Here is a 72089-nt window from a genome sequence, read left to right as displayed (position 1 = left end):
GGTGAAATCAGGAGCTTCACAGACAAAAAAGGACTAAGGGAATTTATTACCACCAAGCCAGCAATGCAAGAAATGCTAAAGGGTCTGCTGTAAAAAAAAAAAAAAATAGGAAGCGAAGATGGAACACAGGGGTAAAGAATAGGAATGGCGACAAATAAGTACCTATCAATAATAACTTTAAATGTAAATGGATTAAATGCCCCAATCAAAAGACATAAGGTAACGGATTGGATAAGAAAACACGACCCATATATCTGCTGTCTACAAGAAACCCACCTCAGAAAAAAAGACGCACACAGACTGAGGGTGAAGGGATGGAAAAAGGTTTTCCAGGCAAATGGAAATGAGAAAAAAAGCTGGAGTAGTGATACTTAATCTGACAAATTAGATCTCAAAGTGAAGGACATAACAAGAGATAAGGAAGGCCACTTCATAATACTAAAGGGAGCAATCCAACAAGAAGAAATAACTCTGGTTATTTCTTCCCAATACAGGAGCACCCAAATACATAAAAAAACTCTTGGAGGATATCAAGGGAGAGATTGACAGCAATACAATCATAGTAGGAGACTTTAATACCCCACTATCACCATTGGACAAATCCTCTAAACAAAAAATCAGCAAAGAAACATCAATCCTAAATGACTCACTAGAACAGATGGAATTAATTGACATCTTCAGAACATTTCACCCCAAAGCCACAGAATATACATTCTTCTCAAGTGCACATGGGTCATTTTCAAAGATAGACCAGATGTTGGGACATAGGCAAAGTCTCTTCAAATTCAAGAAGATAGAAATCATATCAAGCATCTTTTCAGACCACAGTGGCATAAAACTGGAAATCAACTACAATAAAAACAACCCAAAGAAATCAAACACATGGAGATTAAACAGCATGCTATTAAAACATGACTGGGTTACCAGAGAGATCAAAGAAGAAATAAAAAACATCATGACAATGAAAACGCTACAATCCAAAACAAATGACAATGAAAACGCTACAATCCAAAATCTATGGGACACAGCGGAAGCAGTCTTGAGAGGGAAGTTCATAGCTCTACAAGCCTACTGCCAAAAACAAGAAACAATGATAATAAATTACCTAACCCAACAACTCAAAGAGTTAGAAAAAGAGCAACAAGAAAAGCTCAGTGTAAGCAGAAGGAAGGAAATGATAAAGATCAGAGCAGAGATAAACGACAAAGAGACCAAAGAAACAATACAAAAGATCAACAAAACCAAGAGCTGGTTCTTTGAAAGGATAAACAAGATTGATGAACCTCTAGCCAGGCTCACCAAGAAGCAAAGAGAGAGGACCCAAATAAACAAAATCAAAAATGAAAGAGGTGAAATAACAACAGATCCCGCCGAAATACAAAGGATTGTTAAAAAATACTACGAACAACTCTATTCCAACAAACTGGACAACATGGAGGAAATGGACATATTCCTAGAAAAATATAACCTTCCAAAACTCAATTAGGAAGAATATAAACAGCTCAATATGCCAGTAACTATGGAAGAAATTGAAGCAGTCATCAAAGAGCTTCCAGCAAACAAAAGCCCGGGGCCAGACGGCTTCAACAGGAGAGTTTTACCAAACATTCAAGGAAGAACTAAAACCTATCCTCCTCAGACTATTCCAAAAAATTCAAGAGGAAGGAACACTTCCAAGCTCCTTCTATGAAGCCAGCATCACCCTAATACCAAAACCAGATAAAGACAACACAATGAAGGAGATTTAAGGGCAATATCCCTCATGAATGTAGATGCCAAAATCCTCAACAAAATTCTAGCAAATCGGATCCAGCAGTACATCAGAAAGATCATACACCATGACCAAAGTAGGGTTTATCCCAGGAATGCAAGGATGGTACAATATCCACAAATCAATAAATGTGATACATCACATAAACACATTGAGAGATAAAAATCACATAGTCATATCAATTGATGCAGAAAAAGCATTTGACAAAATCCAACACCCTTTCTTGATAAAAACTCTCAACAAGGTGGGAATAGAAGGATCATACCTCAACATAATAAAAGCTATATATGATAAACCCACAGCTAACATCATACTCAATGGGCAAAAACTAAAACCATTTCCCCTAAGAACAGGAACAAGACAGGGATGCCCACTCTACCCACTCCTGTTTGACATAGTACTGGAAGTATTAGCCATTGCAATTAGACAAGAAGAAGAAATAAAAGGCATCCAAATTGGAAAAGAAGAAGTAAAGCTGTCCTCATTTGCAGATGACATAATATTGTACATAAAAAACCTGAAAGACTCCAACAAAAAACTAACAGACTTAATAAATGAATTCGGCAATGTAGCAGGATACAAAATTAACGCCAAGAAATCTATGGCATTTCTATACACCAACAGTGAACTTACAGAAAGAGAGACTAAAAAAGCAATCCCATTTTCCATCGCACCAAAAAAATTAAGATACTTAGGAATAAACCTAACCAAGGAGGTAAAAGACCTATACGCGGAAAACTATAGGACACTGAAAAAAGAGATAGAGGAAGATGTAAACAGATGGAAGAACATACCATGTTCATGGATTGGTAGAATCAACATCATCAAACTGTCCATTCTACCCAAAGCAATCTATAGATTCAATGCACTCCCCATTAAAATACCAACGGCATATTTCACAGACCTAGAAAGAACTCTCCAAAAATTCATCTGGAATAAAAAAAGACCCCAAATAGCCACAGCAATCCTGAGAAAGAAGAATAAAATAGGAGGGATCTCAATACCAGATTTCAAGCTGTATTACAAAGCCACTGTCCTCAAAACAGCCTGGTACTGGCACAAGAACAGACATATAGATCAATGGAATAGAATAGAGAATCCAGATATCGACCCAAACCAATATGCGCAATTAATATTTGACAAAGGAGGCATGAACATACAATGGAGTCAATACAGTCTCTTCAATAAATGGTGTTGGGAAAATTGGACAGATACATGCAAAAAAATGAAGCTAGATCACCAACTTACACCATACACAAAAATAAACTCAAAATGGATACAGGACTTAAATATAAGATGGGAAACCATAAAAATACTAGAGGAATCCACAGGCAGCAAAATATCAGACATATGCCAAAAGAACTTTTTCAGTGATACTGCCCCTAGGGCAATGGAAGCCAAACAGAAAATAAACAAATGGGACTACATCAAAATAAAAAGCTTTTGCACAGCAAAAGAAACCATCAACAAAACAACAAGAAACCCCACTGTATGGGAGAACATATTTGCAAATGGTATCACTGATAAAGGTTTAATTTCCAACATCTACAGGCAGCTTATACAACTTAATAAAAGGAAGATAAATGATCCAATAAAAAAATGGGCAACGGACCTAAATAGAATCTTTTCTAAAGAAGACAGAAGGAAGGCCAAGAGACACATGAAAACATGCTCAAAGTCACTAATTATCCGAGAGATGCAAATCAAAACAACAATGCGATACCATCTCACACCTGTCAGAATGGCTATCATCAACAAATCAACAAACGACAAGTGTTGGCGAGGATGCGGAGAAAAAGGAACCCTCGTGCACTGCTGGTGGGAATGCAGACTGGTGCAGCCACTGTGGAGAACAGTATGGAGTTTCCTCAAAAAACTGAAAATGGAACTCCCATTTGACCCAGTAATCCCACTCCTAGGAATATATCCTAAGAAACCAGAAACACCAATCAGAAAGGATATATGCACCCCTATGTTCATAGCAGCACAATTTACAATAGCTAAGATTTGGAAACAGCCTAGGTGCCCGTCAGCAGATGACTGGATCAGAAAACTATGGTACATCTACACAATGGAATACTATGCTGCCGTAAAAAAGAAGGAATTACTACCATTTGTAGGCACTTGGATGGAATTAGAGAACATTATGCTAAGTGAAATAAGCCAGTCAATGAAAGAAAAATACCACATGATCCCACTCATTTGGGGATAATGAAAAACATTATAAACTGATGAACAAAAAGATAGTTACAGAGGCAGTAAAGCATCAAACAGACTGTCAAATTACAGTGGTAAGGTTAGGGAGAGGTGGGGGAAATAAGAGATCAACTGAAGGACTTATATGCATGTATATAAGAGTAACCAACGGATGCAAAACATTGGGGGGTGAGGGCATGTATGGGAGTGGGGTGGGGGTGGGGGGCAATGGTAAGATATGTACACATATAATACCTTAATAAAAATTTGAAAAAAAAAAAAAAAAAAAACTTCTGGAGGACATTAAGGGAGAGATCATCAGCAATACAATCATAGTAACACCCCACTGACTTCAATGTATAGATCTTGCAGAGGAAAAAAAAATCAACAAGGAAACAGAGACTCTAAATGACACCTTAGATCAGATGGATTTAATTAACATTTCACCCTAAAGTTGCAGAATATACATTCTTCTCAAGTGCACATGGGTCATTCTCAAAGATGGACCACATGTTAGGACACAAACTAAGTTTCTACACATTCAAAAAGATTGAAATCATATCAAGCATCTTCTCAGTGATAGTGTAGTGAAATTAGAAATCAACTACAGTGCAAACACCAAAAACATTCAAAAACATGGAGGCTAAATTTTAAAAAAAGGAAACTAGACCACCCACTTACAGTATACACAAAAATAAACTCAAAATGAATAAGACTTAAATGTAAGTCATAAAACCATAAAAATCCTAGAAGAAACCATAGGCAGTAAAATCTCAGACTTCTCTCATAGCAATATGTTTATGGATACATCTCCTAGGGCAAAGGAAACTAAGGAGAAAATAAACAAATAAAACTATATCAAAATAAAAGGCTTCTGCACAGCAAAAGAAACCATCAACAAAATGAAAAGGGAGCCCATTGTATGGGAGAACATATTTGGCAATGATACATCTGATAAAGGGTTAATATCCAAAATATATAAGGAACTCATACAACTTAACAAAAGGAAAACAAGCAATCTAGTTACAAAATGGGCAAAGGCCCTAAATAGACACTTCTCCAAAGTAGACATACAGATGGCCAAGAGACATGTGAGAAAATGCTCAAAGTCACTGATCATCAGAGAAATGCAAATTAAAATGACAATAAGGTATCACCTCACACCTGTAAGAATGACTACCATCAACAAATCAACAAAGGACAAGTGCTGGCTAGGATGTGGAGAAAAGGGAACCCTAGTGCACTGCTGGTGGGAATGCAGACTGGTGCAGCCACTGTAGAAAACAGTATGGAGTCCTCAAAAAATTAAATATGGAACTGCCATTTGACCCAGTGGTCCCACTTCTAGAAATATATCCTAAGAAAACCAAAACACCAATCAGAAAATATGCATGCACCCCTGTGTTCATAGCAGCACAATTTACAATAGCTAAGATCTGGAAACACCTCAAGTGCCCAACAGTTAGGAGCCAGCGGTCCCAGATTGTGAGAGAGATGTCTGACTGCCAGTTTAAGCACAATCCCCGGAATTGGGTCTAAACTGGCAGTCGGACATCTCCTGAGGGATCCCAGATTGGAGAGGGTGCAGGCTGGGCTGAGGGGACCCTCCTCCTGTGCACAAATTTTGTGCACCAGGCCTCTAGTATAGGATAAGTCATCAAGAGCCAAGCAGAAGTGACACAGAGGGCAAGGCATGGGTTGAGGCATCCGGCGCTTCCATTCCCTGCCCAGATCCCCACCCTCCCAGCACCTCCGCTCCTCCTCTAGTCAGCTCTGAAGCTCTCCTAGATCAGTAATTTTGTTTTTTTAATGAAGCTTTCATCATGTGGGCATGACAGTTATTAACTCCATCTCCAGTCCTTTCCCCTCCTGGGAAGGTTGGGGGTAAGGGGGGCAAGCTGGAGCATGGCTTGGTCTTTCTGGCAACCAGCCCTCATCTTGAAATGATGTGGGGACCCACCAAGCATGGCCTTATTAGGACAAAAGGGGCTCCTAGCATCCAGAATTTAAAGAGATTTAGGACCTGTGTCAGGATCTAGGAACAAAGACTAAATATGTATTTCTTATTATCCCACAGTCACTAGCTGTCTTACGTTCTGGACTATCTTTCAAGAATATTTATCTAGAGTGACATCAGAGGAATGGTGTTGTGGATGCCCTTGGCCTCTCCCCCTGAAACTTTAACAACTTGATCTACTATAATTTAACAAAGAATTCCCTGCATTGATTTTTATTTTTTATTATTTTAGAGAGAGTGAAGGGTAGGGGATAGACACAGAGAGAGAAACATCAATATGAGAGTCAAACATTGATTGGTTGCCTCCCACATGCACTCCTACTGGGGGCTGGCATGCAGCCACTCATCTTGGGGTTCAGCAGAGGGAGGGCAGAGTGAACTACAGCTGTGTGAGGAAAATCTAGGGTTGGGGTTGTGGGGTTAGAGGTTGGAAAGCAGCTGCCCTGGTCTTCTGTGCTGAGTCAGTCCCCCAAACTGCAGAGGGCATCTTCCTCCAGCATATCTTTACCATCCAGGCAGCTTTTGCCTGAGGGAAAGCAATCATCCTACCCTGTTGTAAAACCTATGGCCCCATCCTCTGGCATCTATGTCTATCTGTGGTCAATAGCCTGAGGCTAATCAAGACTGAATAACAATCAAACTGCAGGCAGAGGTGGATCTCTAGAGTTTTGAGTCTTTGTCTGATCTTTTTCTGGGCCCAGAGCTAGGTAAAACAGACCTTGGTGCACAGCTTGGTCCTTTACAAAGGCACCCAGCCCCAGCAGAGGGAGCCATAAGTTGTGGATTGTTGATAGCTCCAAACAGGGTACCCAGGGCCAGTCACAAACAGCATCTGACATTGTCCTGCACTAGAGACTGGGAGTCATAACACGTCTACCTAATACATAGACACAAACCCAAACAGGCAACCCATATGGGGAGACAAAAAAAAAAAAAAAAAAGCCCCAAATTAAACAACAAGAGAATTCTTCAGAAGAGGAAATAAATGAAATAAAGATAATAAATTTATCAGGCATAGAGTTCAGAATAATGATGGCAAAGTTGCTCAACAGCATGAGAAAAAATACAGTAACTATGAAGAATGACATAGCTCTAATAAAGAACACAGTGGGAAGGAACACACAGCAGATTAGGAGAAGCCAAGGATCGAATCAGTGAATTAGAAGACAGGGTAGAATAAGTCACTCAATCAAAAGAAAAAGCAATTAAAAATAGGAGGATAGTTCAAGGGAACCGTGGGACATGAAAAGTAACAATATTTGCATCATAGGAGTGCCAGAAGCGGAAGAAAGTGAGCAATAGATAGAAAAACATGTTTGAAGAAATAATGGCAGAAAACTTCCCTAACCTGGTGAAGGTCAAAGTCACACAAGTTTAGGAGGCACAAAGAGCCCCAAGCAAGAAGAACACAAACAGGCCCACACCCAGACACATCATAATTAAAATGCCAAGAACTAAAGACAAAGAGAGAATCTTAAAGGCAGTAAGAGATAAGCAAACTGTTACCTACAAAGGAGTTCCCATAAGGCTGGCATCTGATTTCTCATCAGAAACTCTACAGGCCAGAAGGGAATGTCATTGAAGTACTCAAGGTAATCCTATATAATAAAAGCCCAGCAACCGAACAGTGGAATGACCAGAACAACCAGTTGACCAGTCGCTATGATGTGCATTGCCACCAGGGGGAAGACGCTCAATGCAGGAGCTGCCCCTGGTGGTCAGTGCACTCCCACAGTGGGAGCACCGCTCAGCTGACCGGGATGAGCAGCACTCCCACAGTTGGGCTGATCCCCGCAGGCCACAACCCCACCAGTGCACAAATCCCGTGCACCGGGCCTCTAGTGGAAAATAAGAACCTAAAATCAAGATTAATATATCCAGCAAGGCTATCATTTAAAATAGATGGTGAAATAAAGAGCTTTCTACCTAGACAAAAAAAGGCTAGAGTTTGTCAACACCAAACCAGCACTGCAAGTAATGCTAAAAGGACTGTTGTAATGAGAAGAAGAAACAGAGAGAGAAAGCTAGGCATACAGAATTAAAATGGCAATAAATGAGTAACCATCAATAATAACCTTAGTGTAAATGGCTTAAATGCTCCAATCAAAAGACAAAGGGTAGCTGAGTGGATAAGAAAACATGACCCACCTATATGCTATCTACAAGAGATCCACCTCAGAACAAAAGGCTCACACAAGATGAGAGTGGAGGAATGGTAAAAATTTGTCCATGCAAACGAAAAGGGGGAAAAAAAACCTGTAGTAGCAATTCTCATATCTGACAAAATAGACTTAAAAATGAAGGCCATCACAAGAGACAATAAAGGTCACTACATAATATTAAAGGGGTCAATCCAACAAAAGAATATAACCCTGGTAAATAAGTGTATTGCTGTCGATTTCTCCTTTAAAGTCCTCCAGAAGTTTTTGAAAATATTTTTAGGTGTCCTATATTGGGTACAGTATATGCACCCAATATAGGACACCTAAAAATATTTTCAAAAACTTCTGGAGGACTTTAAAGGAGAAATCGACAGCAATACACTTATAGTATAGGACTTTACTAGTAACATTCCACTGACATACTGGATAAATCTTCTAGACAAAAAATCAATAAGGAAACAGCAATCCTAAATGACTCACTAGATCAGATGGAACTAATTGACATCTTCAGAACATTCCACTCCAAAGCTATAGAATATACATTCTTCTCAAGGAACATTTTCAAAGATAGACCTTATGTTAGTGCACAAAACAGGTCTCTACAAATTCAAGAAGATTGAAATCGTATCAAATATCTTCTCAGACCACAATGGCATGAAATTAGAAATCAACTACAGTAAAAACACCAAAAACATTCAAACACATATGTTATTAAACAATGACTGGGTTAACAATGAGATAAAAAAAATAATAAAAAACTTCCTGGAAACAAATGAAAATGAACACACAACAACCCCAAACCTATGGGACACAGCAAGAGCAGTCCTGAGAGGGAAGTTCATAGCACTACAGGCCTACCTCAAAAAAACAATAAAAAATTTTAATAAACTATGCAAGCCTACATTAAATATTTAGAAAGAGAACAGCAAGAAAAGCCCAGAATAAGTAGAAGGAAGGAAATAATAGAGATCAGAACACAAATAAATGACATAGAGACTAAAAAAAAAAAAATCAATGAAACCAAGATCTGGTTCTTTGAACAGATGAAGAAGATTGATTGAGCCAGACTCATCAAGTAATGGAGACCGCCCAACCCCCACTGGGCCCACCCCTCATGCACCTACCTTGGTAAAAGTCACAGAGGGAACACTGATTCTGCTGCAATAGCTCTTGGCTTACAGATAATGTGCTCCTCTAGCAGATACCCAGGGTAATGGGAAATGAGTGTTGGGGGTCCAAGGGGATGGCATGGCTCTGTGACTCCGTTTCTTTGTCTGAAACTCTGGCCACTAGACAGTGGGCAGCCTGGCAGAACCCCTGCCCTGAGTCCTTTCCACAGTCTCTCAGCTGCTTCAGCCATGGTTCACACAGCTTGCCCTGCTGGAGTGCCCACTGAGGCTCTCTGTCTCATCCCCCAACTCCCCGGAGAAGGAAATGCCTGCTGCTGCCTGCTTCCTCCCCTCTCTGGGTGGATCTGAACTCTCCTCCCTTCTCAGCTCCCGTTTGCCCACCTTTAGATGCTTCAATGCTGGGTCTCAGGCTGCCTCTGCATTGAGCAGGGAATTCTTTGTTGAATTATAGTAGATCAAGTTGTTAAAGTTTCAGGGGGAGAGGCCAAGGGCATCCACAACACCATTCCTCTGATGTCACTCTAGATAAATATTCTTGAAAGATAGTCCAGAACGTAAGACAGCTAGTGACTGTGGGATAATAAGAAATACATATTTAGTCTTTGTTCCTAGATCCTGACACAGGTCCTAAATCTCTTTAAATTCTGGATGCTAGGAGCCCCTTTTGTCCTAATAAGGCCATGCTTGGTGGGTCCCCACATCATTTCAAGATGAGGGCTGGTTGCCAGAAGGACCAAGCCATGCTCCAGCTTGCCCCCCTTACCCCCAACCTTCCCAGGAGGGGAAAGGACTGGAGATGGAGTTAATAACTGTCATGCCCACATGATGAAAGCTTCATTAAAAAAACAAAATTACTGATCTAGGAGAGCTTCAGAGCTGACTAGAGGAGGAGCGGAGGTGCTGGGAGGGTGGGGATCTGGGCAGGGAATGGAAGCACCGGATGCCTCAACCCATGCTTTGCCCTCTGTGTCACTTCTGCTTGGCTCTTGATGACTTATCCTATACTAGAGGCCTGGTGCACGAAATTTGTGCACAGGAGGAGTGTCCCCTCAGCCCAGCCTGCACCCTCTCCAATCTGGGATCCCTCAGGAGATGTCCGACTGCCAGTTTAGACCCAATTCTGGGGATTGGGCCTAAACCGGCAGTCAGACATCCCTCTCACAATCCGGGACCACTGGCTCCTAACTGCCCCCCCCCCGCCAGCCTGATCACCCCTAACTGCCTCTGCCTGCCAGCCTGATCACCCCTAACTGTCCTCCTCCCCTGCCCCACTGGCCTGGTCGCCCCTTACTGCCCCCACCTGTCAGCCTGCTAACCCCTAACTGCCCCCCCCCCCGCTGGCCTGGTCGCCCCTCACGGCCCCCCCACCCCCTCGCCAGCCTGGTCGCCCCACGCAACCTGCTGTTCAGTTTTTTGGTGTTCCCTCACTAACGCCCCTGCCATCTTGGTCATCCCATGTAGCCTGCTGTTCAGTCGTTACTGTGAGGGAGTTCTGACCAATTTGCATATTACCCTTTTATTAGTATAGATAATAAAGAGGTAATATGCAGATTTACCCTCATGCCCTCACAAGATGGCTGCCTACTACCAGGATGGCAGGGGGGTTATTGAGGGACAATCAAACGACTGAACAAGCAGGCTGCGTGGGGCAACCAGTCAGGCAGGCGGGTTAGTGAAGGATGACCAAATGACTGAACAGCAAGCTGCATGGGGCGACCAGGCCAGCAGGGGGGGCAGTTGGGGGTGACTAGGCTGGTGGGGGGGGCAATAAGGGTGACCAGGCCAGAGGGGGAGGGGGCAGTTGGGGGCAACCTGGCCGGCAGCGGGGGGCAGTTAGGGGCTACCAGGCCAGCAGGGGGGGCAGTAAAGGGTGACCAGGCAGGCAGGCAGGTGAGCAATTAGGAGGCAGCAGTCTAGAATTGTGAGAGGGATATCTGACTCTCAGTTTAGGCCCGACCCCCGGGATTGGGCCTAAACTGGCAGTCGGACATCCCCCAAGGGGTCCCAGATTGGAGAGGGTGCAGGCTGGGCTGAGGGGACCCCCCATGCACATATTTTGTGCACTGGGCCTCTAGTATCCTATATAATAAAAGCCTAATATGCTAAGTGTCCAGTCGGCCCATAGTCCATTCAACCAATCAAAGCATAATATGCAAAGGTGCCTGAGGTGGGAACGTCTGTGGGCTGAGCGGGGATCAGCGGTAACTCGGCTGGTGTTGGGGCTGAGTTGACCCATTGGACACCCAGTTGATTACTGTGAAGAATCAGATAACTGGTTGTTGGTGAGTAAAAACAGCACAGAGACTCACCACACAGCCCGACGCTGAGATCTGAACAAAGGTCCCCCAGCATAGCCGCAGGTGCGTCCGCCTCCCTCCCTGCGCAGTGCACACTCCCTAACCTGCCTGTGAAATCGGGGCACCTCGGCCCACACATACAGCTTTTGGTAAACACTTTACCACATTTGGGCAATAATGTACCTAATGCTTGAGAGCTCACTAGGCTCTAAGTCAGGAGGACAGGGACCCTGCCTGCCCCTCCGCCCCACCCTGCACGCCCTCCTCCACTGTGAGGCTGGAGCTGGTGGGAGAGGAGCCTGTCACCTCTGGCCCCACACAGAAAAAGCCGGGAGGGCAGGCGGCTGGCTGCGCTCAGGGTGTGGGCGAGGCCCGCCATCAGGAGGACCTTCTGAGGAGCGCAGCGTGGACATGCATGGCCGAGACCCTTAGCCAAGGCTTCGGCCACTGGGCCACTAAATGCTGCTTTTCCTGCATTTTCTCCAGGAGCAATGCCATCCCCTCCGGCTCCCTTTCCGTGGCTCCTCCTGTTGCAGAAAACCGGAATAATCAAACAATGCAGGAGAGTTTGGAGTCACACTTTATTCACCGCGGTGGGCTTAGAGAAAATGAATTCAAATTCTAAGCAAAGCTACAAGCAGGACTTCCCTTTTTATTAAGGAGCCAGTCCTCTGTGCAATTAGTGGTTATCTCGCTGCTGGCCTTGAAAACAACACAGTTCTATCCAATTAAGAATGCACCTGGCATGGCATTGAGAGTATGGGCATATCTAGTCTCTGGCCTACAAGGTCAGACAGCTAAGTTTATGGTCATACCTAGTCTCTGGCCTACAAGGTCAGACAGCTAAGGTTATCTTCCTCATTATTCAAGCAGGCTAAAGCAGGCTAGAAAGCAAAGTTATTTTTTTAGAATAAGAGGCCGTCTAAGAAAAACAGCAGAGAATTCTAAACAGCAGTTTTTTACAAAATAAGGGTATTCCTTCTCATTCCCTCCCCCCCCTTGTCCCACAAGCTTTTCAGCCTTGTGGTACTATAACCACGGGATGTTATGGTGAACAGGGGTGTCGAAACTCTTTTACTGCTTCCTGCTGGAAAGGGGCGCCGCCCAAGGGGTTAACATCCCGTTTCTTCCTCTTGGAGAGGTTTGTAGGGAATTCTTCTGACTTGTAGGACCATTTGAAGTTTAAAGGCATCTAGACGGGATGAGATAAAGCGAGTTAACAGATTTAGAAGACATGGTCCTAGGGTTATGGCCATGAGTAGCATTAACAGTGGTCCTGTCAATGAAAGGAGCCATTTCCAGACTCCCCCACCCCATGCAACCCAGGTCTAAGATAACTCCTGTCTTATTTTTGAAGCTCAATCAGCTAGTTTCTTGGCCCCATCCCTTACAATACCAGACTGGTTAGCATAAAAACAGCATTCTTCCTCAAGGAACAGGCACAACCCCCCTTTCTCCGCTGTGAGAAGGTCTAGTCCTCTTTGATTCTGGAGAGTAACAGCTGCCAGTGAGTCAATCTGATCCTGTACTGCAACAATACTTTGAGCTATTTCCTCTAAACTGTCAGCAAGGTCTTTGGATAGATTCTGATAGTAGGAGAGGGAAGTTGCCAGTCCCCCTATTCCAGTGCTAACCCCTGCTGAAATGCCAAGTGTTATAAGGAGAGGGATTAGCTGGACTGCTCTTTTGTATTGGATATGGTGTGTGACCGGGACAGGCAAGGACTGATTGTTGGGGGAAATGTCTATTTCGGGGGCTAGGTAAACCAGAGTGCAGGTCCCAGTCTAGTTGGCAGGTAGACAGAGATAGATATTGGTGCCACAGAGGAAGAAAATTCCCTGGGTCTCCAAACAGAAGGTATTCTCAATGGTAAAGAGGTGTGTGAGCTTGCTATTCTCCTGTTCCCAGACAGAGAGAGTTCCTGCCAAGGTTGCCCCTGTTAGAGGCTGAAAGGGGCCTCGAGGATTATTTTGTGTGGCCCCAGAAGTGGTGTTTTCAAAGAAAATAAATTTCCTGTCAGTATCTACCCAGAATTTAGAGTGTGTGAGCCCATGGGAAGGGAGGCGACGGCATGAGGCCTGTCGGTTCAATGTGCAATCCTGCCATGGGTGAAACCTTGAGCAGGTGTGGGGTCGGCCTGAGCAGAACTGAGAGGTGTCAGTGGTTGGGAAGGCCGCTGAAATGGTGGGCCCTGCTGAAAATCGAACAGGGTTCCGAAAAGGAGCTGTTTGGGTGACAATATAGTTAACCCAATTAGAGGCAGGTTTTAGGTTGAGAGTAAAATTGCAGAGGTGTTGATCAAGATGTCCTAAAGCATCTCCTTCAGGGACTAGCCTCAGGTTCTGGTGCACTCATAAAAAGACAAAATGAGAATTATTAGAAAGATAAAAATAATAATTATCCAGAAATACCAGAGCATTTTGCATTTAAGAGAAGATATGAAAGAAAGATTAGTGTAAGGAAGAATTCAGCAGGGCATTTCTGAATCCCTTTGAGCAGGTTGATCAGCCAGGTCCGTTTTTTTTCTTGAGGGTGATCCGCAGGGGGTGTTTCTGGTCAAAGGTCACCTTCCACTCAGGCTGGGCGTCGCTCGGCTGGTGGCCTGATTTCACCCGAGAGTGGTGAATCCAGTTGTTCAGTCCTGCAACCTTGAGAGCTGTGGGAGTGGTTAGTATGACTGGATAGGGTCCCTTCCAAATTGGCTTAAGGGGCTCTTTTTTCCAGTCTTTTACCCAAACCTGGTCTCCAGGTTTATAAGGATGTACAGCTGTTCCTAGAGAGATGGGTAGTTGGTCAGTAACCCATCTGTGGATCTCAAAGACAGTTTTTCCAAGTCCTTGTAGTTGCTTCTGGATTTCTAAGTTTCCTATTTCCCCCAAATCTCCCTTTGGCCAAATTAAGGGAGGGGGTCTAACATATAGAATTTCAAAGGGAGAGAAACCTACCCTGGCCCTCGGGGCACAGCGTACCCGCAGGAGTACAAGAGGCAAGATATCTGTCCAGGGTAAGGTTGTCTCTTGGCATAGCTTAGCCATAGCCTGCTTTAGAGTCCGGTTCATGCGCTCTACTTTCCCTGAACTCTGAGGCCTGTAAGCTGTATGTAGGCTCCATCTAATTCCTAAAGCCTTAGTTACCTGTTGTACTATTTCTGCTACAAAGACTGGGCCATTATCAGACCCTATGGTCAGAGGCATTCCATACCGCGGAATTATGTCCTTTAACAATGCCTTAGTGACTTCTCTTGCCTTTTCTGTGTGAGTGGGATATGCCTCGACCCAGCCTGAAAAGGTACAAACAAAGACTAGTAGGTATTTATTTCCTCTGTTAGGCCCTATTTCAGTAAAATCTACTTCTGAGTCCTCAAAGGGAGCTTGCCCACAGAGCTGAACTCCTATCCGTCCCACAGGACCCTGTTTGGCATTGTTCTGTGCACAGAGAAGGCAATGCTGAGAGACTGAGGCACACAAGGAGGGAAGACGGGAAGTTAGGTAATATCTGCCTAACAAAGCTTCTAGGGCAGTCTTCCCTAAATGAGTAAGTTCATGCTGCTGGAGGACTACCTTATGGGCTAACTGTTCTGGGACATAGACCCTATGATCTGGGAGTATCCACCAGCCTTCCTTTGTTCTCTTGCCCCCTTCTCGCTGAGCCCATTCCTCCTCCTGCAGAGTGTACTTTGGAGGTTCAGGTAATTCGGGGGCCAACATGATCCAAGCCGGTGCTGCTTGTTCTTTGGCAGCCTGCTTTGCTGCGGCATCAGCACGCTGGTTTCCTTCTGACACTGAGTCTTTCCCTTTCTGGTGACCTTTGCAATGAATGACAGCTATTTCTTTAGGTTCCCAAACTGCTGCTAGTAACTTTAAAATCTCATTTTGATTTTTGATTCCTTTTCCTTTCCTTGTATATAGCCCCATGAATGTGCAGGGTAGCGAAGGCATAGCGTGAATCAGTGTAGACATTGGCACGCTTATCCTTACTGAGTTCTAAGGCTCTGGCGAGGGCCCAAAGTTCTGCCCTCTGCACTGACTATCCTTCAGGCAGGGCCTGTGCCTCGATTGTCTCCAAGTCTGATACCACTGCATACCCAGCTCGTCTTTTTCCTTTATCTAAGAAGCTGCTGCCATCTGTGAACAATACCAAGTCTGGGTTTGGCAGGGGCTTATCTGTTAGATCTGGCCGGCTAGAGTAAACCTCCTCTAGGACTTCCAGGCAATCATGTTCAGGTGCCCCCTCAGCAACGGGTAGAAAGGTGGCAGGATTAAGAGTTCTTACTGCTTCTAATCGTACCCGCGGGTTCTCACTTAACAATCCTTGGTACTGAGTCATCCGAGCATGAGTTAGCCAGTGCTGCCCCTTTGCTTCCATTAGAGTAATAACAGAATGAGGTACTTTTACATTTAAGCTTTGTCCCAGGGTAAGCTTATCTGCTTCTTTGACTAGTAATGCCGTGGCTGCAAGGGCCCTGAGACACGGGGGCCACCCGGAGGCAACTGGGTCAATCTGCTTGGAGAGATGGCTACTGGTCTTTGCCAGGGTCCAAACTCCTGGGTTAGAACTCCTAGGGCTACCCCGCTGTTCTAGTGAACAAAAAGATTAAAGTCTCCCGTCACATCTGGTCGCCCTAGTGCTGGGGCCTCAGTGAGCTTTGCCTTTATGGTGATGAAGGCTTTCTCCTGCTCAGGACCCCAATCGATGGGTGCCTTCTCTTCCCCTTTTAAAGCTTCATAGAGAGGCTTGGCCAGGTCTGAAAACCCTGGGATCCAAATTCGACAAAACCCTGCTGCTCCAGGAATTCCTGAATCTGCCGCCGGGTGCTAGGGACTGGGATGGCACATACTGCCTGCTTCCTTTCAGTCCCTAGCCTTCTTTCCCTTGGGTGATTTGGAAGCCAAGATACTTGACTTCCTTCTGACAAATCTGTGCCTTTTTCTTGGACACTCTGTAACCTGTTTCAGTTACAGTCTCAGGAGGGCTCGTGTCCCTTCCCAGCACTGAGCTCGTGTGGAGCTGGCTAGTAGGAGGTCGTCTACATACTGGAGTAGAACACATCCCAAGTCCTGTCCTGGGAACTTAGATAAATCAGATGCTAGTGCTCCACTAAAGAGAGTAGGGGAGTTTTTAAATCCTTGTGGAAGTCTGGTCCAGGTGAACTGCTCCTTGGCTCCCGTATTTGGGTTTTCCCACTCAAAAGCAAAAAGCGGCTGGCTGATGGGGGCTAATCAGAGGCAGAAAAAGTCATCTTTCAGATCCAGGCATGTAAACCATTCCGCTTCTGATGGAATAAGTCCTAGAAGCGTGTAGGGGTTTGGCAGCGTCGCATGCAAGGTTGTAACAGCCTCATTAACATCCCGTAAATCCTGTACCGGGCGGTAGTCATTAGTCCCAGGCTTTTTGACAGGCAAGAGGGGAGTATTCCATGGTGACTGACATCTTTTAAGGAGTCCCCACTGAAGTAGCCGGTCTAAGTGGACCTGAATTCCTAGGCGTGCCTCCCGTGGAATTGGATATTGGCGGATTTTGACAGGCTGTGCCCCAGGCTTTAAGTCAATTAGTATCGGGGCAAGGTCTTTGGCCAGGCCAGGGGGATTTCCTTCTGCCCAGACCAGCGGGAATTCTTCCTCTAATTCAGGCTCTAAAGGTGAGGCCTTTGACTGAGGGGCATAAAGTCTCCATTCTTCCTCCCGGTGCACTGCTAGGGACAGGATCATTGGAGAAGTCTCCTCACTTAGGCGAAGTTGTGCTGAGCCATTTGGAGCAAAAGTGATTTCTGCCCCCATTTTGGCTAAAAGGTCTCTACCCATCAGAGGTACTGGACAGTCTGGCAAGTACAGGAATTCATGAATTACTCGGTGGCCGCCAAGTTGGCATCGGCGAGGCCGGCAGAATGGTCTACGGGTCTGGTCCCCAGTAGCTCCAATAATGGTGACTTCCTTTCCTGAGAGAGGTGCTACTTTCTCTGTGACTACTGAGTGCTTCGCTCCCGTATCAACCATAAAGTCTACAGTCTGTCCCCCAATTTTCATTCTGACCATGGGCTCATGGGGGCCCAGCTGAAAAAAGCCTGGTCTGTCCTAGTCAGAGTCAGCTGCTGCCAGCCCAATAAGGTCTATTTCAGGTGGTTCTGATTGATAGTGACTGGGTGGAAAAGGGGACCCTATCTTCTTGCTCTGCCGTTTGGGACATTCATTCTTCCAGTGCCCTGTTTCCTTACAATAGGCACACTTGTCCCGTCTCAGACTTGCTCTTCCTTTCCCTCTTGATCTGTGTTCTTGCTTCCCTTTTTGGGCTGTCTGGGGGCCCGAACCTTTGAAAGCCGCTGCTATCACATTGGCCCTTCTTTGTATTCTCTTTCCTTCCTCCTTTTTTGCTGCCCTGACTCGGTTGATGAAAACCTTGTTGGCTATCTCTAGCAGTTCACTAGCATTTTTTCCTGCAAACCCTTCCAGCTTCTGTAATTTTCTCCTGATATCAGGCTGGGCTTGGCCTACAAAGGCAGCATTTACCATGGTTTGAGTATCCGGGGCCTCAGGGTTAAAGGGAGTGTAGATCCGATATGTCTCACATAGTCTCTCATAAAAAGCTGCTGGACTTTCATCAGGCTTCTGGAAAACCTCAGAGATTTTAGCCATATTGGTAGGCTTCTTGGCTCTGGCCCTGACCCCCTGGAGGACAGCCAGCCGATATCTTTCTAGCCTGCTCTTTCCGTCTTCTGAGTTCGGGGACCAATTAGGTTCCTCATCGGGGAGGGCCTCCCTTGCCCATCTGTCTGTGTCTAATGTCCCTGCCGGGGCCTGGGTCTGGAGCCACTTCCGAGCCTCTGTCATTACTCTCAGGCGCTCCTCAGTGTTAAAGAATGCAAAAAGGAGCTGCTTGCAGTCCACCCAGGTGGGCTTCTGGGTCTGGAAGATCATTTCTAGGAGGTCTATCATGGCCTGAGGTTTTTTCAGAATAAGCTGGGGTGTGTTGCTTCCAATTCAGAATGTCACTTGTGGTAAAGGGCTGATAATAATAGACTGGCCTTCCTTCCTGTAAGGTCCCATCTTCACCAAGCACTTGGGCACCCCGAATTTCCCTGAGAGGCATCTGACGTGCTGACTGTTGTTTGGGCCCTTGATCGGCTGAACGCAGGCACCGCCCAACCGGCTCTGGAGAGCCTGGTTCAGGGGAGACGGAGGGAGGCAGTGTTTCCAGACTTTCCGGACCTTCCAGGCTAGCAGGGGGGCACTTGGTGCTGCCTGTGGCTCATATGGAGGTGGTAACACTGGTGGGACTTCCTCGGGGGGGGTCCTGTAGAATAGGGGGTTGATCTTCCTTCTGAGGGACCTGCTCCTGCCCTGCCTGCCTCTCCTTAGCCTGCTGCTGCCCTGCCTGCCTCTCCTTAGCCTGCTGCTGCCCTGCCTGCCCTTCCTTAGCCTGCTGCTGCCCTGCCTGCCTCTTCACTCCTGCTACTAAAACCTTACTCTGTCCCTTCTTACACACGCAGAACCGGACCCAAGGCAGCAAGGTTTGAGCAATTTCTAACCAGCTGTCTATGTAGGGAAACTGATCTGGGTGTCCAGGATCTCCTGTGACTACATTCCACACCGCCCTGACCAATCCTTCATCTAAAGAGCCTTCCGAGGGCCAGCCAACCCCGAAGGCTGGCCATTCCACTTCACAAAATTTCCTCAATGTTTCAGAATTCATTTTAATTCCATAGTCTCCATCAAATCCCTTTTTAAAATTTTTCAACATGCAATTGAGAACAGTGGGTTTACTCTGTCCCAACCCCATGATGATCGGTGGTGCGAGACAGACAAGGGAGGGGGTGACCTGTTTTCACAGATCCTCACTCAGATGCCCGCCTGGCCGCGTCCCTTGGGAACTTAGATTCGTCTTAGCTAAGGTGCACCCATATAAACCCCGGGCCTGGTCACCTCCACGTGGGGGTGAGTCACCATTATGCCATATGACGAATCGCAGAACCGCAGGTTGGGGCCCACTCGGACTCCGTAACCGAAGTCGTGGAGCCACACAAAGGAGAGGAGAGGGCAGGCCCCCTCCCTCCACACTCACACACTTTCACCAGACATTCACTCAGAGTTTAAACAACAATCCACCCAATTCCTGATTAATTTGCCTGAGGAAGCTGTATAGCTTCCGGGGAGGTGATCAAGCTCCCCCTTCCACTCACTTGGAGTGGGCTGAACTGACGGGGTCCCTACCTTACCGATTCTGTCGACAGGTCCAGAAGTGTCTGTCCACTCTCTCCAGTTGCTGGCCGGGTCCTGGGCTGAGGTCCAGGAGCGCCCAGAGTCCCCCAGTTTAATTCTGCTAATTCAGCAGAGTGGCGCCTCCCGGAGGCCTGTCCAATGCCCCAGGCCCCAAACCCGGTCCACTCACCAGAGGCTAAAAAGCCAAGCATGGGTTGGTTTTCCCGGGCCTACGCACCAAATTATGTTGCAGAAAACCGGAACAATCAAACAATGCAGGAGAGTTTGGAGTCACACTTTATTCACCGCGGTGGGCTTAGAGAAAACGAATTCAAATTCTAAGCAAAGCTACAAGCAGGACTTCCCTTTTTATTAAGGAGCCAGTCCTCTGTGCAATTAGTGGTTATCTCGCTGCTGGCCTTGAAAACAACACAGTTCTATCCAATTAAGAATGCACCTGGCATGGCATTGAGAGTATGGGCATATCTAGTCTCTGGCCTACAAGGTCAGACAGCTAAGTTTATGGTCATACCTAGTCTCTGGCCTACAAGGTCAGACAGCTAAGTTTATCTTCCTCATTATTCAAGCAGGCTAAAGCAGGCTAGAAAGCAAAGTTATTTTTTTAGAATAAGAGGCCGTCTAAGAAAAACAGCAGAGAATTCTAAACAGCAGTTTTTTACAAAATAAGGGTATTCCTTCTCACTCCCAGCCCTCAGGGAACCCCTGCCGGCCTGGCCCCAGAGCCCTGCTCCGCGGGGAGGGGATGGGGGGCTGCGAGAGGAGCCCGGGAACCCCACGCCCACCCCTTTGTCACCAGCCCCCGAGATTGGGCGCGCCCTGGGGGTCGTGGGACTGAAGGTCTGAGGACTGTGACGCCCGGCGGAGGCCGCCGCCGCCGCCGCCGCCGCCGAGTTTTCGAGGTAAAAATTACGGAGGCCTCTGTCTCCCAGAAATGCCCCTGTGGGGAGCCAAAGGCGCGGTCCGCTCAGGTTGAACCGGCAAATGGTTTGCAAGCAGAGCTGCCGTCCGGAGGTGACGCCCGCGTTGGTGACGGCGCTGCCCGCGTCTCTTCCTCGTTGAGACCCAGAAGTCTCAAGCAGCCGGTGCGCTCACCTGAGAGCGTGCGGGAAGGAGGCCCCAGGAAAGAAAGTCACTAACGCGGCGTTTCTATTGGTTTTGCCATTCCCCTCCAAGAAACTCGATGCTGGTAAGTGTTTGTATCGATCATTTAATGAAAAGTGGGCTTTCTTACAAACTCCTACTGCACTGGAACCGCTCCCATAGGATCGGCTGCATCTGCCGGCGGTGGTTTCCTGCGGCCGCTGCAACAAACCACCGCACAGGGTGAGGCTGCAACCCGCCGGGATGTGCCTGCTCTCAGCCTGGGGACCAGAAGTCCCGCTAAACCGGGGTGGCCTGGGCGGCCAGCCCTCTAAAGCTGGCCGCCCGCACCCCTTGGCTTGTCTCAGTCTTCAGCCAGCGTCTCAAATCTCGACTTTGTCTTCACATGAACTCGTCCTCCTAAAAAAAGTCAAAAACGGATTCAGTATTATCTCATCATCCGTCGTTGCAATACTTTACCAATTACCAGTGCTAGTTCCTGGGGAGATTACTTCAGAAAAATGACCAAGAAAACGGATGTTCAAGGACGGCGAGAGCGTGGTATCCCCACTCTCCCTCCTCGCAGAGCCCCGCGCTCTTCCGCAGCCCCTGCCCGGAGCTTCCTTGCTCCCCGGGTCCGAGTTACGCCTGGCTCGCAGTGTGCAGGACTCACATACAGGCGCCTCCACAGTCCTGTGCTGCGCTAGCCCTGGCCCCTCCTGCCGGATTCTGAGGGCAAACCAGCGCAGCTGGATGGAGACTGGCCGCCTGGTGACATTCTAACCCCCAGACGCACAGAGCAGAGTCCCTCTCGCTGGGTGCTGATTGGTCAATGTCCCTTCAGTTTCCATTTCATCCATCAAAGATTTCGAGCCAGGGACCGATGTTGTCTCTAGTGTTGACTAGTACGCAGGAGTCATAGTGGACTAAGAGGGAGGGAAACGAATAAGAAAATGAAGAAATAATTTGAGAGAAAGTGATGCCAACAAGTGGGCATCCGCAGGCCGCTGGGTGCTGGGCTATATGCCGGGTCCAGCGGAGACCCTGGCAGGTGCTGCCCTCGCCATCGGAACCAAGGCTGGGAAGGCAGGCACCCACCGGGTTCTTCCAGCTCAGCGTGGGGGCTGCAGGCGGGCTGGGTCACAGTTGTTGGGGGTGCTCACGGGGTGGATCTGGAAAGACCTGATTGGAGGAACTTACAAATTCGCCGAGGAGTGGGCTGCGGTTAGGGATGCAGTGACAAGACTCGGGGGAGGGGTGCATCCTCAATCTTTCTCCCCCTACAGCCTTCTGGGCAGAAACCCAAGGTTCCTGAAGGAGCCAGGGGTGAGGAAAGGGAGAAAGCGGTAAAGGAGGATTAAAATTGGAGGAGGCTGCTCTGACAGCCTCCACTGGCCAGCAGGGGTGCTTGGGGTCGAGCAGGGGTCCCTGCAGATGCCACTCTCTGACCATTTCCTCAGGCCGGCACAGTCAGAACAGGATTTACTAGTAAATAGCACAAATGCACTGGAACCGCTCCCATAGGATCGGCTGCATCTGCCGGCGGTGGTTTCCTGCGGCCGCTGCAACAAACCACCGCACAGGGTGAGGCTGCAACCCGCCGGGATGTGCCAGGCCCGGGGAGAGGCTCGGCCTGCGTCCTACTCCTATTCAAGACACTTCTTGCTGCTTCTGCTCCCGCCAGGAGGGCTGCAGAGCTTCTGCTCACCTGGTTCGCTTTGTTGGGTAAGCTGGGCAGGAGAATGAGAGTCCCAACCACCCGCACAGATTCCTGGAAATTGAACAGAGAACTCTGACAATCCTCTGTTTAGAGATTAGTCTGATTCTAAGTATTTAAGCCCAGCCCACGTAGCTCAGCGGTTGAGCATCAACCTATGAACCAGGAGGTCACAGTTCGAGTCTCGGTGAACTGCACATACCCAGGTTGTAGGCTTGACCCCCAGTACAAGGTGTGCAGGAGGCAGCTGAGCTGGATGGATGATTCTCTCTCCTCGTTGATGTTTCTCCCTCCCTCTCTGAAATCAATAGAAACATATTTTAAATAAATAAATAAATAAATAATAAAACCAGCTCCCCAGGGCCCACAGACTTCAGAATTTTTCTGGGAAGTAACTACAGTATGTATCTTTAGGATATATCCGAAACTGCCATTGGAATATACATGGAATTCTAGTCCTAGCTTTACTGTGTATGGCCGGAAAGCTCAACATTGAAAACTTGTGCCATCTCATCAGTAGCAGAGATTTTCCAAGTCTCAAAGAATTTTGAATTGTAAGTCCTGAGTGTGCAGGACTCACATACAGGCGCCTCCACAGTCCTGTGCTGCGCTAGCCCTGGTCCCTCGTCCTGGAATGCAGGTCTCCATCTGTTCCCGCTCAGAAACCTTGCTCATTTTTCAAATCCACTTCAAATAAGTCACTTCTCCACCCTCTCTCTCTCTCTTTCTCCACTATGCTTTTTCCACACTCGATTTTAACAGATTAATCTTTCTACCAATACAAAACTTGTTTATAATATGTCTCCTCCATTCAACATAAGTACCACAAGAGTAATAATGATGATGATAATGGCAAAAACATATGGATTCGGATAATAGTACGGCTGAGCCCTTTTGTGCATTGTTTTATTTATTCCTCGTAGTAATTTTATGCAGTAAATGTGTTTACTCCTTTAACAGATGAGCAAGCTGGGTTTGGGGTGTTAGGAGATATGGCTGTGTCCTGCCCGTTTTTCACCTTCCATAAGGACTAGTGTAACCATGTCACTCAAGTCCATGCTGGCCTCAGTGCTCAGGTGGACTGTTGGCCTCAATGGCTGTCCTTTGTTTTCACCCATTCACATTCTTCCTTCTTCCTCTTGCCTTAAGATGGATTTTGGTTTTGTTATATTTTTGCCATTTGTTCTCTGAGTTGACAAGTGAGTGAACAGAACCTATTGTGCTAAAATACAGATTAGAACATTTTTTTTTCTCCAAGGAGAATGAATAATAGCTCATAACAGAAGAAGGAAAAAATCACATAGGTTTCAAAGAAGAGTCCCTGTCTCATTAGCTTTATATGGAAAGTTTAAAAAAGAAACAAATAAAAAAACATTGAGCACATTTAGGGGTCCCACCCCGAGTACTTCCTAAAAACAGAGGCTGTGAAAAGAAATGAAGCAAATGATTCTTGCGATACACAGAGGAGACAAACTATGACGTCATGAGGAGGGTGGTGTTCAGGAAGTGATTGCCATCAGGCCCACTGGGCTGACTTCCTGGGAAACATTAAGCAGAAAGACAAGGAAGAGCCTCAGAATACACAGGAAATGGACAAACTATACTGCTTTATGCTTATGTCCAAACAAAATTTCTTAGACAAATTGATCTTATGTATGTGTCAGAGTTTATTCACTCAAGGAGAGTACTGGCAAAATGGCAAAAGGAGTGTCCCAGCTCAAAGAGGTTTTGGAATTTATGAATTTATATGTGGGGGTGGGCGTGGGGGAGAGCAGGGAATGTGCAATGAGTTAGAGAAAGTTCTGCTTCATTTAACATGATCACAAAAACACCACACACCATCTCTTAGTACAGTAAGGTCAGGGTCAGCACAGCCTTTGTTTAGAAGCTTGGGAAGAGGTCATCTGTGCATCGAACTTTCATAAAAAATGAGAAGGGAAGAATAAGCAATATATCTGTAGTTGCTATTAGACAAGCTTAGTAACAAAGCTTCATTCCCAATACTGTCAGAAGCCCCTCGGCACAGAGGCGCCACGCCCGGTCGGAACCAGGAGGGTCCCCGCCTGCCTTCCGCAGGCCGCGGTCATTCATTCCTCGGGCGCGCAGCCGAGGTGCTCCTCACTCGTGCGGGGCTTCGCGATTTTGCTGTGATGCCACGGCCTTCTCCTATTCCTGGTCTTGGGAAACCCCAGGCTCCCGAGGGATCACGCAGTCCCGGAACCGCCTCGGTCCCGGAGGAAGTTCCGTGTCGGCATTTCGGGGCGCTCCCAGAATGGGGCCGAGGAGCGAGGAAGCCAGGGAGGGAGGAAGGGAGAAGTGGGAGGGAGGGCGGGAGAGAGGGCCTTCCACAACTCCAGCAGCTCTCCCGGTCAGAAACTCACGCACAGCCAGCTGACACAGATCTGTAAATGACTTCCCAACTTCTTCTTTCACCTTAATTATCTTTTCAACGCGTTATGCTAATATCAAACAACTCCTAAAGTTAATCAACTGTCTCCAAAATTTCCCGCTCAGTGAATTATCCAATTAATGAGTTACATTTTAAAAACAGAACAGTGCGGAACTCATTAACAAAATTCTAGAACTTATTGAAAAGTGCATCCTTTGCCATTTTGCACTTAAAATACAAAAACGGTCACAAAATTTCTAAGTAAAATACGCTTCATATGAATGTTAAAGGGTAACTATGCAATTTAGAGTTTACTCTTTCATAGGTTTTCTTTAGCCTGGAAGGAGTGAGGCGGGGGGAGAAAAAGTACTTCCCTGACCGGGAATCGAACCCGGGCCGCGGCGGTGAGAGCGCCGAATCCTAACCACTAGACCACCAGGGATGCTGAGGGCCAGTCATAGACAAAAGTTTATCAGCTAAATGCTCCAATTCTGCGACAATGGTTTCCTTTCCCTGATTTCCCGAACTAGTGCACAATTCTATTTATTTTTGCATGGATCGCTGGGCACCAGCCAATAAGACCTAGAGAGGGGCGCTGTGCCAACCCGAAGGAGAATCTGGGGCAGCAGCTCTGCTCTGGGCGTGGGGAGTCCACCGAGTACAGTGCAGCTTTAGCTAGAGCGGCAGCTCCTGCTTCACTAATTTGTAATTGTCTCCTCATAAACTGATAAGCCTTTCCAAGACGTGTTTAAATATATCTCTGGATTCCTCAAAGTGTTTGTCATGGTGTTTATTTTAAAAATATTTAATATCAAGTGAATAAAAAACTTAAATGACAAGGCCATTGCGCCTTACCTGAAGAGAGCAGCAGCGGGGCCGAGGGAGCGCGCGGGGGGCGCTCGGGGGTCGCGCAGGGGGACCCGCCATCGCAGAGAGAGCGCCTTAGTGATTAAAATAGTGGATCTACCCACTACAAATGTGAAAACATTCGTTGAACCAAAAAAAAGGAGACCATGTTTTTCTCAGACTCATACAGGAAAGCACGGAGAATTCGTGCGAGAAAACGACTGTGCGGGTTGGAGAAGCCGAGGGGTGACTACTCCCTGGAGGAAGGCGCAGCCAGCAGCGAAGGGAAACTGCCCTCTTTCTCTGTGGTATCCCGTGTCTCCTGCCTGGGCTCGGGCTTTCTCCCACTCACTCTGCGCTCCTTTCTCCAAACCTGCCCCTCCTTCCCATGGCGTCACCCCAACGGCCGTGAGCCCAAGTCCAGGGTCCCGGGACCTCCTTTTTCTCCTGCCCGTTTTCTTTCCTGGCCCCCTTTTCCCTCGTCGTATTCTCTGCGGGTGTATAATGCAAAGGAGCCCCGCCCGATAGATAGACACGGAAAAGAACGTTTAATAAGAGGGGACCGATTCATTTTATTCTCAGTTCCATGCCCTTTAATATCTATTGCGTGAGTGGGCGCCTATGCAACCCTGCCTGAGGCCAGGCCGGGAACGGGTGCCCCTGAACAGAGCGGATTGAGAGGCGGCGCCCTCCCGCCTGGAGGGGAGGAGGGAAGCGGAGCCATTGAGGAGCGAAGAGAGCAAAGGATGTTTCCTGAGCCTCCTTTCCCTGCCTCCTCGTTTGCTAGCTTTTTGCATATCCTAACCTCAACGTTCCACTCAGAGGAAGTGTTCCCTGGTTTCCTAGGCGAATTCCCTTCCCATAAGTGTCTGACTCCTCCCGTCCCATTGCGCCCTGCGCCTTTGATCCCTGTCCCTTGCCGGCCTCCCTTCCAGCTGGAGTGCCTGCTCTCCAACTTGGAACAACAAAAGGCGGCACGTGCCCTCCTGTCCCCCCGCGCTTCTCCCAGACTCCTCCTCACCCATCACCAAACTTGTTGCAAGAACAGGATTTGCTCCCCTCCTGCCTCCTCCGCGGAGGTCTGCCTTCCAGTCCCAGGAGCCATCATCACCAACTTCCTGGCTTCCAAATTCCTGGGTTCTGTTTTGGCACTAAAACTAATTTTGTGCAGGATGCAAACTCTTAATGAGCCCTTCCTTCGCGCGGTTGTTACAGGAGAGTGGGAAGCTAGAAAATCTCCAGCGCGGGAGGAATAGGGAAGCTGAGACAAGAAAATTAAACAAGGCCACGCGGTGTGGACAGCCCACAGCCAGCTTGTAACTCACAAGCCCTTCTTCTCCCGGCCAAGGACCCTGGAAAGCAAATGGTTAAAAGCCTCCCTAAGAGAGAGAATGCGGAAAGGGGGGGGGGTAGTTTTATATTTTTTTACTCCCTAAGCAGAGAAGCCCGCAGTCTCAAGGCTCCCCAACATAAAACTACCCGGCGTCTCGCCTGAACGCTGGGAAGACCACAACAAGGTGCAAAGGGACCTTGGAGCTGCCTGTGCCAAGGCATTCAGCAGAGGAAATGTGAGACCTGTAGGCTGGAGGGTGTGCCACGCGGCGCCTCGCCAGGCACCCCTTCCCCAGATGAGCGGGACAGCCCCCTGCGCTCTGGGCCCTGGGCCCGATACAGGAAATAGCCTCGCTTGCCTGGCTGCTTTCCTTGCTTTAATAAGTTGTCCTTATCACAATGCAAGCAGGGGCACTCGTTTGAATTTGTTCCTATGACACTGGCAAGAACCAAGGTGGGGACAGCCTCTCCTACGCTGGCCAGTGAGAGTGGCCTGTAATAGAACCTGGGACCTGGGGCCTGGGTCCCCCTGTTTCCTGTGCTCTCCGGCTGCTTCTTTCAGTTGATCTTCCCTCTCTCTCACTTCTAAGAACTCTTTAGAAATGGCTAATGCTCATTGTCCTGACCTCCCGATTTTTTAAATTAAATTTTAAATTTTTAGATAACTGTAGATTCACTCATGCAGTTATACAAAATAATCACATCTTGTAACACTCCAGCATTATCACTGAGCTGGGTCTCCGGGTCTGGGAGCTCTTCCTAAACGCTCTTCTTCCTGAGGTTCAAATGCAGCCCAGTCTCTGCACATGCAACTGTCAACAGGGCGAGCTTGGCAAGAACCAGCCTGATGAGTGGAGCCAACTGCAAGGAGAAACATGCCCTGACCAGGTGGCCTGCCAGCGCGCCTTCCTGCAGGAAGTGAGCATAGTGGTCCCTCCTTTGGAAAACTGCTGTTTGAACTACTCTGTTATCTTAGTCTCTTATTCTGTAGGTCAACTCTGTTATTTTTAGATAGTCTCTTATTCTGAAAAATAACTTTGTTTCTTAGATTAATAGAAAAGATAAACCTAACTGTCTGAACTTACAAGGTAGCCATCTAACGTAAAGGCTGATAGACTGATACTGAAAATACTCCCATGCCAGGTGTCGGTATAAATATGATATATACTCAAGGTTACAGGTGTTTGTTAGATATGATATGTACTCAAGGTTACAGGTGTCTGTATAAATATGATATGTACTCAAGGTTACAGGTGTTTGTTAGATATGATATGTCTGTATAAATATGATATGTACTCAAGGTTACAAATTGTCTATAAAAATAACTTACACAAGGACCTAAAAAGATATAAAAAGAGAATACTTCCTCCTTTGGGTGTTCAGAATGTGACAGAGGTAATCTGCTCTGAACCTGTGAGCAATGAAGATGACTCCTAACGAATTGGCTCATTAGGCGTCTTGTCCAGCCCGATGATTTGCGATACAACAGAAGCAGAGCTTTGCCCTTTCTCTGAATTCTTCAATCACAGTTTACATTCCCTTTTCTCTTGTATCTATTCCAGGTGCACAGTATGCTGGTTAGACAGCCATGTACTTCCCACGGGCTCCCTCGGGTGTTCAAGTGCCCACCTGGCACCTTCACAGGGATTACAGGGTTACTGACAAATTCCCTGGGCTGTACTTTACAGCCCGTGGCTATTTTGTGCCCATCTATTTATAATCTTTTTTTAACATTATACCTTCTTTTTAATTTTTTTTTACACTTTAACTTTTTTTTTATTATTGACACTATTACAGATGTCCCCATTTCCTGCTCCTTTGCTCACCTCCACCAGCCCCCAGCCCCTCACCTTTATTACACAGCCCCCAACACCCTGCCTTCTGACAACCATCAGTCTGACCTTTGTAGCCATAGCCATAGTCTGTTTCCATCTTGTTTACTTGTGAGGTTTTTGCTCTTTAAATTCTACATCTAAGTGAAATCATATAGTATTTGTTTTTCTCCGGCTGACTTATTTCACTTGGCATTATACCCTCTAGGTCCATCCACGTTGTTGGCAAATGGTAAGTTTTCATTCTTTTTGTGGCTGGGAAATATTTCGTTGTATTTCTGTACCACTGCTTTTTTATTCACTCATCTGTTGATGGGAATTTGGGATGCTTCCATATCTTGGCTATTGTAAATAACACTGCTATGAACATAGGGGTGCGTATATTCTTTTGAATTAGTATTTTGTGTTTCTTTGGATATGTTCCCAGAAGTGGAATCACTGGGTCAACAGGCAGTTTCATATTTAATTTTTTGAGGAACCTCCACACTGTTTTCTATAGTGGCTGCACCAGTCTGCAATCCCACCAACAATATATGAGGGTTCCCTTTTCTCCACATTCTTGCCAGCACTTGTTATTTATGTGTTTATTTATTTATTTTTATCTTTAATTTTGAAAGTATTACAGCTGTCCCCTTTGTGGAGGTTTTTTTTTTCCCATTGACCTCCTCCATCCTGCATCTGCCACTCCCCGGCCTTCACCACCCTATTATCTGTGTCCACGAGTTATGCATATATGCATACAAGTTCTTTAGTTAATCTCTTCCCACCCATCCACCCACCACCACCTCCCCTCTGAAGTTCTTCAATCTGTTCCATGCTTCTATGTCTCTGGATCTATTTTGTTCTTCAGTTTATTTTGTTCATTAAATTCCACATATGAGTGAGGTCATGTGATACTTACCTTTTTCTGACTGGCTTATTTCACTTAGCATAATACTGAAACAGAATTTTTGGACTGGAATCTGGATTCTTTGTCCGCCAGAATGGAAGAATGAATCCATGGACAGGAAGTGGTATAGCAAAGGTGGAGATTTATTGAAGAACAAGTACAGATTCCCACGTGGGGAGAGGGAAAGAGTCCCCTGAGTCCCTTTTCCCTGCGGCTTAAAAAGGCTGCAGATTCCTGGTGCCCTGATATCCCCTCTGATTGGTCACTATTCCCTTAGGTTGGTCACTATAGTAACTCCTGAGCTCAAAGGTTGAACCTCACATGGGACATGTGAGGATCTCCCCCCTTCCCCCTTCCTTCCCTATTGTTTTCCTATTCCCTCTGGGCTTTCTTCTCTTTCTGGATGAAGGGCTTCCTTCTCTTTATTGTGTAAATATAGACCTTTTGCTGTTCCCAGCTCCCTCAGTCTATGGAAAGTACCTGTTGTAGCTTTTCAGCTTCCCCATTCTTTGGAAATATACAGAAATATACCTTCTGCTGCTCTGCAGCCCTGTGCTTCCTCCATGGTCCCCTTAATTTCCAAAATTTCCTAAATCTTTCCTATTTTACCCCTAAAATTCCTGTTTCAATGCTTTCCAGGTCCATCCATGCTGTTGCTAATAATAAGAGTTTCTTCTTTTTTACAGCTACATAGTGTTCTATTGTGTAAATGTACCACACCTTTTTTATCTACTCATCTGCTGTTGGGCACGTGGGCTATTTCCAGATCTAAGCTATTGTAAATTGTGCTGCTATGAACATAGGGGTGCATACATTCTTTCTGATTGGTGTTTCAGGTTTCGTAATGTTAACGTAAAAAAAATATTGAAACCTGTAAAGAATTTTTGTGAGTTTATTTGAGCCAAACTGTCGACATGTGCTGGAAAGCAGAGCCTCAACAAATTGAGATAATGCCCCGGAGAAGGTTACATCTGTATTTATACATTGCAATCAAATGAGGGACGTAGGTGGGTTACATGAAATCAATTGGTGATAGATTAAGGAGGTGGGATAAAGCAAAGCAGGGGAGGGGGGAACCCCTGGGATTGGATAAAAAGTAAAGTGATGGACACATGCTTAGGTGGGTGCAGGAACAATTACCCTAATTAAGTTAATAACAATGTACCTACCTATATAGTTTAAGTTTAAAAAATTTGTCTCTCAAAAGAAATTTCAATCGTTGTACTGTTGATATTTGGCTCTGTTGACTAATGAGTTTGCCGACCACTGCCCTAGCTGGTTTGGCTCAGTGGATAGAGCGTCAGCCTGCAGACTGAAAGGTCCCAGGTTCGATTCCAGCCAAGGGCACATGCCCGGGTTGTGGGCTTGATCCCCAGTAGGGGGCATGCAGGAGGCAGCCAATCTATGATTCTCTCTCATCATTGATGTTTCTATCTCTCTATCCCTCACCCTTCCTCTCTGAAATCAATAAAGAAATACTTAAAAAAAAGAAAATTAGTAAAATGTATATGAAAACCTTCCTTCCTCCTGTCAGAGTCTGGGGCACACCACGGGACCTAGAGTCAAGTCCCTGCGCCACCCACATGCTCCTCAAACTCACACAAGACCCAGACCCGGCCACCCCCCACATTGGCCTAGATCCAGACCTGGCCAGTCTCACCCTTGTCATGCCCCTCGCCCTGGTCTGAGGTCCCACAGCCCGGGCTGAGGTGGGGGGCGCGTCTTGAGGTCCCCTGTCAAGCCCCGCCAGGTGGGGGACGTGGCCTGAGATCCCCTGTCAAGCCCCACTGGGCGGGGGCATGGCCTGAGGTCCCCTGTCAAGCCCCACCAGGCGGGGAGGGGAGGGCACAGCCTCAGGTCCCCCGGCCTGGCACCAGGAGGGGGGTGCAGCCCCAGGTCCCCCATCAAGCCCCACTGGGTGGGGGGTGTGAACTGAGGTCCCCCGACCCAGCACTGGGGGAGGGAGGTGCACCTTCAGGTCCCCCATCAAGCCCTGCTGGGTTGGGGGGCACGCCCTGAGGTCCCCTGTCAAGCCCCGCCAGGTGGGGGGGCATGGTCTCAGGTCCCCCGGCCCTGCACCAGGGCAGGGGGTGTGACCTCAGGTCCCCCGTCAAGCCCCACCAGGTGGGGGGGCACAGCCTCAGGTTCCCCCAGCCTGGGTCCGGGCGGGGGGGGGGTGCGGCCTGAGGTCCCCCATCAAGCCCTGCTGGGCAGGGGGTGCAGTCTGAGGGCAGTCTGAGGGCCTCCGGCCTGGCGCCAAGGCAGGAGGCGCGGCCTGAGGTCCCCCAGCCTGGCACAAGCGTGGAGGGTGTGTCCTGAGGTCCCCTGTCAAGCCCCATGGGGGTGGGAGAGAGTGTAACCTCAGGTCCCTGCTGATTGCTCGTTAAGGCTTCTTATGGGAACTTGGCCTCAGCCATCTATGTGGCAGAGTGACGGTCAATTTGCATACTCCCTCTTTATTATATAGGATTATTTTCTTAATATCTCTCCTCCACAAACCTTCTGCAATTTACATATACATTCCAGTTTTTGTCCTATGATTTGCCTTCTAATTTTGAAAACAACCATTTTATTTTAGGAAAAATTACTTTCTTTTTTCTTCCTTTACAACAAAAATAAATACATAAATAATAAATGGCACATATCTTTTCTTATCCACAAAACACAGTCTATTTTCCTTATCTTCTCAACAAAATGAATCTCCTCATACCTTCTTTTCTGAAAGCATGTTATTTTCCACATGCAGCTGTCGTTTTCGCCTCACTGTCTCCTAGTGGTTCTATAGAAAGCCAGAGCTCATTCATAAATCAGTCTAGAAAGCGAGGAGCTTTGCTCTGCTTTGAGGAAGCCTGAGCTGCGTGCTGCTAGTTCCACCCACAAGTGAGCCCCGAGGATCGATGAAAAAGAAGGAAACTCTTGGGAGGAAGCCACCTCCCAGCAACAGTCAGCAGAGGTAAATGGATACAGGCGGAGCAGGTGCGAAGCCCGGGGTCCAGAGTGTCGTACAGCAGATCTCTTGAGGTCGCTGTTAAAAATCCAGGTTTGTAGATCCCACCTCAGACCCACTGAGTCAGAATATTCTAAGCTGGATGCCAAGGGATCTGATTTTTAATTAAGACTCTGAAGTGATTCTCCTGTACGTTAAATTTAGAAATCCAAGTATGTGAAGTTGTCTGTTGCTATGCAACAAAGAATGGCAAACGGAGTGATTTAAAACAATACACGTTGGTTCTCTTACTACTTCCAAGCCCAGCCTGTCTCAACTAGATCCTCTGCTTCAGGGTCCCTCGAAGGTCTCGTCTGAAGCTGAACTTCTAGAAGGTTCATGTTCAAGCTCACGTGGCTGTTGGCAGAATTTAGCTCCTCTAGGACTCTTGATCTGAGGACCCAGCAGGGTGCTGGCTAGACTTGGCCCAGTTGCTTGCCATGTGGGCTTCTTTCTAGGACACGGCAGCTTGCTTCGCAGAGAGCACAGGCCAAGAAGGCAAGAGAGCAAGACGGAAATCACAATCTTATGAAACCTGATCATGGAAGCATGTTTGCCATGTTCTGTTGTCTAAAAGTTAGTCATCGTATCCAGCTCACGCAGCAGGGAGGGGATCACACAGGAGGATGAAGACCAGGAGTCGGGATCACTGGAGGGCATGATAGTCCACCTGCCATACCAGGTCTCAAGAAAGGCAAGGACGAATACAACCCCATGATCTGAGTCTTGAAGTTAGATGAAATAATGCAAGCAAAGTTCTTGGAATGGTGCCTGGGACATAGTAACAATTCAATAGATGTCAGATATTTTTACTATTATGAAAGTTAAATAATACTGTATTTGGGTTGTGTCATTATGAACAAATGATTTCTTCCTCAGATTGTGCCCAGAACAATCATTGGCACATTGTACATGTACATCCATTTATACTATTATTTTAAAACTAGAGGTCCGGTGCATGAAATTCGTGCATGGAGGGGGGTGTCCCTCAGCCCAGCCTGCACCCTCTCCAATCTGGGACATCCCTCTCACAATCCGGGACTGCTGGCTCCCAACCGCTTGCCTGCCTGCCTGCCTGCCTGCCTGATTGCCCCTAACCGCTTCTGCCTGCCAGCCTGATCACCCCCTAACCACTCCCCTGCCTGCCTGATCAACCCCTAATTGTTCCCCTGCCAGCCCAATTGCCCCTAACTGCCGTCCCCTGCAGGCCTGGTCACTCCCAACTGCCCTCCCCTGCAGGCCTGGTCCCCCCCAACTGCCAACCGGGAGGACAGAGTGAAGAAGATCAGCGAACACGTCCGGTCTAAGACCCACGTTGCCGTGCAGGACCAGGTCCTTCTGCTGGGCTCGAAGCCGCTGAAGCCGCGCAGAACACTGTCATCTTATGGCATCGACCACGAGACGACCATCCACCTCACCCTGCGGGTGGTGAAGCCCAGTGACAAGGAGCTGCCCCTAGTTCTGGTGGAGTCGGGTGACCAGGGGCAGAGGCACCTCCTCCAGGTGCGAAGGTCCAGCTCAGTGGCCCAGGTGAAAGCGATGATCGAGACCAAGACCGCGCTGTCCCCCGAGAAGCAGATTGTGACTTGCAATGGGAAGAGGCTGGAAGATGGGAAGACCATGGCACATTATGGCATCAGGAGGGGCACCTCACTCTTCTTGACACGCCACTGCATCGGGGGGTGAGCAGGAAGAGCGGATTTGGAGTGGGGGATAGGCTGCAGAATGCTTTTAACTCTCTGATCTTTTGATTCTAGCGCAGTTAAGGGGCAGGGCTGTGTGTGTGACTGAGAACAGAAGATAGCATGTTGAGGGCTCATGAGAGATAGCATTCAAAGCCAGCTTGAGTGTGATCCTTTTTTGGTTCCCTCTGATTTATAGACAACCCCCCATTTCCTTTCCTGCCTAACAATACAGTCAGCTCTAGGCTGGGGTCCATGTTCTGATTTCTGTGTTTCCATCTACGTGTAAGCCAGTGCTCTACCTATCATATCACTAGATGACTGCTGAACTACATTGAATTTCTACTTGTAGGGAACAACGAAGTGATTTCTTATAAAGTGAATTAATTACTCTGACGTGATCACAATTTAATTAATAAGGAATTTAGAAATTCAATTAAACTGCTTCTCCTCTCCTCATTCAAAGCTGTTTGGTATAAAAGGAAACTTGGCACCATGCCCCTCTTGCTCCCTCTGTCCCATACCCGATCAAAATGGTTGTTATTTCTGGGATGAAGGTGGACATGGAAGCATATTTTCGCTGGGGACTAGAATGCTCGTGTCTCTGGCGGTGCGGTATCAGTTTGGGTAAGGGGTCTAGGGGCTGATCCCCGGATTGACACCCACACTCTGCCCAGGTTCTGGCTAATAGAACTTTTTCCTTTCTGCTTCCTTCACCACCAGGTTCTCTCTTGGATTCTCATACCCCTTTCTCCATCTTACACCCTTCATTTAATCCTCTATCTTATTGTCCCTCTCTCATGTTACTTTACTGGTCACATGCATGTTTTTCTCACAACCTAAGCCATGTCCACCTACTTATCCACTAGTCTAGTCCCTTCTTATCTTTAAAACTTGCTCCAGAGCCACCTCCTTGAAGAAGAGTTTCCCAACTTAACCCCACCCAGCACAAACCATACTGATGGGTGTTTCTCATTAAACTGATGGGACAGGTGCTCTGTGGCGGGCACTAGTCACCTGGCCAGGCGGCATTCGATGGAACTGATTCCCTGTGTGAGAGACCCTGGCTCCTTTTTCTGGATGGGGTGTGCTGCAAGGCAGAGTCTAGGATTTCCTTGTCAATCTGGAAGACTCCTGATGGCAGACGCCAGGGAGTCTTCCTGGCATCTTCCGCCAGACTGGGAGAGAGCTAAGCTAAGCATCGTGTGCCTCGTCTCACCACCATAGGGGAGGTCGCAGTACCTGCTGAGCATGCGGAAGGTCTTCCCCAAATCATGCTTCCTCTCCTTCTCAGCCGGGGAGGAAGCCCGGGAGCCATTTCCAACCTCCAAGCCCCTATTTGCAGAGGATGCAGGGGTTTCCCCTGAAGCACATGAGCACTTCCTAATGGGGAAGGGTCTCCCTATTAACCTTGGACTCCCGAGGGCGAACTCTTGCAGATTCTCACACAGAAATGAATAGCCTCAAGGCTAAACTGACTAACCCGCCCATGGGCATTCCCAGGCCTGGCCCTTGGGCTCACAGGTTCCTGCCTACCCCGCTCCTCACTGTCCAACCTGCCCTGTCCACAGACTGACTTCCCCGAGGCCTCCTCGCCGGCCCCTTCACTCCCTATTCCTGAGGTTTCAGGTGAGTAGGTGGAGGGCCGGGCGGTGTGACTATGTTGTGTGTGGGTTGCAGGTGGGTGTAGATGGCTGAGCTGCAGAAGAGGCAGACAGGGCTTTCAGCTGGCAACCCACACCTGCCCACCGCGTTCCTGTGGAAAATCCCAGAGAACACCAGAGTAGGCTAGTCCCTGGTGCATGGGTCCCCAGGGAACTCGCTGGGAGTAGAGGATACGGGGCGTAAGCATGGCGGGTGAGGTGGGGTGGAAGAAAAATCCCTGTTCAGAGTTTCGTCCTGTAACGTACCCCAACCTACTCTCTAGGGTTTTTACTCCAAATCCTTAGTGACTCAGTGGAGCATCGGGCCTACCTCACGGACGATGCCACAGACGCCAGAGAAGCCGGCCCCTCCCGAGGTGGTCCTCTGTTACGTTTCCGCCCAAAGGGGCCTCATGAGCTGCGCCGCTAGGTTCCCTCCTGTGCATCAGCCGGTCACCTCGCTCTCCCCGTCCCGCCCCAGCCTTCCGCCTTCAGTTTGGAGGCCAGGACATTTTGGCCTTTGGTGGTCCAGGGATGGGATGTGCACTCTGCCTTTGCTCACGGGGGACCCTCCTGCCCAGGCTCTCCAGAGGGGAAGGACTGACTCGGTGGGAGTCTGGGTGATCGGAAAATCATAAAGCAAACACCTCTTGTTCCTCCCAGCACTCAGGGCGGAGGTCACACCCAGGAAGCAGTGGTGCTGGTGCTGATGAGCAGGTCCCCTCTGGGGCTCCGAGTTTCAGGGGAAGGGGAAGGGGAGAGGGGGGAGGGGGATGGAAACACCCGTCTTTGCGCAGGCCCCCACCTGGAAAATCAGAAATTGTTTTTGACAGTTGCAATTCGCTCTTATTATTTTAGACAGTGAGAATATTGTATGCAGAAAAAGATCTTTTCCCCTTACATGAACTTACTTTAATATGGAAAACACAGAGCATTTATCTTGAGTAATATTACGTTCTACAATTCTTAAAGAAAATGAAGCAAATGGTGATGTGCTAGTTATTGGCATCAAAATTAACAAATTTATCAATGTAACTTTACATTAATAAAAATAAATGACATTTCCCAAAGTAAATATTATTATGCATTGCTCTCAATTTTAAAATACTTTAGAAACAACAGGTAACAAACTCAGGGCCTTAAACAGAAAGAGAAAGCTAAAATGGGATCTAGACTATATTCACATACATATAAATAAGGTTAAATAAGATGGAGAGTAAATATGCCCTGTTTTGTTTCTTAAAACTTCTATTTAATGTAAATAGTGCCAACAGCAACATAAATAAAAATTGAATCTAATATTGAAAATGCCAATTTGGAGGCAATATGGTATACTATTTGTGTGTAAATATTTTGAATTGGATGAAGCTTCAAATAAATTATAATTCTCACTCGGAATATTGGAAAGAAAAAATTTTGAATATGAGTTCATTTATTACTCAACCAATTGTAAAAGTGATGATCTCTCTTTCACCAATGAGTAAAGTTATTATAATCCTATTTCTTTCATGATAGCTACTAGTGGCCCGGTGCACGAAATTTGTGCACATTAAAAGGGAACTAATTAGAGGAAATATTTTAATATTGCTATTTGCCCTTTCTCTATAATAGAAGTGTGAGAGATGAAAGGAAATTAGTAAAATGTATATGAAAATAATATATAAATTTATTAATAAATAAACAGTAACAAAAGGATATAACAACAACAGAGGCATGATATGAAAACAACAAAAACATGATATAAAAACAACAGTGATGCAAACAATGACTGATAAAGTGATTAAACTTATTCTAATATCTCCCTGTACACCACATTAAGAGTGAAAACACTTTCAGAGTGCTTGACTAATTTCCCTTGTGATGAAGTATTTAGAACTTTAACTTTAACATCACACGCTCTTCGAACTCGAGAGAAAGCAACATATAACTGACCACGTCTGAAAACGGGTTCAGGTAGGAATATTCCTACTCTGTCTAGAGTTTGTCCTTGTGATTTATTAATAGTCATCGCAAATGCTGGCATCACGGGAAACTGTCATCGAATCAATTTAAATGGGAGGCCAGTGTCAGACGGGGACAAATCCATTCTTGGAATCAGAATAGCCTCTCCCTCTGCAGGTCTGTTAATACTTCAGCTTCGATGATGCTAGGTTGCAATCTTTTGATAATAAATCTGGTACCATTACAAAGACCCCACTTACTATTAAGATTTCTCAATAGCATGATGATTGCACCCACTTTCAATTTTAATTTATGACACGGCATTCCCGAAGGAGTAATACTATTAAGAAATTCGATGGGAAAATTTTCCTTTTCAGCATCATCTGTTGAATCAATGGAATCATCACTCAAATATGTGTGAAAATCTCCAAAATTTCTTCCTTTAATTTTTGAACATGCTCATTTTTTGGACAAAGAATCGCACATTTAGGTATATTTTTAATATTATCTATAGATATACTATTTCCAAAGGTAGCTTCAATAATAGATCCATTACAAATCATTTCACAGGGGATTTCAATAATATCCATTCCTAAATGAAAACTGCTATCAAGTTTGCCATCTCCAAGTTTTACTAACCATTCACTATGAGCAGAATCCTCTGATCTCATATTTGTTGTAAGATACAACTTTCTGAAACATCCCCAAACAGTACAGTACTTTAAACTCGTTTGTACTATGGCCGATCGCATAGCATGCGGCACAATACTGAGACATTGTTGAAAATCCCCTCCAAGAAGGAGAACTTTCCCACCAAATACAACATTGAAATTAATAATTTCTCTTAGTAATCTGCCTATGGCGTTTATAGCATGACTGGATGCCATGGTGCATTCATCAATAATGAGAAGTTGGGCCTTTTTAATAGTTTTAGCAACTTCACTGTTTATATTGAGTCTAGAAATTGAAGTTTCATTTAATGGAATTGGTAATTTATATTGGGAATGAAAGGTTCTCCCTCCGAGAAGTAAATTTGCAGCAATTCCTGTAGACGCTGTGGGTAAAACAGTACCACCACGACCTCTAATATAATGTATTAAAACTTTATACAGATATGCAGGTGAATAGGATTCCTAGCTGGCCGGCCCCTGACAGCAAGCTGGCCACCTGTTGATTCCGTGAGGAATGGGGCTCCCTCCTCCCCACTGTCAGGGTCTGGTTTGAAGGCCAGCCACGCCCCCTGTTGGGCCAGACCCAGAGTTCTAACCCAGGACTGACTGCCACAGGGCGCTCCTGGTGCTCTGAGGGTGGGTTCTTCTCTCAGGCCTCGCAGGAAACAGCTCAGGGGGTGCGCAGCCATTGCCAAGGCAACCCCTGCAGGACTGACTTCCTTCCGGTTGGTCGAACTTCTGTCCTGACGGTGTTGCACCCAGGGTTTTTATATAAATAGATTATGAACGTGAGCAAATGTCACTCATCTTTCTCTTTCCCTTCTATTATACCTAAAGAATCATTCTTTGGTTTGCCCAGTTTACTGATTTTAGAGCTATTTTTGAGTGTTTCCTTTCTTCCTTCCTTCCTTCCTTCCTTCCTTCCTTCCTTCCTTCCTTCCTTTCTTTCTTTCTTTCTTTCTTTCTTTCTTTCTTTCTTTCTTTCTTTCTTTCTTTCTTTCTTTCTTTCTTATCCTGTCACCTTTTTCACCCTGTCCTGCAAACCCCTCCCCTCTGACAGCTGTCGGTGGGAAAATCAGAAGTTTTGAAGGTGAAAGTTGTTACTGGATTCTAGTGGACTCACTTGCTGGAGGTTAGGGCTGCCTGTGTGTTTGCTTGTGCACAGCTATTCCCTTCAATAAGCTGTCTTTTTTTTATTTTTCCTTTCCTTTTTTAGATTTAATTTTCTTAAGTATTCCATGACTTTTTAAAAATATTTTTTTTTATTTTTCCTTAACAATGGTTTATTCTCCTTCATGCTATTTCCAAATCTGCCTTCATTTTTGAAATAATTTGATTTTTCTCCCACCATTTTATTTATGTTTTTCTTTTTCTTAAAAAAATTAATTGAATTTGTTGGGCTGACATCCTATCTAATAAAAGAGTAATATGCAAATTAACCATCACTTCGCTACACCCACAAGCCACGCCTGCCAGCCAATCAGGAGCGAATATGCAAATAAACCCAACCAAGATGGGTACGGCCACAGAGAGCAGGAGGGAGGCTTGGGTTTCCCCGGCAATGGAGGAAGCCAAGCTTTCCGCCTGCCCTTGCCGGCCTAGGCCTCCACTCATGGCTACAAAGTTTCAATGATAGAAGATACATAAATCCAAACAGAAATGGCTGCCACCACGGAGCAAGCAGAAGGCTTGGCTCCGCTCCAGGCTACAAAGTTTCAATTGTAGAAGATAAATAAACCCCAGATACTAGAGCCTCCGCTTGGGTCACCAGGGGGCGTGGCCGGCCTGCAAACCACCACAGGCCCCTCGCCCAGGCCACCCCACACCCCAAGGGAACCCCCACCCTGATCCAGGACACCCTTCAGGGCAAACCAGCTGGCCCCCACCCGTGCACCAGGCCTCTATCCTATCTAATAAAAGAGTAATATGCAGATTGACCATCACTCCAACACACAAGATGGCTGCCCCCATGTGGTCAAAGATCCTGCCCCCATGTGGACACAAGATGGGCATCACAAGATGGCCACCACAAGATGGCCAGCAAGGGAGGGCAGTTGGGAGGGACCAAGCCTGCATGGGAGGGCAGTTGTGGGCGATCAGGCCAGTAGGGGAGGGCAGTGGGGAGGGACCAGGCCTGCAAGGAAGGGCAGTTGGGGGAGATCAAGCCTGCAGGGGAGGGCAGTTAGGGGCGACCAGGCCTGCAGCGGTGGGCAGTTGGGGGGGGGACCCAGGCCTGCAGGGGAGGGCAGTTAGGGGAAAACAGGCTGGCAGGGGAGCAGTTAGGCATCAATCAGGCTGGCAGGGGAGTGGTTAGGGGGTGATCAGGCTGGCAGGCAGAAGTGGTTAGGGGCAATCAGGAAGGCAGGCAGGCGAGCAGTTGGAAGCCAGCAGTCCTGGATTGTGAGAGGGATGTCCGACTGCCCATTTAGGCCCATTGCCACTGGGATCAGGCTTAAACGGGCAGTCAGACATCCCTCGAGAGGTCCCAGATTGGAGAGGGTGCAGGCTGGGCTGAGGGACACCCCCCCATGCACGAATTTCGTGCACCGGGCCTCTAGTTGGTTAATAAAATTATACAGGTTTTAGCTGTACGATTCTATAATACATCATCTGTATGTTGTATGCTGTGTGGTCACCACCCCAAGTCAAGTCTCCTTCCATCACCATTTATCCCCCCTGTACCCTCTTTTACCTCCCCCTCCCGCCCTTCCCTCTGAATAATCTGCCTTTTCACTGGAAGAAGGGTTTTTTTTGTTGTTTTTTGTTTTTGTTTTTTTGTGTCTCCTTGTGGTTTTTAATTTAATTTTACTTTTTATTGTTGACAGTACCAGAGATGTCCCCCTTCCCCCTCCCCCTCTGCCTCCCCTCCCCCCTCCTCCCAGCCTTCCCCAGGCTGTTGTCAGTGTCCCTGGGCTATGCATATATGCATGTAAGTTCTGTGGTTAATCTCTCCCCGTCGCCCCCACCCCTCCCCTCCGAGAGCCGTCAGTCTGGTGCATGCCTCCATGCCTCTGGACCTGTTTTGTTGGTCAGTTTATTTTGTTCATTAGATTAAGAAAAGTTATTTTTAAAGTTGGTGGAAGCTAGCATTTATCTTTCTAGATTATTTGGACCACCCTAACTTTCCTGGGCTGGCTTTGGGAATTGGGTTAAAGCTACTGTTTACAAACACGTTCTCCTTGTCTTTCCAATTCTTCTGGACTTTTGGAGAGCACCGTCTGGCAGAGGCCTTTCCCTTTAGCAAAGCTAACAGCGCTCTCCACCGCGAAGACGGCAGGGTTTCAGGATCGTCGTGCCCCCGTGTGGCGGAGAGCGGGAACTGCATCTTCCCCAGGACTCCGGAGGGCACACCCTGGTCCTCAAATATCCGGACAAATACTTGCTCTAAGGCGGCAGCTTCAGACTTTGAGATGGTTTTTACCTACAGAATTCCTGATTTAGGGGGTCTGGGGTAGCCCTGACTTGCTCCTAGAACTGCCCTTTGAGCTGTATCAGATGACACACGTGCTGCACCTTTAAGAAATGACTGAAGGAAAGGGTGCTATCCCATGGGAAGGGCTCCCGCGCGCCTTCCGAGTGTCACCGCAGGCCCTTGGTCAGGAGGCTGCGCTCCGTTGAGTGCCGGCTCCGGGTCCCACCGCCTCCCGCTGGGGCCGCCTTCACAGGGCGCCGCGGGGCTGCTGAGGCTCAGCCTCCGGGGCGCGTGGACAGGACGGAGCTGACCGCCCCGCCAGCCCGGCCGCCTGGATGCTGGTGCGGAGGCTCGGGCCAGCCGCAGAGGGGACCGCGTCGCAGGGGGCGAGGCGGGGCGGGCGCCCTGGGCCCGGAGCAGGGGCGTCTTGTTCCTGGTCCCTCGGCTGCGGGAGGCGGACCCTGCCCGCCTCCACCCCCCCCCCCCCGCCCCCCGCCAGATCCCTCCGGAAGGAGGCGGCCTCTCCTGACTCTCCCTCTCTTCTTGGGCGCACACGGGAGTCTCTGCGCAGGAAGAGAAACAAGCCTGGCTGCTGGGCTCCTTTTGGATCCAGGTCCTAGTTCTGAATTTAGAACTTGCTACCGACTTTGACTGGTGCTTGCCATGGCAACCAAGTGACCCTGCTTGCATTTGGCCGAGATTAATGCAGCTCAGAATACCTGGCAGCGACGGTGGAGAGAGAACACTCACCATCATCGCCTCTTTGTGAGAGAGCCAGCCACAAGCAGAAAGTCCTCGGGGAAACGGGCCGGGCCGAGGAGGGCGGCGCTTGGACCTAACCTAGAGCTCATTTGTTCAGCCCCCTCCCCCGCCCTGCTAACTGAAAAAGTTGAAAGCCAGAGAGATGAAAGGAGTTTGTGCCAGGTCATGAAAGTCTTTTGAAAATTTCTTGTATTCTTATGTATTAGTTATCATGTTATTTTCTCTTTTTTTTTTTTTCAGTTCCTTTTAAAAAATTTCTATTGAGCCCTAGCCGGTTTGGCTCAGTGGATAGAGCGTGGGCCTGTGGACTGAAGGGTCCCGGGTTTGATTCTGCCCGGGGTACATGGCCGGTTGCGGGCTCCATCCCCACCCCCACCCCCACCCCCACCCCAGTAGGAGGCGTGCAGGAGGCAGCCAATCAACGCTTCTCTCTCATCGTTGATGTTTCTCTCTCTCTCTCTCTCTCTCTCTCTCTCTCTCTCTCTCTCTCTCTCTCTCTCTCTCTCTCTCTCTCTCTCTCTCTCTCTCTCTCTCCCTCCCTCCCTTCCTCTCTGAAATCAATAAAAGAAATTTCTATTGAATTTATTAAGATGACATTGGTTAATAAAATTACGTGGTTTCAGGGGTACAATCCTATAACACATCATCTGTACACTGTACTGTGTGCTCACCACCCAAGTGGTGTCCTTCTGTCACCACTTACCCCCACTTTACCCTCTTCTCCTCCCCGCCTCCGTCAATCACCACACTGTTGTCTGCACCTATGAGATTGTTTTTTCTGCTGGATCCCTTCACCTTTTCCACCCAGCCTCCCAACCCCCACTCCAACAGCTGTCAGCCTGTTTTTGGTATCTACAAGTCTCTTTGTATTTTGTTTATTTTGTTCATTAGGTTCCACTATAAGTGAGATCATATGGCATTTGTCGTTCTCTGACTGGTATAGTCCACTTAGCATAATGCTCCCCAGGTCCATCCAGGCTGTTGCAAAAGATGAGTTCCTTTTTTACAGCCCAGTAATATTCCATTGTGTAGATGGACCACAGCTTTTTATCCACTCATCGCTGGCGGACACTTGGGCTCTTCCAGATCTTGGCTATTGTAAATAATGCTGCAATGAACATAGGGTGCATGTATTCATTTGAATCATTCTTTCAGGTTTCTCAGAAATGGAATCACTGGGTCAAATGGCAGCTCCACTTCTAGTTTTTCTGAGGAAACTCCATACTGCTCTCCACAGTGGCTGCACCAGTCTGCACAAGGGTTCCCTTTCTCCACATCCTCCCCAGCACTTGTCGTTTGTTGATTTGTTGATGGTAGCCATTCTGACAGGTGTGAGATGGTACCTCATTGTGGTTTTAATTTGCATCTCTCTGATGATCAGTGACTTTGAGCATGTTTTCATGCCTCTTGGCCTTCTGTATGTCCTCTTTGGAGAAGTGTCTATTCAGGTCCTCTGTCCGTTTTTTAATCGGATTGTTTGTCTTCCTGTTGTTTATTTCTATATGTTCTTTATAAATTTTGGATATTAACCCCTATCAGAAGTATCATTGGTAAAGGTGGCCTCTCATTTAGTGGGTTGTCTCTTCATTTTGTTGTTGGTTTCCTTTGCTGTGCAAAAACTTTTTAGTTTGATGTAGTCCCATTTATTTATTTTTTCTTCTGTTTCCCTTGCCTGAGGAGACATATGTAACAACCTTGCATCCTGGAATAAAGCTGACTTGATCATGGTGTATGATCTTTTTAATGTATTGCTGGATCTGGTTTGCTAATATTTTGTTGAGGATTTTAGCATCTACATTCATCAAGGATAGTGGCCTATAATTAACATTCTTTGTAGTGTCTTTACCTGGTTTTGGAATTGGGATGATGCTGAGCTTGTGAAACGAGCTGGGATGTCCTTTTTCCTCTTGGATGTTTTGGAATAGTTTGTGGAGTATAGGTGTTAATTCTTCATGACTGTTTAGTAATATCCACCGGGGAAGCCATTGGCCCAGGACTCTTGTTTGCTCTGATTTCATTAGTTATAATCGATACACATATATAGATAGGTAGGTGGAGAGATAGATATGTTTTTATTGATTTTCAGAGAGTAAGGGAGAGGGAAAGGGAGATAGAAACATCAATGGAAAGAAACATCAATTGGCTGTCTCCCGCATGCCTCCTACTGGGGATCAAGCCCTGGGAATCGAACCAGCAACCTCCTGGTGCATGGGACAACATTCAACCAACCGAGCCACACCAGCCAGTCCATGTATTAATATTTTCTGAATTGTCCTTATTTAGTTTTGGAAGGTTGTATGTTTCTAGGGATTTACCATTTCATCCAGATTGTCCAATTTGTTGGCATATAGTTGTTTGTAATATTCTGTTACAATCTTTTGTATTTCTGTGGAGTCAGTTGTTACTTTGCTTCTTTCTTTTCTGGTTTTATTTATTTTTGTCCTCTTTTTTTACTGATCAATCTGGCTAAGTCTTGTTTATCTTTTCAAAGAAACAGCTCTTGGTTTCTTTGATACTCTTTAAAAAATCACTTTTTTTCAGTTATAGTTTACATAAAATATATTAGTTTCAGGTGTAGGGCACAGTGATTAGACTTGATAAAACTTACTAACTGATCATTCTAAAAAGAATGTCATACCCATCTGTCACCATACATAGTTATTAGGATATTATTGACTTTATTTCCTATGCTTTACTTTACACCCCCATGACTATTTTGTAACTACTAATTTGTATTTCTAAGTCTCTTCACTTTTTTTCACCCATCTCTCCAATACCTCTCCCCACCTCAATCTGGCAAGTGTCAAAATGTTATCTATATCTTTGAATCTGTGTCTGTTTTTGTTCTGCTTGTCTATTTTGATTTATAGATTCAATTGAATATAAATATGTATTTATTGCCATTTCATTGTTCATTTTTAAATCTTTTTCTTCTTCTTCTTAAATAAGACCTGTTAACATTTCAAATAATACAGGTTTAATGGTGATGAACTCCTTTAGCTTTTTCTTGTATGGGAAGCTCTTTGTCTGACCTTGGATTCTAATGACAGCTTTGCTGGGTAGAGTAATCTTGGTTGTAGGTCCTTGCTGTTCATCACTTTGACTATTTCTTGCCACTCCCTTCTGGCCTGCATAGTTTCTGTTGAGAAATCAGCTGATGTATGGGTGCTCCCTTATAGATAAGTGACTGCTATTCTCTTGCTGCTTTTAAGATTCTCTGATTGTCTTTAACCTTTTGCATGTTAATTATAATGTGTCTTAGTGTGGGCCATTTTGGGTTCACCTTGTTTGGGACTCTGGTCTTCCTGGACTTGTATATCTATTTCTTTTACCAACTAGGAAATTTTCTGTCACTGTTATTTCATATAGGTTTTCAATTCCTTGTTCTATATCTTCTCCTTCTGACACCTCCATGATATGAATATTGGTATGCTTGAAATTGTCCCTGACACTCTCTTCATATTTTTGGATCCTTTTTTATGTTGCTGTTCTGATTAGGTGTTTTTAAAAATTGTTTTAATTAAATTAAATTAATTAATTTTTTCTTTATTAATTAAGGTATTACATATGTGTACTTATCCTCCCATTGCCCCCCCCCACCCTCCATGCTTGTGCCATCACCCCCCCCCCCCTAGTGTCTGTGTCCATTGGTTATGCTTATATGCATGCATACAAGTCCTTTGGTTGATTTCTCCCCCTTCCCCCCACCCGCCCTTGCCTTCCCTCTGAGGTTTGATGGTCTGATCGATGCTTCTCTATCTCTGGATCTGTTTTTGCTCATCAGTTTATGTTGTACATTATATTCCACAAATGAATGAGATCATGTGATATTTATCTTTCTCTGACTGGCTTATTTCACTTAGCATAATGCTTTCCAGGTCTGTCCATGCTGTTGCAAATGGTAGGAGTTCCTTCTTTTTTATAGCAGCATAGTATTCCATTGTGCAGATGTACCACAGTTTTTTAATCCACTCATCTGCTGATGGGCACTTAGGCTGTTTCCAAATCTTAGCTATGGTGAATTGTGCTTCTATGAACATAGGAGTGCATATATCCTTTCTGATTGGTGTTTCTAGTTTCTTGGGATATATTCCTGGAAATGGAATTACTGGGTCAAATGGGAGTTCCATTTTTAGTTTTTTGAGGAAACTCCATACTGTTCTCCACAGTGGCTGCACCAGTCTACATTCCCACCAACAGTGCAGGAGGGTTCCTTTTTCTCTGCATCCTCGCCAGCACTTGTCATTTGTTGATTTGTTGATGATAGCCATTCTGACAGGTGTGAGATGGTACTGTATTGTCATTTTAATTTGCATCTCTCTGATGATTAATGACTTTGAGCATGTTTTTATGTGTCTTCTGGCCTTCTGTATGTCCTCTTTTGAAAAGTATTTATTTAGGTTCATTACCCATTTTTTGATTGGATTGTTTATCTTCCTTTTGTTATATGAGTTCCCTGGGGTCTTATTTAAGAAGATGAGTTCTCAGTTGCATTGGAGATTAAACCCTTGTCAGAGATAACATTGGCAAATATATTCTCCCATGCAGTGGGTTTTCTTTTTGTTTTGTTGATGGTGTCTTTTGCTGTGCAGAAGCTTTTTATTCTGATGTAGTCCCATTGGTTTATTTCCATTGCCCTAGGTGCTGTAGCGGTGAAGATATTGCTTTGACATATGTCTGAGATTTTGTTGCCTTTGGATACCTCTAAGATTTTTATGGTTTCCCTTCTTATGTTTAAGTCCTTTATCCATTTTGAATTTATTTTTGTGTATGGTATAAGTTGGTGGTCTAGTTTCTTTTTTTTTTTTTTTTTTGACATGTATCTGTCCAATTTCCCCAACACCATTTATTGATGAGACTGTCTTGACTCCATTGTAGGCTCTTGCCTCCTTTGTTGAATATTAATTGAGCACAGTGGTTTGGGTCGATTTCTGTGTTCTCTATTCTATTCCATTGGTCTATATGTCTGTTCTTGTGCCAGTACCAGGCAGTTTTGAGAACTGTGGCTTTGTAAGACAGTTTGATATCTGGTATTGAGATCCCTCCTACTTGGTTCTTTTTTTCTCAGGATTGCTGCAGCTATTCGGGGTATTTTTTTTTTTTTTAATTCCAGATGAACTTTTGGAGAGTTCATTCTAAGTCTGTGAATTATACCATTGGTATTTTAATAGGTATTGCATTGAAACTATAGATTGCTTTAGGTAGTATGGACATTTTAATGATGTTGATTCTACCAATCCATGAACACGGTATGTTCTTCCATCTGTTTACATCTTCCTCTCTCTCTTTTTTCAGTGTCCTGTAGTTTTTTGAGTATAGGTCTTTTACTTCCTTAATTAAGTTTATTCCTAGGTATCTTAATTTTTTTGGTGCAATGGTAAATGGGATTGTTTTTTAAATCTCTCTTTCCATAAGTTCACTATTGATGTATAAAAATGCCATAGATGTCTGGGCATTAATTTTTATCCTGCTACATTGCCAAATTCATTTATTAAGTCTAATATTTTTTTTGATGGAGTCTAGGATTTTCTATGTACAATATCATGTCATCTGTGAATAATGACAGTTTTACTTCTTCTTTTCCAATTTGGATGCCTTTTATTTCTTCTTCTTGTCTAATCACTATGGCTAGCACTTCCAGTACTATGGCGAACAGGAGTGGTGAAAGTGGGCATCCCTGTCTTGTTCCTGTTCTTAGGTGAAATGGTTTTAGTTTTTGCCCATTGAGTATGATGTTGGCTGTAGGTTTGTCATATATGGCTTTTATTATGTTGAGGTATGATCCTTCTAGGCCCACTTGCTGAGGGTTTTTATCAAGAAAGGGGTGTTGGATTTGGTCAAATGCTTTTTCTGCATCAATTGATATGACTATGTGATTTTTATCTCTCAGTTTGTTTATATGAAGTATCACATTTATTGATTTGTGGATATTGTACCATCTTTGCAACCCCGGGATAAATCCTACTTGGTCATGGTGTATGATCTTTCTGATGTATTGCTGGATCCAATTTGCTAGAATTTTGTTGAGGATTTTGGCATCTATGTTCATGAGGGATATTGGTCTGTAATTTTCTTTCATTGTGTTGTCTTTATCTGGTTTTGGTATTAGGGTAATGCTGGCTTCATAGAATGAGCTTGGAAGTGTTCCTTCCTCTTGAATTTTTTGCAATAGTCTGAGGAGGAGAGGTTTTAGTTCTTCTTTGAAGGTTTGATAAAACTCCCCTGTCCTGTGAAGCCGTCTGGCCCCGGGCTTTTGTTTGCCGGAAGCTTTGTGATGACTGCTTCAATTTCTTCCATAGTTATTGGCCTATTGAGATTTTAAGATTCTTCTTGATTGAGTTTTGGCAGGTTGTATTATTCTAGGAATATGTCCATTTACTCCAGGTTGTCCAGTTTGTTGGAATAGAGTTGTCCAAAGTATTTTTTAACAATCCTTTGTATTTCTGTGGGGTCTGTTTTTATTTCGCCTCTTTCATTTCTGATTTTGTTTATTTGGGTCCTCTCTCTTTGCTTCTTGGTGAACTTGGCTAGAGGTTCATCAATATTGTTCATCCTTTCAAAGAACCAGCTCTTGGTTTCATTGATATTTTGCATTGTTTATTTTCATCTCTATGTCATTTATTTTTGCTCTGATCTTTATTATCTCTTTCCTTCTGCTCATTCTGGGCTTTTCTTTCTTTAAAAATCATTTATCCATTCTCAGCTATTTTATTTTTACATGCAATAAACCTTAATATTTCAAAAAATATCCTATCTAATAAAAGAGTAATATGCAAATTGACCGTACGTCCACAAGCCCCGCCCACCAGCCAATGAGGAGGGAGTATGCAAATTAACCCAACCAAGATGGCTGCAGCCATGGAGCAGGAGGCTTGGGTTTCCCTGGCAATGGAGGAAGCCAAGCTTCCTGCACACCCTGGCTGGCCCAGGCTTCCGCTTTAGGCTACAAAGTTTCAATTATAGAAGATAAATAAATCCCAGATACCAGGGCCTCCACTTGGGTCACTGGGGGGCGTGGCTGGCCTGCAAACCACCACAGGCCCCTTGTCCAAGCCGCCCCACGCCCCAAGGGAACCCCCATTCTGATCCAGGACACCCTTCAGGGCAAACCAGCTGGCCCCCACCTGTGCAGCAGGCCTCTATCCTATCTAATAAAAGAGTAATATGCAAATTGACCGTCACTTCAACACACAAGATGGCTGCTCCCATCTGGTCAAAGATGGCCGCCCCCATGTGGACACAAGATGGCCACCACAAGATGGCCAGCAGGGGAGGGCAGTTGGGAGGGACCAGGCCTGCAAGGGAGGGTAGTTGGGGGCGATCAAGCCTGCAGGGGAGGGCAGTTAGGGGTGACCAGGCTGGCAGAGGAGGGAAGTTGGGGGCGACAGGGCCTGCAGGGGTGGGCAGTTGGGGGTGACCAGGCCTGCAGGGGAGGGCAGTTAGGGGCAATCAGGCTGGCAGGGGAGTAGTTAGGCATCAAATCAGGCTGGCAGGGGAGTGGTTAGGGGGTGATCAGGCTGGCAGGCAGAATGGTTAGGGGCAATCAGGAAGGCAGGCAGGCGAGCAGTTGGGAGCCAGCCATACTGGATTGTGAGAGGGATGTTCGATTGCCCGGTAGGATAGGGCCTAAACGGGCAGTCGGACATCCCTCGAGGGGTCCCAGATTGGAGAGGGTGCAGGCTGGGCTGAGGGACACCCTCTCCCATGCACAAATTTTATGCACCGGGCCTCTAGTCTTAAATATAATGTTACACGCAATAAACGTTAATATCTCAAGAAAAACGATTTTAAATATGATAATGTTACATGCAATAAACACCAATTATTCAAGAAAAATGATCTTACATATAATAATATTCATGCAATAAACATTAATATTTCAAGAATAAAAGGATTTTAAATATAGTAATATTACCAAAACTGTACTAACACAGTATAATATCACAAAAGTCGTCGAAAATATTAAAAATCTTCAAATAACAGGATTACTTATATTATATTCTAGAATATTTTCCTCCTCTGGCTCTATTTTTGTTCATCAGTTTATGTTGTTCATGATATTCTACAAATGAGTGAGATCATATGATATTTATCTTTCTCCAACTGGCTTATTTCGCTTAGCATGAAGCTTTTAAAGTCTATTTTGTTGGATATGGGTATTGCTACTCCAGATTTTTTTTCTTTTCCATTTACATGGAAAATATTTTCCCATCCCTTCACTTTCATCCTGTGTGTCTTTTGTTTTGAGGTGGGTCTCTTGTAGACAGCATATAGTTGGATCATGTTTTTGTATCCATTCAGTTACCCTACACCTTTTGATTGGAGCATTTAATCCATTTACATTTAGGGTTATTACTGAGAGGTACTTATTTATAGCTATTTTAATTCTGTATGGCTAGGTTTCTCTCTCTGTTTCTTCTTCTCAGTCATCCCTTACAGCAGTCCCTTTAGCATTTCTTGTAATGCTGGCTTGGTGGTGATGAAATCCTTTAGCCTTTTTTTTTTTTTTTTTTAAATCTGGGAAGCTCTTTATTTGACCGTCTATTTTGAATAATAGCCTTGTTGGATATAGTAATCTTGGTCTCAGATCCTTGCTTTTCATTATCTTGAGTACTTCATACCACTCCCTTCTGGCCTGGAGAGTTTATGATGAGAAATCAGAAACTCCTTTGGAACGCCTATGGGAACTCCTTTGTAGGTAACAATTTTCTTTTCTCTTGCTGCCTTTAAGATTCTTTCTTTGTCTTTAATTTTTTGGCATTTTAATTATGATGTGTCTGTGTGTGGGCCTGTTTGAGTTCTTCTTGTTTGGTGTTCTCTGTGCCTCCTGAACTTGTTGGAGAGTGGGAAGTTTTGCCCATTCCAGAGAGACCGTGGACTATGCCCTAGATAGAGTTGTCAGTGCTGACACCAGGCCAGGCCTTGAGATATGGTCTCATGGCCCCTTTCCCCTTGCACCTCACAAAATAGCCTTGCAAGATAGAACACTGTCAGCTTTCTAAAGAACAGGATAACCCTGTAAATAACACGGTCTTCAATAGCATGGCCCTGACATTATTTGGGAAAAACTGTTTTGTCTTGGGTTACTTACTCTGCAAAAACAGGATGTGGTTAATGTGCTTAAAAGTGGTCTTGCACAAAGGGTCGGGGCTGCTCTCTGACCTCCCCCAGGAGAGAGGGCAGTCGCCAGCTGGCAATAAAGGCTCCCTAAATTTTAATTTGGTCTGGACTCCAGTGGTCTTTACTTGCGTTCGCTCCACAACAAACTTGTGTGACTTTTTCCTTTACCAGGTTAGGGAAGTGTTCTGCCATTATTTCTTCAAACACCTTCCCTATTCCTTTCTCTCTTTCTGTCTCTTCTGGCACACCTACTATTCTAATATTGTTACGTTTCATATTGTCCCACAGCTCCCTTAAGCTGTCCTCCTGTTTTTTAATTGTTTTTTCTTTTGGTTCTCTAATTAAGTGATATTTCCAACTCTGTCTTCTAATTCACTGATTCAATCCTCAGCTTCCCCTAATCTGTTGTGTATTTCTTCCAATGTGTTCTTTATTTGTGTTATGTCATTCTTTATCTGTAGAGGGCCCCCTGGGAAGGCACATGGACATTCTTTAAATTGTTGTCAGCTGAGCCCGAGGTGACTGGCAGAGCCGTGTCTCGGTTATGCCCTCCCCAAGAAGGTGGGGGGTGTTATCAGTACTGACTTTTAAATGTGCTGTGTCAGCTCTGGGTGACCTGCCCCTCCATCAGAGGAAGCAGCGTCCCACCCGGCTCCCAGCTTTGCTTCTATTTCTGCCTCTTGTCTCTTTCTTTCTTTTATTTCTTAATCCCCAGCTCCTCCACTCAGGAACCGGACCTGTTCCTTTTCCATGCTGGACACAGAAAAGAGAGAACACCTCTATATTTATCTCATACTGTTCTTTTTTCATAGTTACTATATCTTTTTTCATACTGTTGAGCATTTTTAACATCATTACTCTGAACTCTGTTTCAGATAAATTTCTTATCTCTGCTTCATTTATCTCTTCTTCTAGAGAATTCTCTAGTTCTTTCATTTGGGGGTTGTTCCTTTTTTTCCTCATTTTTGTTGTCTGTTTGGGTTTGTGCTATGTATTAGGTAGATCCTCTACACCTCTCAGTCTCTAGGACAGTGTTAAAGGCTGTTTCTGACTAATTGGATCAGGCAAAGACTCAAAGCCTCCAGAGACTGCCTCTGTCTACAGACTAATAGGATTCCGACTTGAATTGTCCCTTAGGCAATTGTTCTCAGGTATGGTGAGAGTTTTTTCAACAGGGTGGGGCGGTTGCTTCTGCCTGGAGGCTAATTGTTACTTTTAATCTCTTAAGTGGCCTCAGGGCAAGGTGTTTTTCAATAGGGTGTGTCAACTGTCTTTCCCCCAGGCAAGGCAGATATCTATGTGGGAAAGATGTCTTCTGCTGTGTGAGGGAATGACTCAGCCCAGGAAACTTGGGCTGTCTTCCTTCTGAGCTCTATCCCCCGAGTCCCCAGTCCTGGGTTCTGCTGTCACAGCTCCAGTTCACTTCACCCTCCTTCTGCCAGAGCACTAGGTGGGTGGTTCCACAGGGAATTTTTGTGCATTAGCCCTTTAAGAGGGTGCCTGAACTTTCAGCTACCACTTATTGGCAGACAGCACCCCACTGCTTTTCACAGCTAGATGTTATGTGGGTACCCTCCTCAGTTTGGTGCTCTCTGCTGGGGACCCCTGCTTGGAGATTAGACCCCAGAGTTCTTAGTGGCAACCCCCCCCCCCCATAGTTAAGATATCTCTCTGGGACTTCAGTTGCTGTCTGTGGGTGCCCAACCAGCCCTTTTGCGCCTCTGCCCCTCCTACCAGTCTCTAAGCGGTTTCCTCCTTCAGTCCTTGGGTATCAGGGTTCTCTGGGCATTTCTTGTTGCTCTCTTTCTAATTCTTTAAGTTGTAGAGTTAGATAATTTATCACCGTTTTTTCTTTTCTTTTTTTTTTTTTTTTTTTTTTTTGAGGTAGGCCTGTAGAGCAATAAACTTCCCTCTCAGGACTGCTTTCACTCTGTCCCATAGATTTTAGATTGTTGTGTTTTCATTGTCATTCATTTCCAGGGTGTTTTAAATTTCTTCTTTGATCTCTTTGGTAACCCAATCATTGTTTAATAGCATGCTATTCAACTTCCAAGTGTTTGCATTTTTTGATTGTTTTTATTGTAGTTTATTTATAATATTATGCTATTGTGGTCTGAGAAGATGTTTGATATAATTTCAATCTTCTTGAAATTGGAGATATTTTGCCTGTGACCCAATATGTGGTCTATCTTTGAAAATGTCCCATGAGAAGAATGTATATTCCCTGGCTTTGGGGTGAGATGTTCTGAAGATGTCAGTTAAGTCCATCTGATCTAGTGAGTCATTTAAGATTGCTGTTTCTTTGCTGATTTTTTGTCTAGAGGATTTATCCAGTGATGTCAGTGGGGTATTAAAGTCCTCTACTATGATTGTATTGTTGTTGATCTCTCCCTTGATATCTTCCAGGAGTTTTTTTTTTTTAATGTATTTGGGTGCTCCTGCATTGGGTACATGTATGTTTACAAGGGTTATATCTTCTTCTATTGATCCCTTTAGTATTATGAAGTGACCTTCCTTATCTCTTGTTATGGCCTTCACTTTGAGGTCTATTTGTCTGATATAAGTATTGCTACCCCAACTTTTTTCTCATTTCCATTTGCCTCAAGATATTTTTCCATCCCTTCACTTTCAGTCTGTGTGAGTCCCTTGTTCTGAGGTGGGTCTCTTGTATACAGCATATACAGTATATGTTTTCTTATCCATTCAGCCACTCGATATCTTTTGTAAACGGAGCATTTAGTCCGTTTACATTTAAAGTTATTATTGATAGGTACTTGTTTGTAGCCATTTTAATTTTTTGTGCCTGTGTTCCTTCTTCCCTTTTTGTTTCTTCTTTTTACACCAGTCCCTTTAGCATTTCTTGCATTGATGGCTTAGTAGTGATAAACTTGATTGGGTGTTTTTTGCTTCTTCACATTCCAAATCATTGATTTGATTCTCAACATCCTGTACTTTACTGTTGATTCCCTGTAAATTATTCTTCATTTCAGTTAGTATATAGTTCATTTGTGACTGGTTCTTTTTTATGGTCCCCATGTCCCTTTTCATGCTGTTGAAGTTCACAATAAGTTTCTTGAAGTTCTCACTAATTTCCTTGAGCATTCTTTTTTTTTTTTTAAATAAATCTTTATTGTTCAGATTATTACAGGTGTTCCTCTTTTTTTCCCCCATAGCTCCCCTCCACCTGATTCCCCACCCCAACCCTTACCCCCCGCCACTGTCTTCATCCATAGGTGTAAGATTTTTATCCAATCTCTTCCTGAACCCCTCACACCCCCTTCCCCCTGAGAATTGTCAGTCCACTCCCTTTCTATGTCCCTGCTTCTATTATATTCACCAGTCCATCCTGTTCTTCAGATTTTTTATTCACTTGATTTTTAGATTCACTTGTTGGTAGGTATGTATTTGATGTCATTTTGTTGTTCATAATTTTTATCTTTACCTTTTTCTTCTTCCTCTTCTTAAAGAATACCCTTCAGCATTTCATGTAATCCTGGTTTGGTGGTGATGAACTCCTTTAGCTTTTTCTTGTCTGTGAAGCTCTTTATCTGACCTTCAACTCTGAATGATAGCTTTGCTGGGTAGAGTAATTTTGGTTGTAGGTTCTTGCTGTTCTTCACTTTGAATATTTCTTGCCACTCCCTTCTGGCCTGCATAGTTTCTGCCGAGAAATCAGCTGATAGTCGTATGGGTGCTCCCTAGTAGGTAACTAACCGCTTTTCTCTTGCTGCTTTCAAGATTTTCTCTTTGTCTTTTGCCCTTGGCATTTTAATTATGATGTGTCTTGGTGTGGTCCTCTTTGGATTCCTCTTGTACGGGGTTCTGTGCACTTCCTGAACTTGTAAGTCTATTTCTTTCACCAGGTAGGGAAAGTTTTCTGTCATTATTTCTTCAAATAGGTTTTCAATATTTTGCTCTCTCTCTTCTTCTGGCACCCCAAAAATTCGGATATTGGTACGCTTAAAGTTGTCCCAGAGGCTCCTTACACTATCTTCATATTTTTGGATTCTTTTTTCTTTTTGTTTTCCTGGTTGGGTGTTTTTTGTTTCTTCATATTTCAGATCTTTGGTTTGATTCTCGGGGTACGTTGATCTACAGTTGAGTTTCTGTATATTCTTTATTTCAGACAGTGTATGCTTAATTTCTGACTGGTCCTTTTCCTTTTTTTTGGCATTCTCATTAAGGTCCTTGAAGGTCTCATCAAGTTTCTCGGCGGTTTTTAGAAGATTCTTGAGTAACTTTACAAATGTGGTTCTGAACTCTATGTCGTCCAATAGTTTGGTTTCCTCCACTTCTTTCATTTGTGACATGTTTCTTTGTCTCTGCATTTTGCTGCTTCCCTGTGTTGATGGAGTGGCTTTGTGTGGTAGATGACCTATAGGGGCCAGTATCTCAGCCTCCCCAATCACCTGAGGTGGACGCTCTTGGTACACCCCTTTGTGGGCTGGGTGCAAAGTCTTGGTGTAGTTAAGCCTTGATTGCTGTTGGTACACTGGGAGGAATTGACCTCCAGGCCAATTGGCTGTGAGGACCCGCTGTGTCTATAATGGAAGAACTGCTGCGCTGGAGACACGCTTATGGTGCAGGACTTGTTTCAGTGGGGCTTTGGTGCTCACTGAGTCTGCCTCTTAAATGTGTCACTTATGGATGTGAGGAGTTGAAATCTGGTGTCTCACACTGACCACTAGGTACACTGGCTTCTGGATCTCCAATGGGGTGCAGGTCAGCTACTGTCTGAGGCCACCCAGCAGGCGCTACAGCGAGAACTACAGTTTTCTCCTCTTTGCTTGGGGTTTGGAGGTTTTGGAGCTGTCTGACCCGGGCTGCAAGTTTGCTAGGTTAAGCTGCGATAGGGCAGGCCATTCATATGCTAAAGCCGCTGCTTGGAGCTTGGGTGGGTTTGTAGATTGTGCGGTGAGGGTTCTCAGGGCCTGACGTGGCAAACAGTGATGGCTGCCAGTTAGCTGGCTCTGCGTCCTGTGCCCCAGCACATTAAACAATTATTCCGGCGAGTAGCCCTGCAAGCAAGCCACCCTCACTTTCCAACCCGATGGCAGACAGTGCAGCTTCTCCCCGTAGGAGTTTGGGTCCCCCGCGTTTCCCCAGAAACTGGAGTTCGGAGTAATCGGGAGCTTGTCTCCCTTCGGGTTGAAAAAAAGCAGCGCTCCCAGTCGCCCGTCGCCGCCCAATTCGCGTGCCCCCGTACCTCAGCTTTTCAGTGCTTGTGCACCTCTCAATGCTGTTTTCTCTTTCCTTCTAGTTGTAGAACTTCCACTCAGCCAGCTTTCCTGTGGTTCTGGGTGACGGATGTTTTGTCTTTTAGTTGTAGTTTTGAAATTGTTGTGCGAGGCAGCAGTTTAGGTGTTTACCTATGCCGCCATCTTGGATCCTCTCTCCTTCTTAGAAATCCCTTGAGCATTCTTATAACCACTGTTTTGAATTCTGTATCTAGTAGTTTGTTTTCCTCCATTTCATTTAATTATTTTTCTGGAGATTTTTCCTATTCTTTCATTTGTGACATGTTTCTTTATCTCCACATTTTGGCTACTTCCTTGTGTCTGTTTCTATATACTAGGTAGAGCTGCTATGTCTTCTGGAATTGGTAGAGTGGCTTGTGTAGTAGGTGTTCTGTAGGGTCCAGTGGCTCAGCCTCCTCAGTCACCTGAGCTGGGCACTCTAGGTGAGCCTCTGTGTGGGCTGTGTGCACTGTCCTGTTGAGCCTTCATTGCTGTTGGAGTCACTGGAGATACTGACTCCCAGGCCCATCAGCTATGAGGACCATCTGGAGCAATTACAGCAGAAGAACTGCTGTGTAGGAGATGCCCCTGTGGAGCAGGACTTGCTTCAGGGGAGCTCTGGGGCTCACCGAGTCTGCACCTTGAGTGTGTCACTTCTGGATGTCATAGGATTGTAATGTGGCATTGTCTGAAGCTGTCTACTGGGTGCACTGGCTCAGTGGCCTTCCAGGAGGTGCAAAATCAGCCACTGCTTGTGCCCTTCCTGGGACCTCCAATCACTAGCTACAGAGTGAGTGGCTGCTATTTGAATTGGGCTTGGTGGTGCCCAGGAAAGGCCAAGCTGTGAATCAACGTGGGCTGCTGTGAGTGCCAGGTCTAGGGCAACTTAGCAAGAGGTAGGGGATATGCAGAGGCCAGATGCTGCTTGTTAGAGATTTTAGGAAAGTGTGAAGCATGAAGCAAGAGAGGCTGTTTGTATGGAAATGCCACTGGAAATGGCTTGAATGAGCCTGCAGGTTGTGTGAGGCAGAGTCCCAGGGAATCACCAGGACAAAGTGAAAGTGTGTGACAGGTTGATGGACACTCAGATATGGTGCCTATCTGTCAGCTGGGGGGGGGCGGTGTGTGGCTCAGCAAAGAAACAATGGCCTCAGCCAGGACTCTTTTTATGGCATAAAGCTGACCCCCTGCCAGGCAATTTAGTTCCTTCCTATATGTCCCTGATCCCTTTCAAGTGGCTGCCCCACACTGGAGCTCAGAGTGAGTGAGTCCAAGTAAGTCCATGAGTGGGTCCTTTAAGAGGAATTGCCTGGGACACCAGCAGCCTCCATGTCACTCAGCTACAAACCCTGCTGGATTTTACAGCCCAAAGATATGGGGACTTGTCTTCCAAGCTCTGAAACCCTGGGCTGGGAGGGGGTGGGTATGTGTGGGGATGGGTCCCCATGATCTCAAGAGGGAACCTCCATATCTGAAATGTGCCTCCTGGTTTTAAATGTTACACGTAGGTGTGGAGCCAGCCCATTCCACATCTCTGTCCCTCCTACCAGTCTTGATGTGGCTTTTTCTTTAATTCCCTAGTTGTAGCTAGATCAGGCAGTTCTGAAAGATGGTTTTTCTGAAGTTTCATTGTATTTTTGATGTGGTTGTGGGAGGATTTGAATACTATTTTTACCTATGCCACCATCTTAACTGGAATGGTTTCATCAATCTTTTGTATGCTCTCTAGACTTTATTTTGTGTATTCCTGCTCTGATATTTATTATTTTCAACTCACTTTGGGATTTATTTTTTAAAAATATATTTCTATTGATTTCAGAGAGGAAGAGAGAGGGAGAGATAGATGGATACATGAATGATAAGAGAATCATTGATTGGCTGCCTCCTGCATGCCCCACACTGGGGATTGAGCCACAACCCAGGCATATGCTCTGACTGGGAATTGAGCCACTATCTCTTGGTTCATAGGTCAATACTCAACCACGGAGCCACACTGGCTGGGCTGGGTTTTGTTTATTATTATTTTTTCTAGTACCTTTAAGTGTAAAGTTAGATTTTTTTTTTCAGTTTCTTGAGGTAGGCCTGTAATGCTATGAATTTCCCTCTTTGGACTACTTTCATTGCATCCCATAGATTTGGGGTTGTTGTGTTCTCATTTGCATTGATTTCAATATATTTTCTGATTTCATCATTGATGTCATTGTTAACCCATTCATTGTTTAGTAACATGTTATTTAGCTTCTATTTATTTCTGTGTTTTTCAGTTTTTTCTTGTGATTTCTAGTTTCATACCATTATGGTCAGAGAAGATGTCTGATAGGATTTCAGTCTTCCTGAATTTGTATAGTCTTGTTTTGTGTCCTAACATGTGGTCTATCTTTGAGATTGTTCCATGTGCACTTGAGAAGAATGTATATTCTGTTCTTTTGGGGTGAAATGTTTTGTAAATATCAGTTAGATCCATCTGATCTAGTGTATCATTTAAGGCCTCTGTTTCCTTGTTGATTTTTAAAAAATAAATCTTTATTGTTCAGATTATTACAGATGTTCCTCTTTTTTCCCCCCATAGCTCTCCTCCACCCGATTCCTCCACCCCCACCTCATGCCCTTACCCCCCACCACTGTCCTCATTCATAGGTGTACAATTTCTGTCTAGTCTCTTCCCGCACCCCCATACCCCTTTCCCCCCAAGAATTGTCAGTCCACTCCCTTTCTATGCCCCTGATTCTATTATATTCACCAGTTTATTCTGTTCATCAGATTTTTTTATTCACTTGATTTTTAGATTCACTTGTTTTTTTTGTTTTTTATTATTATTATTATTATTTTTAATTTCTTTATTGATTAAGGTATTACATATGTGTCCTTATTCCCCCACTACCCCCCATTTAGATTCACTTGTTGATAAATATGTATTTGTTGTTCATAATTTTTATCTTTACCTTTTTCTTCTTCTTCCTCTTCTTAAAGAATACCTTTCAGCATTTCATATAATACTGGTTTGGTGGTGATGAACTCCTTTAGCTTTTTCTTGTCTGTGAAGCTCTTTATCTGACCTTCAATTCTGAATGATAGCTTTGCTGACTAGAGTAATCTTGGTTGTAGGTCCTTGCTATTCATCACTTTGAATATTTCTTGCCACTCCCTTCTGGCCTGCATAGTTTTTGTTGAGAAATCAGCTGACAATCGTATGGGTGCTCCCTTGTAGGTAACTGTTTTTCTCTTGCTGCTTTCAATATTCTCTCTTTGTCTTTTGCTCTTGGCATTTTAATTATGATGTGTCTTGGTGTGGTCCTCTTTGGATTCCTTTTGTTTGGGGTTCTCTGCGCGTCTTGGACTTGTAAGTCTATTTCTTTCACCAGGTGGGGGAAGTTTTCTGTCATTATTTCTTGAAATAGGTTTTCAGTATCTTGCCCTCTCTCTTCTTCTGGCACCCCCATAATTCGGATGTTGGTACGCTTGAAGTTGTCCCAGAGGCTCCTTACACTATCTTCATATTTTTGGATTCTTTTTTCTTTTCCAGTAGGGTGTTTTTTGCTTCTTTGTATTTCAAATCTTTGACTTGATTCTTGCGATCCTCTAGTCTGCTGTTGGATCTCTGTATATTATTTTTTTATTTCAGTCAGTGTATGCTTAATTTCTAGTTGGTCCTTTTTCATATCCTCGAGGATCTCGCTAAATTTATCGGCCTTTTCTAGAAAATTCTTGAAAAACCTTATAACCGTGGTTTTGAACTCTATATCCAGTTGTTTGCTTTCCTCCATTTCTTTCATTTATGACCTGTTTCTTTGTTTCCGCATTTTGGCTGCTTCCCTGAGTTGATAGAGTGGCTTTGTGTGCTAGGTGTCCTATAGGGCCCAGTGGCTCAGCCTCCCCAGTTACCTGAGGTGGACACTCTTGGTGCACCCCTTTGTGGGCTGTGTGCACAGTCTTGTTGTAGTTAAGCCTTGATTGTTGTTGGTATCACTGGGAGGAATTGACCTCCAGGCCAATTGGCTATGAGGATCAGATGTGTCTACACTGGGAGAACTTCGGTGCTGGAGACACCCTTATGAGACAAGACTTGCCAAAGCCTCTGTGCTCAGCTTGGATGGGGCAGAGTCTCAGTGCAGAGCAGTCAGCAATGGCTTCTCGCCAGCCCTGCCCTAAGAGGACCCTGGGTTTCAGTGTCTCGTGGTAATCGCTACAAGCACCTCTGAGAGAAAGCTGCCCTCAAGTTTTCCTGCTGCCAGACAGTCCAGTTTCTCCCCAAATGAGTCTGGGTCCCCAGAGTCTTGCTCAGAACTGGAGTTCAGAGATATCAGGAGCTTTTGTCTCCCTCCTGATTGAGAAAGCCAGCCGTGTACTCAGTTGCCAGTCCTCTCTGTGAGCGCGCCTCGGTACCTCTGCCTTCTACAGCTCCTCTGAGTCTCAGTGTGCTTTCCTCTTTCCTTCTAGTTGTAGAATTTCCACTCAGCCAGCCTTCCTGTGGTTCTGGATGATGTCCGTTTTGTTTCTTAGTTGTAGTTTTGAAATTGTTGTGCGAGGCAGCAGTTTAGGTGTTTACTATGCCGCCATCTTGGTTTCTCACCACTAGTTTTTCATGATACTTTTTCTGTGCATTAACAAACATATTTTCTCAAATATTTTTTTCCTTGTTCTTTAATTCAAAGCTGCTCTTCTTTCACAGCTTGGGGAGTGAATGTATGCATTCTCTAAGTTCCCCATCTTTCTTCCAGGCTGCTACTTCTTCTCTATCACATAAAAATATCTTGCCCTTTGAAGCTTATATCCTGTTACAGCAAAACTCTCTACATATTTTTTGTTGTTCTCATCTACTTATTTCTTGGCATGTTCCTACTCTCACTGAGTACTGGGCACCATATCAGCACTTTCTTCCCAGCACCAAGTCTGACCATCATCAGGGTATCTATGGCCTTCAGATGGCCATCATGTTGGCACAATCAATATCCAGGCAGATGCTTCAGCCTCCACATTAACCTCAGACCTCCTAACTCATTCACTGATGCTTTCAATTGTATGAAGATGTGCTTTATATATACAACGAAATACTATTAAGCCACATAAAAAGATGAAATATTGCCATTAGCAACAATATGGTTGGATCTTGAGAATATTATTGTACTAAGTGAAATAAGTCAGATGGAAAAGGATAAAAACTTTATGATTTCACTCATAAATGGAGTACAAAGCAAAAAAATAACAAATGAACTAACAAAACAAAGAGAATGATACAGATAGCAGATTGATGTTACCAGAAGGGAGGGTGTGTGTGTGGGGGGCAATTGGGTAAAGGGGGTGAAATATATGGTAATGGAAGGAAGCTGGATTTTGGGTGGTGAGCACATTTTGGGTGGTGAGAATACAGACATCAAATTATAATGTTGCACATCTGAAATTTATATAATGTTGTTAACCAGTATTACCTCAACAAATTTAATAAAAAAATACTATTGATTACAAATTTAGTATGAGGTATTGTGGTATCTATTGCATATCAGAAAATACTAATGTGTATAAGGTTGTCTTAATTTTCCACCCTGAAATAATTGATCATATATAGAGGGAAACAGATATTTTAGTAAGATAATTAGAATACAATGTAATAAATGTAACAGTTGATATGAAAAGGTATCACAGAGACAGTAGAAGGTTCTGGAAAGACTTCCCAAAGGGGATGATCAAAGGCTTTTATGATCTCTAACAACCTATACTTCTAACCAACCACTATATCCTCCTTTCATGTTTGATCTTGGAGCTCAGATAATCACTTCTTTCCTTTCTCCCTCTGCTGCTCTTTTTTAAAAATGCTTTTAAACCCTAGCCGGTTTGGCTCAGTGGACAGAGCGTCAGCCTGCAGACTGAAGGGTCTCAGGTTCGTTTCCGATCAAGGGCACATATCTGGGTTGCAGGCTTGATCCCCAGTAGGGGGCATGCAGGAGGCAGCCAATCAATGATTCTCATCATTGATGTTTCTATCTCTCTCTCCCCCTCTCTGAAATAAATAAAAATATATTAAAAATAAATAAATAAAACTGTTTTTAATATATAATTTACATACAGTAATTTTTACAATTTAATTACATATTTTTGTCATTTTTAACACATATATTTATGTAACCATAACCATAGCCAAGCCATTGCATAGTCAAACCATTGATATAAATGTATCAAGTAAACAGGTTATACACCTTAAACTTACAAGTATTATGTCAATTACATCTCAATTTTTAAAATGACACATAATAATAAGAAATCTTTAATTTTACTGTTTTTGGTATGATACACACAGGACTTATACACATTTATGTATGATTTTATATACAGGGCATCCCAAAAATGTACACACTTTAACAGCCAACTCCATTTTGAAAATGAAATGTGTTTTAATAAACACTGCCTTTATAATTATTCAAAGTGTGTATACATTTTTGGGACACCCTATATGTCAAACTGAGGTAGATATTAGTGTTGTCCCACTTCACATATGATGAAATGGAGCTGGAGGAAGGGTGTGGCTAAAGAACCTGTCCGGACTCTGGACACCCCTCAGTCAGGGCTGGGCTGGTGGCCCGAACCCAGGACCTTTCATGGGTTCAAGGATATAAATGGCAATTGCTACTAATCCCCCTCCTTCTCCTATGACCATTACTGTAGTTTGGATCCGTTCACTGTAAACAATGTACTTCAGATGCCTGGGCAGAGTAAGTGCCTGGGATGATGCGTGGTTAGAAGGGGGTGCAGCCTCTCCTTTCAACCACCAGCTTCACACACCATGGAATGACTCAGCCAGTGACACAGTGCAGATTGTGCACAGAATAAGGGATCGATATGGGCAAAGCAGCTATGAGAACCACCTGTTTTTTCTTCAGAGGAGTAACTATGAGCTAATGATTGCTTTCACTTGTCTGGAGTACATTGTGTTGATGTCATTTCTGATGTTCTCCAAGGAATAGTGAATCCTTTCTTTAAATGAAAGGTCTTGCCCTGGCCGGGTGGCTTGGTTGGTTGGGGCGTCATATGATCCACTGAAAGGTTTTGGGTTTGACTCCTGGTCAGGGCACATACGCAGGTTGGGAGCTCTATTCCCAGTCAGGATGCATATGGAAGGCTTCCGGTTGATGTTTCTCTCTCACATTGATGTTTCACTCTTTCTCTCTCAAATCAATGAACATATCCTTGGGTGAGGATTTAAAAAACAAAACAAAAACTAAAGGTCTTACCCTAAATGTTTATATAATAAAGAGATTATCACTGTTGACAGTTTCACACAGGAAGCAATATAATAAAGCTACTGAAATATTTGACAAAGAGGAAAAAGAATTACAACATTTCATGCCTGTAAGAGAGTGAAAATACAAGAAGAGTAAGAAAAAGGCTGAGAGCTGCTCCCAGGGATTGTGTGTGTGTATGTGTGCGCGCGCACACACACACACATACACACACACGCGCGAGAGCCTGTGTGTGATCTCTTAAAATGGTGTAAATGATCATGCTTTAAATTGAAGAAACTTTACACATATATTATCTCTTACAAATATCATCTCATTTAATTTTCTTTGAATAGATTAACTATTTTTAATGTTTTAAATAAATCTTGAATTATACAAAAATTATAAAGCATTGATGTCAGGTTTAAAGAAACACAATATAAACAAATACACACACCTACCCCAGTTATTTTATTTAATTTTTTAAATTTAATTTATTTTTATTGAATTTATTGGGGTGACCTTGGTTAATGAGATTAGCTAGGATTTAGAGATTCCAAGATGGCTGCAGAGTAGGTGGAAGCTGCAGTCACTGCCCTTGGCGCCAAACCAGATTTACAGCCAAATTACAGAGCAGCCAGCCTGAACAACCAACTGAAAGCTGGCTGAACTGAAATGGTGTAACCACGGATTTACAGAAGCCACATAGAGGCTGGTAAGAAGGGTGGAGAGCAGAAAGGCTGCCTGCACGTCCTTGTGGGTGACTCAGAGGCTGGAGGGATCTCTCAGCTGCAAAACTCCCTGCTCCCAGGAGCATAGGGTCGCAACCCCAAGCAGGGATCCCCAACCCAGAGCAGCAGAGGTGGGAAGAGTAGCCCACAGAGCATATGATGGTGAAGGTCAGCGGGGGTCAGTCTGCCTGCACGAGATGAGAGTCTGCTAGGGACCCAGACGCCACCTTTCCAGGGTGAGACTCCTGTTGTTACAGCAAAAGCCTGGGGAGTGCACTGCCCACTTTTCCATCTTCTGGCGACACCACTCTGACATGCTTTGGTCTTGCAAAGGGGTCTGCTGACTGCAACTGGCAGGGACTTCTGGGGTGCTCTTTTTGTTCAGAAGCTCTTGATGGAGGCTCAGACAGCAATTAAACGGTGTAGCTTTGGACAAGGTGCCATTCTTCCCCACCTCAAGCACACAGTGGGTCCCCCACCCGTTGAAACACTTGGACTGCCCTCCCACTCTTGGGCCCTGCTCTGATGAGTTCAGTGGCTTGGGGATGTCAGACTGCCACACAGAACTGGGGCTCTCAGAGGGCTGTCAGCTGGGGAGGCTTTTGTCCAGGCATCAGACAGGCCAGCGCTGGGACGTGTGGCTGCATCAAGGGGGTGCCGCTGCTATCTCTCCTGTGAGCTCAGCCCACACTACCAGAAAGGGGAAGAAACGTCCGCCCCCTAAAGACTTATTGGCACACCCTCCCCCAGTGGAGACTGTTTGAATTTGTCCCCCCACGTTTCAGGGGCCCCACCCTCCTGAGCTCAGCTCCAGCAGGGGAGAAGAGAACTGCTCAGAGCGGGGATAGACAGTGTTTTCTTTTGGAGGATATTGTCTGGGAATGGGGCAAAGTACTTGGTCTCCCCCTAGGGTTCAGCCAACACCACCCCCAACAGGACACTATTTTTAAAAAAATTTTATTGTTGAGATTATTACAGATGTCCCTTCCCCCCCCCCGCCCCCCCATAGCTCCCCTCCACCTGGTTCCCACCCTGTCCCAGGCCCTCGCCACCCTATTGTCTGTGTCCATAGGTAATGCATACATGCATATAAGATCTTTGTCTAATCTCTTCCCACCCCTCACACCCCTTTCCCTCAGAGAATAGTCAGTCTGTTCCATTTCTATGCCCCTGATTTCTATTCCATTCACCAGTTTATTTTGTTCATCAGATTTTTTATTCGTTTGATTTTTAGATTCAATTGTTGATAGATACGTATTTGTTGCCACTTTGTTGTTCATATTTATCTTTATCTTTTTCTTCTTCCTCTTCTTAAAGAATACCCCTCAGCATTTCATATAATACTGATTTGGTGGTGATGAACTCCTTTAGCTTTTTCTTGTCTGTGAAGCTCTTTATCTGACCTTCAATTCTGAATGATAGCTTTGCTGGGTAGAGTAATCTTGGTTGTAGGTCCTTGCTATTCATCACTTTGAATATTTCTTGCTACTCCCTTCTGGCCTGCATAGTTTCTGTTGAGAAATCAGCTCTCAGTCATATGGGCACTCCCTTGTAGGTAACTAACAGCTTTTCTCTTGCTGCTTTTAATATTCTCTCTTTGTATTTTGCTCTTGGCATTTTAATTATGATTTGTCTTGGTGTGGTCCTCTTTGGGTTCTTCTTGTTTGGGGATCTCTGTGCTACCTGGACTTGTAAGTTTATTTCTTTCACCAGATAGAGGAAGTTTTCTGTCATTATTTCTTCAAATAGGTTTTCTGTATCTTGCACTCTCTCTTCTTCTGTCCCCTCTCCCGCACCATGGGAATGTTGGTATGCTTGAAGTTACCCCAGAGGCTCCTTACACTATCTTCATATTTTTTGATGCTTTTTTCTTTTTGCTCTTCTGGTTGGGTGATTTTTGCTTCCTCATATTTCAAATCATTGATTTGATTCTCAGGATCCTCTAGTTTACTGTTGAATCTCTGTATATTATTCTTTATTTTAGTCAGTGTATGCTTAATTTCTGACTAGTCCTTTTCCTTTTTTTTTTTTTTTTTTTTTTTTTGCATTCTCACTAAGATCCTTGAAAGTCTCACTAAGTCCCTTGGAGGTTTCTAGAAGATTATTGAGTAACCTTATAATTGTGGTTTTGAACTCTATATCCAGTGGTTTGCTTTCTTCCATTTCTTTCATTTGTGACCTCTGCATTTTGGCTGATTCCCTGTGTATGTTTCTATGTATTGGGTAGAACTGCTAATTCTCCTTGAGTTGACAGAGTGGCCTTATGTAGAAGGTTTCCTATAGGGCCCAGTGGCTCAGCCTCCCCAATCACCTGAGGTGGACACTCTTGGTGCACCCCTTTGTGGGCTCTGTGCACAGTCTTGTTGTGGTTGAGCCTTGATTGCTGTTGGTGTCACTGGGGGGAATTGACCTCCAGGCCAACTGGTTGTGAGGACCAGCTGCAACTACAGTGGGAGAGCTGCTGTGCAGGAGCAGAATTTGCTTCAGTGGGGTTTTGGTGCTCACTGAGTCTGCCCCTTGAGTGAGTTCTTATGGATGTGTAGAGTTGTAATCTGGTATGGTCTCACACTGACCACTGGGTACACTGGCTCTTGGGTCTCCAGGGAGGTACAAAGTCAGCCACTGCCTGGGGCCACCCAGCAGGAGCTACAGAGAGATCTTCAGATTTCTCCTCTTTGTATGGGGTTTGGAAGTTCCCTGGGGAGACCCAGCTGTGAAGCAAGGCAGGCTGGTGCTGGTGCCAGGTTTTAGGCCTTTTATTGATAGGTTTGGGGCTCCCTGACCCAGGTGCAGCTTGTCTGACAGGTTTTAGCCTGATCAAGGACAGGCCATTCATATGCAAAAGCCGCTGGACACCGCTTGGGTGGGGTTGTAAATTAGATGGGGCAAGGTTTCAGGGAATTACCAGGGCAGAGCAAACAGAAATGGCTGCTAGTCAGCCCTGCACTGGAGAGGTCCCAGCACGAGAACAATGACTGCTGGGAGCACCTCCATCTGGAAGAAAGTCGCCCCTGAGTTCCTGCCCTGATGCCAGACAGTCCAGTTTCTTCTTGTATGTGTTTGGGTCCTCCAGAGCCTTGCCTGGCCCTGAATCTCAGAGGAAATGGGAGCTTGTAAGTTCAGTTTGTGTGCTGGTCTTTTAAGAGGAGCAGCTGAGTCTCCAGCAGCCTCTGTGTCACTGAGCTCAAATCCCCACTGGTTTTTACAGCCTGTAGTTCTTACTGCCTATAGGAACTTCTTTTCCCAGCTCTGGGACCCTGGGATGGGTGTCTGGTATGGGGCTGGGACCCCTTGCTCCTCCAGGTGGCCTCCACAGAGGTGATCCCCCTCCCGATTAAAAAGTGGCCCATTTGGGTGCTGGACCAGCCCGTTCTGTGCCTCCGTACCTCTTACCAGTCTCAGTGTGCTTTATTCTTTACTTCTCTAGTTGTAGGACTTCCATTCAGCCAGATTTTAGGCAGTTCTGAATGATGGTTGTTCTGTATTTTAGTTGTAATTTTGAAGTGGTTGTGGGAGGCAATGAGTACAGGCGTTTTCCTACACTTCCACCTTGCTTCTCAGGACACTTATTTTTAATCTGACCCCACCTACCCCAGCTCCAGTGGTTCTGCCCAGCTGCGTTTGCTCCCGTAGAGGGGATGGCTGGCTACAGATGCTCCTGCTTGGGGAGCTGGAGCAAGAGAGTCTGGCAGAGACTTAGGGGGTTGGCTCTGGAGTGGGGGCCACATTCCTTTTATTGAGTGCCTGACCACACAACCCCCAAGTAGGATGCCCACTAGTCCATCCTCCTGACACTGGTCACTCCGCCCTACCTGTTGAATGCTCTGTGAGTCGCGGCCAACCAGGGACCACTCTAGGCTTTCATTAGAAGACTCTGGAGGAAAACCAGGGAACCTCGGGAGGAGATGAAGTAGCTGGAAAGTAGAGGAGGACCTCAGGGAGCCATAGACAATTTACAGATTTGCACTCAGCTCTAAGCTGAAGAAAACCAACCCTTGCACACAGATTGGCCTCTTCCATGCACATCCAGACTGAGTAAATGCAGACACAAACAGTGAATAGTGTGGTAGACAGAAAGCCCAAGGCTGGTTACACACAAGGTCCAACAAGTGACCTGTATATGAACCCTGCCCAAGTGGACCCAGAACTAACACAACCAGGGGTGGGCTGCAGAAAACACCAGAGCTCGATCCAACTAACCACACAACTATCACACACAAAATGGGATTACAACAGGCACCAGACCCTGCTGAGAACAACTCTGCCTAAGGGGAAGACCCTGCACAGTGATCCATACATGGTGATCAGGGTTTATCCGTATAGCCAGCCAGTCAGAAGGGTTAAATCCACCCACAAAATTGCCAACATCATTCAAAACTCAACTATAATAGGAAAGTGCACACAACCCACAAGAATCTCGGGTGATCTGGAAGATTGTGCCACTGACCCTAACAAAACACTTACAAAATAAAGCCATATAACAAGTTTGGGAGTCATAGCAGATTTACCCAATACATAGAGACAAATTAGGGAAACAAAAAAATATGCCCCAAATGAAAGAACAAAAGAAATCCCAAGAAAAAGAATTAAATAAAATGGAAGTAATCAAATACCAGATGCAGAGCTTAAAAAAAATGATTATAAGGATGCTCAAGAACCTTAAAGGAAGAAAGGATGATCTCGGTGAGAACTTAAACAAAAGAGATGGTAAGCATTATAAAACACATAGAAACCATAAAAAAGAACCAGTCAGAAAAGAACATGATATCTGAAAATAATATACTAGAAAGAATTAAGCAAAGGATCAAATCTGTATTATAGAGGACAAGCACCCAAGCAAAGCATAAAAAACGATAATTTAAATAATGAAAAGAGTCTATGGGACTTTTGGAACAACATCAGACATAACAACATTTGCATCATAGGGGTACCAGGAGGAGGAGAGAGTGAGTAGGGGATAGAGAACCTGTTTGAAGAAATAATGGCTGAAAATTTTTCTAACCAGGTGAGTAAGAAAGTCACACAAGTTCAGAAGCACAGAGTCCCAATCAAGATGAAACCAAAGAGCACACATTAAGACACAACATAATTAAAATGGCAAAGGTTAAAGACAAAGAGAGGATATTAAAAGCAGCAAGAGAGAGATAATTAGTTATCTAAAAAGGAATTCCCATAAGGCTGTGAGCTTATTTCTCAATAGAAACTCTTCAGATCTAATGGGATTGGCATGGAATATTCAAAATGATGAAAAACATTGACCTACAACCAAGACTACTCTATTCAGCAAGGCTATCATTTTAAAAAATATTTTCTCTTCTTTATTTGTTAGTTACAAAATCTCATTTTTAACTGGACTCAGACTTAGAGGTAGAAGCTCTCAGAGAGGACAGTCTATGTCTCTTCGCAATCTGCTCCTGGCGTTTTTCTTTGGCCTCCTTCATTCTCTTAGCCAAAAGTTTAGCATATTCTGTGGCCTCTTCCTTGTTCTTCTTAGTATGTTGTTTTTTCAGAGCAATACGCCTGCATTTGTGCTGCAGGACACGTGGAGTAACAAGACGCTGAATCTTGGGTGCTTTAGTCCTAGGTTTATTAGCTTCTTTGTTTAGAGGCTTTCTCACAACATATTTGTGGACATCATCTTCTTTAGAGAGATTGAAAAGTTTGCGGATTCTGCTGGCTCTTTTGGACCCCAAAAAGGCAACGAGGCACAGTGGTATCGGTGAGACCAGGAATATCTTTCTTCCCTTTTTTTTTACAATGACCAAGTTGAGAACACTGAGATTGGCATCCACAATGCAACCCTGAACAGATTTGCATTTTCTCTCTCCAGTCCTGCTCGGTCTGTAACAGGAGTGCCCCTTACTCAGCAGCAGGCGGACTCGGCCATGGGTCAAGACACCCTGCTTCATGGGGAAACTTTGTCATTCCCAACATTGATTCGAATTCGAACCACATAACCCTTCCATTCTTCACCCAGAGCGTCGGCAACAACTTCTGTGGCCATACAATTCTCATAAAAGGTACGAAGTTTGCATTCATGATCCACTTCAATGAGTTTCTGGCAGCCAGTGGCTGGGAAAGAGATGCTGAGCTTCATCCTGAAGTAGCCGACAGCCTCCAAGGTGCCACGAAAAAGAGTGCAAGGCTATCATTTAAAATTGAAGGGGAAAAACAGCTACCCAGAAAAATAGCTAAAGTAGTTCATTACCATTACCACCAAACTAGTATTTCAAGAAATGTTAAAGGGTCTGCTTTAAGAAGAAGAAGAAAAACAAAGAAATAGAAGAACATAGGTATAAAGAATAAAATGGCAATAACTAAGAACCTATCAATAACTTTAAATGTAAATGGATTAAGTGTTCCAATAAAAAGACATAGGTAGCTTAACAGATAAGACACATGACTCATATCTTATGTAATAAAAGGCTAGTATGCAAATTGATCAAACAGCGGAATGACTGGTCGCTATGACGTGCACTGACCACCAGCAGGCAGACGCTCAATGCAGGAGCCTGCCCCCTGGTGGTCAGTGCATTCCCGCAGGGGAAGTGCCACTCAGCCAGAAGCCCTGAGCTGGGCTCATCGCTGGCGAGTGCAGCAGCGGTGGCAGGAGCCTCTCCAGCCTCTGCGGTAGTGCTAAGGATGTCCGACTGCCAGCTTAGGCCCGCTCCACATGGGCCTACCGTCAGTCGGACATCCCCTGAAGGCTCCTGGACTGCAAGAGGGTGCAGGCTGGGCTTAGGGATCCCCTCCCCCAGTGCATGAATTTCATGCACAGGGCCTCTAGTGTGTGTATGTGTGTGTGTGTGTGTGTGTATACAC

General features: G+C 45.2%; 1 protein-coding gene and 1 pseudogene across 2 annotated transcripts; one reads left to right on the top strand and one right to left on the bottom strand.

Moving 5' to 3' along the window:
* Positions 1 to 34064: 34064 nt before the first annotated feature.
* LOC308247717 (ubiquitin D-like) lies at positions 34065 to 34619 on the top strand (the record flags this gene model as incomplete). The annotated part of the gene is made up of 1 exon (XM_080688754.1): positions 34065 to 34619. A coding segment is annotated over one exon (479 nt), but the record flags the coding sequence as incomplete, so codon positions are not given.
* A 35993-nt stretch (positions 34620 to 70612) lies between these two features.
* LOC308247715 (small ribosomal subunit protein eS6-like) lies at positions 70613 to 71400 on the bottom strand (annotated as a pseudogene). Its single transcript has one exon. The product of its transcript is annotated as a small ribosomal subunit protein eS6-like (transcript).
* Between the last annotated feature and the right edge of the window lie 689 nt (positions 71401 to 72089).

Source organism: Plecotus auritus (genome assembly GCF_963455305.1).
Source record: "Plecotus auritus genome assembly, contig: SUPER_4_unloc_1, whole genome shotgun sequence".
Classification (NCBI taxonomy): Eukaryota; Metazoa; Chordata; class Mammalia; order Chiroptera; family Vespertilionidae; genus Plecotus; species Plecotus auritus.
Note: the sequence above shows the minus strand (reverse complement) of the source record. Positions and strands in the feature narration are given on the sequence as shown.